Here is a 65500-nt window from a genome sequence, read left to right as displayed (position 1 = left end):
TGCACTTATTCAAGATATATTTGAATGACATGAAATAAAATAAAAATGTTTCAATGAAATGATAAGGTAAGAATTACTTTTCAATATTTTTTTTGCCTAACCTATTTCCTTACTAAGATAAAGACAAGTATCAAATACATAGCAAAGCCTGTTATTTCAAGTTGACATAGGTGCCCAACAAGAAAGTCCCCCTCAATAATGTTTGTAGTAGAGTTTTCCGGAAATGGGTTCTGCTTTCTAAGTGTCATTAAAGTTCCTAATCACAGTTACATGCTCTTAATGCTTCCTAACTCGTTGTTTTATATGTTATGGTACATATACATACATATATATATATATATATAGTACATGTCATAAGATCATAAATTTGTCTACTGCCATTGTATACAATATAAAAAAAACCAAATTAAGCATAACGTGTCAATATAATTTTGCTTTTTTTTTAAAAAAAAAATTTTTGGTTTTTGTTGCGTGGCCAAGGTCTGTCCAAATCTTAACAAGTTTGGACGTTGAAAAATAGGTATATGTATACTTAGCAATGTAGAGCTGCTATTTATATAGATCAATATTTATTGTTATTCAAAAGCCCCTTTTCATCCCAATCTGGTAAGGCATGCTACAGACTACCTTTGCACATGGTTCCCTTTCTGGACGATCACCATCGCTTAAAAGCGATAATTTAATCTATACCATCTTTGCCATCAAATAAGTGAGTCATTCGGACTCCCTTACGAAGCCTGAGTTTCTTGAAGCTCCTGAGTTATTCATTAATTTAATTGAGTGTCCGAACTTTGGTCGGTGTACTTTGTCGGCAAATCATCCGTGCGATATTTAAGTCACTAAGATTACTCACCTGCAAGATGCAAATTCGGGATGTTATCGAACGTGTCTCTGGGTAACGCCAGAAAACCGTCCCCGCCGCCGGCAAAAGAGAGAGCCGATCCTCTGGGTAGTCTTTTTGCCTCCAACTCTACTATTAACAATAATGGCTAACAATACCTGGTCAGAGCTCTATGCCGGAAGAACAGTTACGAGTTATGACAAAAAATTGTTAGACGAGCTCTGCTATACATGGGCGGTAAGAAGAAAATCGAGCCGGGTGGCATTTCTCCTACCGTGCTAAGAACGTGTGCCCCTGAATTGTCGAGAACGCCTGTCAGTAAGTATGAAAATAATATAGCGAAAGCCTTCTATTGTGACACAAGGCAGTTTTATAGTAACACCCATCATTTAAGTTTCACGAGGATTTATGCATGTGGACCACCGGCTTCTTCATTGTGCGCAGTATGCAGGTCAACTGTGGGCATGAATCTAAAATACTTAAGAGCTGGATTCCCCCAAGGCTTTGTGTTATTTGCTAAAATGTGTCTTCTTCATTATCAAAGATATGTTTTATGACTCATAAGGTCACTCTCGGAAATAACTTGACCAGTACCAGAGGAAACTTGTATCTTCTATCGAGTCCATGTATTGTGCCCACAGAACAGGTAAAACGAGATAAAGAGATCCCTAGTGTTCTGTGATTGTACCCAATAGTTACCTAATTTTATAACTATTTTGAATATAAATATTTGTTTTTGAATTTGTTATTATTGCCAACCTTTTTCAGTTTTTGCACCAGAAGATGCATTCGTACATTAACCTCTAAAAATCTTAATCAAGGCAATAGTTCTAGCTGGCGCACATTCTAGCACTCTATAAAATTAAAATCCGGCCACATAATTATATAATTTTATATTATAATATCAATAATATTTTTATTTCGCTAAAACAGAGATCCTCAACACTTAAATATATGCAAGTACTACGTGTTAAATATAAAGGGTGGGCCATCTGGTGATTAAAATTTGAAGTACCGATTACTTTGACTTTGAAAGGTGGAATGATTCATTCATTTTTTGACAGGGAATTAGTTTTATGTTTGTAATTTGCAAAATGGGCTGGTAAACAATTGGTAAATATTAAAAACTAAGTTAACTGTTTCGGATGGGTAGTTTTTGACTTTCAATAAGTGATATTATATCTTATATTAAATAAACACATACGTTGTGCGCACTGTTTTTGAAAATCGAATAATCAGACGAAATGCTGCTGTTGATTGGCCGCCTCGGTGCTGTATTGAGCCCTTTGGATTATTTTCTGTGGGGAACCATTAACGATAAATGTTACGCATACCATCCATAGACAATTTAAGCGTTGAAACGTGAAATCGAAGATGCAGTTGAAGAGGTTCAAGCCGAAACAATCGAAAATTGGGTTGATTGGATGAGGTACTGCCGAGCCAGTCGTGATGGTCATATGAATGATATTGTGTTCCAATCACAAAGTTCAACCTGTAAAGGTTAATAATAAAACAAAAGAAATTTAAAAAAAACGTTTAAGTTTTGGTTATAGCTGATTCAAATTTAAAACACTAGATGACCCACATAAAGTTCAGTCATGTCCAATCTGGTGCACCCTAGTATCAACTCCGAACCATTTGACCTCGTCGAACGCAGAGCTGCTGAAATTGACGGGATCCAGTACTCCGTAAACGGCTAGATCACTTTTTGTTACGTAGAGGTGTCACTTCATTTTGTGACTTCTAAAGCATTTATTTTCGGACGTATTGCGAAGAGTAATTTGACCTCATTTCTGCTGCATGAATTCCATATTTGCCCAACACACACTCCACACAACTTCAAAAACAAGCACATACAGTTTCCTAAGAGACCAGCAATGGTCCTGCTGTTGCAGGAGAATGTGGACAACAGTGATCACTTATGAGAGGTGATCCGTAAGCTCGTTTGTCCTCCTCTTCAATAGTTAAAGTTTGCTACATTTCCCGTTTGTGATACCCGCAAGCCATTTATGAGATTAGAATGTCATCATAACATCTAAAATCTAATTGAATAATAAGTACTTAACGGTATTCTTCCCTACTCTGTGGTAACTAATACTATTTTTAGGGGGTGAAAATTTGTATGTCTGGATGTATGTTTGAACTTCTTTAACGCAAAATCTACTGAATAGATTTTGGTGAAACTTTACAATAATATAGCTTACACACCAGAATAACATATAGGCTATAATTTATCAAAATATTGTGTGAATTATCTATATATTTAAATAAAATTGGAGTGTCTGTTTGTAATATTGAAATAACCGTTTTTTACTAAATGTATATTATGAATACATACACGGTACATACACCAAAATAACATTTTTTACAATTTTTGTCTGTTGGTCTGTCTGTCTGTTTGTTCCGGCTAATCCGGCGACTTTTACTGGCAGGTAGCTGATGTAATAAGGAGTAACTTAGGCTACGCTTATTTTATAAAAATAAAGCAATATCCAAGAAACGGTCTAACTCTAAAAATAATTTATATGTCAAAACAACGTTTGCCGGGTCAGCTAGTATAATTATATAATATTATAGATTGAATTTCTTAGATTAAGGGTGTAAAATATACTGATATAGGCGTACTTAAATACTAAGTGGGCGAATCTACAATGATATTATGTTATATTGATATTAATCATTAAAATATGAATCGGTACTCTCTCTCACTTACTATCTTCACTAACTTATATCTCCCTCTCAACTTCCGTTCGCCTCGCCCGATCATACTTTTGCTCCCGTCACGCATTCACCAGCTTACTCCCCAAGTCAAGCGTGCAAAAAGAAGTTTTACTTCAAATATATTGAAAACGGTGAAATGAAATTACAAATTTGATTTACAAATTGTTCAGTACGAACAAATTTCTATATAAGTAACAATTATAGTCAACACCTGGCATAAATCGTTATATATATATTTCTTTTGTTCTGTTGTAACTGAACTCCTAACGGCTGGACCGATTTTAATGAAATTTTCCGTGTGCCTTCAGGTGGATTCGAGAATGGTTTAGATTCACAATTGAATTACCTCCTAAACAGCTGGACCGTTTTTGATGATTTTTCTTTGTGTTCCAGTGAATTTGAGATTGGAAGAAGAGAATGGTTTAGATTCTCAATTCCGTCCATATTATATAATTCTCCTACTCATGTGTATGTTAGCGAACTCCTCTTAACGGCTGGACCGATATCTCAAATTTAAGACGTGTGTACAAGACAACGTCTATCGGGTCCACTAGTGATATATATTTCAATAACGCTGCATTAAATCTTAATCAGAATTGTTTCATACAATAATGTCGACGCTTTATCTTGCTTTAAAGACGAAGTAGGAGCCCCGTTCAGCGGGGCTCATTAGGTAATTAAATATCTCGAACTCCGCTCAATCTAGTATTAAATTCGGACACCTTTTAGTAAGTTTTATTCGCTACCTTAGATTAACTGGTTCCCTGTGTTGTTACCCTATTTAATATTCACTAATAATTTTAGTCGTTCATTATTACAGCCAATGAAATTATTTTTCGCGAACACAATTTAATGCCGATCGAATATGATGGTAAGATATAAATTACATTACCTATATACCTATTTATAATATATATTACAGTCATGTATATGTTATTTATTCCTTTGGAATTTAATTATCCCTTTTAAATCATAATCATATATTCATATTATTAATACAACTTTATTGAGGCATGTAAAAAAATTATGAAAAGACTCTCCATAGCGGAGGGTCACAAACGTCTAACCCCAGTAATACTGGTCCATTTGACATCTGCCGCATTTTGGCCTGCCTTTCCCTAACCTTATTAGAATGAGCGTAGCGCAACCTTGTGAATGTCACTTATATTATTATCTTATCTATGCCTGGACTAAGATAGGATGAAAATAAATGGCTACTTGTGCTCCGTAAAGGCTTTAGATAGGGTACTGGTTCATTCAAGTTTCGTTAGATGGCGCTAAGCAGAAACCATACTGTTGCGTGATCAGGTATTTCAGGATGGTAAATAAAATAATATTGATCAGTTATCTGATACAGTTTTCTCGATATTAATGAAAAACTATCTCAAGTGCCTGGTCAATTTTAATTATTGACTTTATGTCACTTTATTGTCTTTAATTCTATTAGGCTTCATAAGATATATAATAGCTTTAAGGGTAAATCTATACACTTTTATAATAAAGTCCCAGCCACTGTTCAGGCATTATCTATAAATAAATTTAAATGTTTTATTAAAAATGGCTCTGTCGCAAATTCTATTACTACACAGCTGAATATCTAAGTGATCGGACAGCCTGGGACTAGATTATGATTATTTTATATCAATAGCAATGACAGTACAATATTGTATATTTTTATTAAAAAGAGCGCTAAAGATAGCCTAGTAGTAGGTACCTATCTCGATCGATTTACAACCTCTGGGTGAAAGTATTGATTTATTCTCCAAAGATTTTTTGAGAGTTTTAATCTTTAATTAGCGAAAACTACCTCTTGTAATACAAAGAGGTGTAGACCAAGAAGATTCAGCAGCTTCTAAAGCCGTATAGTGCACATTCTGTGATAGCTATTTGCTATAGCGGCTAGTTTTTGGAAGCGTTGTAATGTTACTGGCGTTTTTAAGTTAAGTACTGCGCCGTAACATATACATAGGCTGTATCACACCTGTATAAAGCCATAGTACAATATTCAAGACCCCATCTTCGTGTTTTCTAGTATCCTACGGCATTCCCAGAAGAATATAGTGGATATCTTCGTCTTAGTATGGGCACCATAATTAAGCTTGTTATAAAGTATCGGCTCCGAAATACGTCACCTCGCTTGTCAGTTGGTGTACAGTATAAGGCATAGGCCGCACTACGGTTTTTTCCCGAGAGCGTTTAACCGCTCTTACCGCGAAACCATCCACGATTTTCACAGTTTGAAGGTGGATTTCAAAAGAGCAATGTATTGTTGCTTTGATACTTAGAATCGGAAAAAGAAGTGGTCAACGAAAATTTTGCATACAATGGCGCGAAAATACGACAATTTTTCACGACGCTCGGCCGAGTACAGGGCAATAAACCCTTATTAACACATAGTCCGTGGATACCCGGTACTAAGTTCTATGAATTACAAAATATGCGGCAGTTATTTTTTCGTGACAATTTTGTAACGTTTCACGGTTTTAAGATCAGTCAAGGGAGAAAAACCGCATGTTTTCGTTTTCTTATTTCATAAACACCCATGATTAAAAACCGCTGCGGCTTTACCGTAGTGCATCCTTGATCCAAATTTTGTTAGATGGCGCTAAGTAGGAAAACATATTTCGTGATCAATAAGCATTGTAATGGGGAGAGCGTAGCACATATCAATTATCATCATCTGGAGAAACGTCTAGGTTTTTTTTTATGAAAAAAAGGTACGAGACGAACCGGACGTCCAGCTGATGGTAATTGATAAGCTCTGTCCATTTCAATGCAGTGTCGCTCAGGATTCTTGAAAGACTCAAAAATTCTAAGTGGCAATACAACGGCGCTCGTCACCTTGAGACATAAGATGTTAAGTCTCATTTGCACAGTTATTTCACTAGCTACGGCTTCACGGCAGAAGTAAGTGCCGTTGTGGTACCCATAATTTAGCCGGCATCCTCTGCAAAGGAGCCTCCCACTGGTATGTACAGCTTGTCTCCTCATTAATCACAAAAGAAGTGTACCTACCAACTCAAGACCACATAATAGAAGTGAAAACTTCAAGAAGAGGTTGATTATATTAAATACGAGTATCTTCTTTCTTTAATATTATTATTAACAAAGTCATAACATTTAAGTACCTACAACGAATATAACTGTGTATAAATCACTCTGGCAAACTGATAATTTCTCTCCCTCAGTTGACTCGAGCTGACTTTGCCAGATCAAACGTTACAGCAATAAAGATCAACCTCATTCAATATCTACAAAATAAAGAGTTTAGCGCGCCTTGCTTGTGTTTCAAAATGCTGTAACTATTTGCAACGCTCTTTACAACCTTAAATCAGCCACACGTAGTGTCCACCGACAGACCATAACTTCTCCTGTGGCTATATTTTCTACCCAAAAATTGCATGTTGTCTTAAATCTCTTTTATATCTAAGCGAAACTTGTTTATTTGAATGCGGAATTGTCTTTATTAAAAATATATACATTTTCATTTACAGTACAGTTCTCGTTGATGATACCTTCCTTATTCTTGGAATTGGCAAACATTTAGAGCATATAATTTACGGAATTTGGCGTTCGAATAATTATCTAAAAGTATTAAATCCACTAAGATATGTTATGCTCCAAACAGAATGCCACCTATTCTGCTCGCCCGCGCGGCCTAGTGTTAGGGGTTTCACGCGTCCTCCACCAAAGAATCGACCCACGTTGAACCACTGACCGAAAGACCGGGTTAGTCCTGAGGATACCAGTAATACTGCAAGACCAGAACCACTCGCATTACATGCATGCAAACAGTGATTTGGGTATTATGCCAGCGATTTTTAAGCATATGTTAGCAAATTTTGCCATTACAGTTTAATGACAATAAGGGACGAGACGAGCAGGACTTTCAGCTCATGATAATTGATACCTCCTGCCCATTACAATACAGTGCCGCTCAGGATTCTTGAAAAACCCCAAAATTTTTTAGCGGCACTACAATTGCGCTCGTCTCTTTAAGACGACTTAAAATCGAATACTGCTTACACTTTACTGCTTCACGGTAGAAAAAGGCGTCGTTGTGGTACCCATGATATAGCTGGTATCCTGTGCAAAGAAGCCTCCGACTGCTAATAATGTTTTTGGGCAATATTATAAGACTTGTCTATAGATGAAGAAATTTGATTACTTTCTATATAAACCATACGAGAGAAATAAATCTAAACTGATTTAACTTAACTGTACGATTTTAACTGTAGTAAAAACGTGTATACCGTAAAAATAAGGTTATTGAAACATACATTGGGGGTAAATTATTTAATCAGAATTAAAAAAGAACACATAATACAGAAGGTTAGTAACACAATAAAAATTACCTTTCCAAATAATTTCTAAATTAATATAACAGGGAGTGCACTGAATTTAATAAACGCTTAATACTATACGATTATGACATTATTTAACTAACATTTACGTTATAAATATTTGTAAATAAGAAATTTACAATATTTCACGCACGTTCCATCCACTGTTGTTTTTGCAAGGTACCTTTGATCGCGAAATTTTGTAAATCTCATATTTACCTACAATATCTAGCGACACATAGGTCTGGACTAGAACAGCAGATACATTAGTTGATCAAATAGACACACACTACGATTAAATAGACACCGAATCAATCTTATGATAGGTTAGTATTTTAATATTAATATCTTCTCGAGATAATAAATAAAACACAATTATACGGTGGCAACGCAAGGAATTACTGTAATAAAGAACTGAAACCGGCAATAATATCATAAAAATAAAATTATCGATTCCTTGAGCTTCCACCATCTATAACTAAGATATCTAGTACGAGACTGGATTACAGATATACGTATGAGCTTACGCTGACAATAGACACAGAATGCCTGATTTCCGAAGGGAAAACTTGTTACGCTGGCAAGAGCAACAGTTTTCTGGAAAAAAGACATAACCTAACACTACTTACTATATCTATGAAGCTAACATTTAGATATTCAAAAAACTACACATCCAGATTGAAAAACCCTTATTTGAATAAACAGCCTGAAATTTGAAATGACAGAAGATAAGCGATAGAAGAGAGAAGCGAAGAACGGTACAGAAATGAAAGAAGAAAAGCGACAGACGAGAGACGCAAATAAAGATATAAAAAAGACTGGCACTCTTCATATTCTATCAAGCTACACCATTTCTGCATGTAACTTGAGGCTTGATGAAGAGGTGGTATTGCGCCAGGCGGGCACAAGCGAGCCCTACCACCGTGTCGGATTTAGTCGCCTCTTACGACACCCTTCTCTTCCGACATGGGATCAAGGATTGTATTCTTTCTCCGCCTTGATACGGATGACTTAATCTAACTTACTATGGAAAATCCACTACGTAAATCTTAATTAAATAAATGTTACAATCTTAACATAGAGACAACCAAACTCAAAACTTTGAGCAATGGCGTAAGTCAACCAATTAGATCTGACAATACAACGTTACAAGTAGTAGGTACTGCTATTGTAATTGAATGTAACAACAATATAAGTCGATGAACATAAAGTGGAAGGCAGGTACCTACTATTTAATAAATGTCGTAAATTGGAAATAGGCTGGGAACCTTAAACAGACCTTTTTATTATTTGATAGATGAACTGAAAATATAATTTGATTTCGATAATGAACAAGGCTATTAAGCGTTGATAACTGATTCGAATACTTCTAGAATACAGGTCTAAGAGTTAAAACACTTCCCAAGTGACTTTAAGACTGAACTTTTTTACCCTGTATACTCGGGTATGCTCTGGTAGACTTACCCATCAGCGCAAGAGACAAAATTGATTTTCAATACTTCAGTCCTGAAATTACTCATACAAGCGTTTGACACGCCCATATTTTGCCAGCACTAGTTTTGACATATTGTATCGAATTATTTGTTCATCAGATTAATTCGTATGTAAGTTTTACAAAGATAATTTATATTATATCAGCCTTCAATTGAGCGCGGCGTTATACCATATTCTATGAACATTCTTGTCGCATTTGCACATAATTATTATGTTAATTATTCACTTGGTTCCCATGTGTCTATGTATGAAATTATGTACGTAAATAGAGCATCCAAATACTATTAACATCATAACGATCCGTCACGCCTTTTGTGAAAAAACTAACTGTATAAACATATAAAACCTTAATTGATATTAAAATATAAAAGATTAGATGATATCAAAGATAAAGTTATTTGATTTGGTACCGATTCATTTTTATATACAGGGCGTCCCACGGCTAAGCCACATTAAGGTACTAATTAAATATTGTAGTTGTAACATATTACTGACTGAAGACTTTATTTTAATTTAAAAAAAAATAAACTGTATTCATATCTATACTAATATTATAAAGCTGCAGTGTTTGTTTGTTTGAACGCGCTAATCTCTGGTACTACTGGTCCGATTTGAATGATTATTTCAGTGTTGGGTAGTCCATTTATCGAGGAAGGCTATAGGCTATGTTTTTTTTTCAAAATTAGGGATCCGTAATAAAATTGCTATTTTGTAACACAAGGTGTAAAATCGAAAACCTATTTTTGCGTGCGCTGCAAAAACTATTGACAATAGAACAAAATGATGTGCAGGCTATAATATAGGCAATATTTTATTACTTATAAAACTATCGCGTGAATTATACTTTATATGGCAAAACAACGTTTGCCGGGTCAGCTAGTACATTTATATACCTACACGAGAAATTTTATACTCTGTTGTTTTATCATACCGATCGAAAGGCTTCATTATAAGGCTTATTTTTTGCTACATAACACAGCATCAGAAATTAAAGGGAAAGCCATGAATTTTTACACTTAATGTAAAATGTTATACACAGAAATGAAAAGATGGCATTGCCATAAAGATATACAAGTGGCATTATCATATTCGATTCCCGTTTTAATCGGGCAATTATTTAAAAATCTACGAATGCAGTTTAAATTGTTTTTTAATTAAAAATAAAGTATTATTTTAGTAAAATGTTACATCTACAATATTTAACGTACTTCCCCTCGGTGTGGCATAGGCGTGGGACGCCCTGTATTTTATTTTTCTCTTTATAATTATTATTATTATTTATTAAAATTAAATGTATAAACGATATCAGTTTTAATGAATACTGGTATTATACTATTAACAACAGTTTTAGTAATAACGTGCGCAATTCACGAAATGAAATCAAATAAATCTGAAACAATAATAGCTACACAATAATTGATAATAGTGATATAATAAATAATAAATATATAAAAATATAATAAAAGCTACATAAATACTTAGTGTGTTTGATAGGTCAGCTGAGCACATTTTATCCTGAATTTTTTCATTGCATTATAAAATCATAAGGACTTAAGTTATGATAATTAGAAAATACGACGTAACGCTTCGAGGAAGGGTGATTTAGTACCTACACTGCTTTTATGGCGTCATGGCAGAATAGCCACATGTCAAAAGACGAGGGAAAGACCACGTAGTGCAGATTGATCTAAACCTACCGGAACAGAAGAGGTAGAGGGCGCCCACCATCAACCTGGTGGTCTAACAAAAAAAAACCCCAAGAAAGCCCAATTGCCAGAACTGACAACACAAGATCGTTCAGCTTGGCGCAGAAAAGTGAGGAGACCCGACTCCAAATAATAGGATACAGGGAAGGCGGAAGATGGCAGAATAGCCAGATAAAAGTTTATGGAAAAAATAAAGTATCAATATTAGCGGTAGTTGCTAACAGACCTATTATTATTATTATTAATTAATTTCAAAACATTTTGAGCAAGAAAATATTAAACATTTGTTTCTACAAATTCTGTCTATCTCCAATAATGTTGTTCAGGTAGACAAATAATTGGCCTATATCTCTTATTCGATACAATTATAGTGAAATAAATATAAAGGGCCAATAAAACAAGACCTATTTGGCACTAAATTATTGGTCACAAGTTTAGGCAAACATGGACACAAACTATGTAATTACGATTATATTATTGCGGAGTTTGAAGAACCAATAGCAAAGTCGACATTCTAGAATTGATAAAAAGTATGGTACTTCACTTGCTAGAATTCCTTATTTATTACACAAATAAAACTAAATAACAAAATTTTATGAACGATGCGGGACTCGAACCCGCGACCTCTAGTTCGTTCTTAATTTTTGTTAAAGCATTATTTGTGTAATTAATCCTAGAAGTGAAACAAATTCCTAATTCTTCTTGAATTCACGATGAGTATGGTGTGTGGTAAAAAATATTTATTTGTTTAATAAAGTGTGTACTCGTATTAATAAAATATATATTCAAAGAACAAAAATATTTTAAGTAACCAAAAAAGAAAACAAAAATAATATGAACTTAAAAGTATTTATTATTTTCCAATAATAATTTAAGTAGGTGGACTAAATAAAATAATAATTACAGGTATAAAAATACAACTCAAAATAAGCCTCAATTTTTTGTGAATTAACAAAATCATGTAAAAAAAACACAAGAGAAATTAAAGTAAATATTCTAAAGAATAATACATATTATTATACAAAATAAAAAAATATTGCACACAAAGAAACCTCCAAGATTGTTTACCAAAACCTGAGATAATTTATACGTCTAGATAGAGTCCTTTGTTAGACAACCGATAAAACAGGCAAGGATCATTAGTTTAGTGTGCGGGACAAGCTGCGTCTTACACTCGCGACTTGTATTACACTTTGTGTTAGTGTGCGTGAATTGCTCAAAATAGAGGTTAGTTCTAAACTCAATCTCACGTTTTCACAGCTGTCATAGTCTATCTAAACATATAAATGAACTAAGACCAAAACATAAGCATCGTTTCAAATTTAAAGAAAACATTATCTTCTGCTTAATCATACACACAACACCAAAATGTGCAGTACGGTATGACAAGCCTTAGTGGCAGTCATTACACACTACAATAATACTTTAAAATTAATACTACAGTTAGACATAACTTGTAGATGTGAAGAGTTTGTAGAAACCCTTTACACATCATACTTATGTTATTATACTAACATTGTGCGTTTCGTTTCATAAATATAACTTACATATTACGTATTTTTACTTATCTATATCCACTTATTAGTAGCCAATAAAGTCTATTTACATTGGAATACTTATTTAATACTCAATGACTACAATTAATAGAGACAAAATCAATTTGTCGTCATTTAAATGCATTGTATAGTCATGTGAGGATAGTACGTTGTCCACGTATGGGCGAATCTCAGCGATTTCTATAAGAACAACGCTAAGGGCCTCTATACACCCTTTCAATGGAATCGCACTTTCTACTATGCTTATATGCTTTGTACTACACCTTCGAAAGTTTTTCTTTCAAATAAACTGCAAATTGCACATAACTAATTAAGCCTCAGCTTAGCTTTTAAAAAAAAATGTCTCGTATCAATTTGTGTGAATATCCCTAGAAATTGATTTTTGCACAAATTTTCCTGTACATTTGAATGATAAATACGAAGCCACGAATGTGTACTATAAAGCATGATTTGAATGATCCTGTCAGTAATAGTTTAAAACGGTAGGCGAATAGGATGGCACATATTTTCTCTACTATATTAAAATTATATACAATACACCGACATATATCTACCCACCATTAAATCCAGCATTGCTCTAAAAACGTAATTAGATATAGGCGCAGGTTTAGATCTTGAGCGGTGAATGAAATTGTGAGAGGTGATTTCACTCGATCATTTATAAACATTCAAAGACATCGAAATATTTATAACTGATACTAATGTACCTCACTATTTAAAAAAAATTTAAACAACAAAAAAATAAATAAAATATTTTATAATTTAGCTAGGTGAGTACTAAGATATTATGAATTTGCCATCAGCTGATGGTAGTTGTACCGCCCTGCCCATTACAACGCAGTGCAGCTCAAATTCTTATAAAAAACCAAAAATTCTAAGCGGCACTACAACGGCGCTCGTCACCTTGAGACATAAGATGTTAAGTCTCATTTGCCCAGTAATTTCACTAGCTACGGCGCCCTTTAGACCGAAATACATTACTACTTGCACATTACTACTTCACGACAGAAATAGGCGCCGTTGTGGTACCCATAATCTAGCCGGCATCCTGTGCAAAGGAGCCTCCCACTGGTAAAGGTAAAATTGGAGATGCTATGAGTAACTCAGAGAATTAGTAGTTTTATGCATTTTAGAAATAACTATCGTTTGCGCACGGTTCTGTACATTTCGCCTGACAGACGTTCAAAGTGACAGATACTTTTGCCCTAAATAGGTGAGTGTAATACATTGACGATACATTTGATAGCACCAAAAAGGGTCAATAATTAAAAAACGGTATACAAGAGGCAATATCCTGTCGCACAAACCGTAACGTCCCTCAGTTAATTATTATTTTAACTTCTGTGGAGTCATAGACACAGTACCGATCAAGATCCATATAAGCCCAATCCTTATATATCTATAAAATACAACGCTATTCCCCTAATTAGCGCCACCTATTAAGACTTATGTTAGGTAAGTTATTCACTGACCTTTACATATACCACTGGACTGGCGGCTGTCAAAGTGCTTTTGTGCCTGTTTGATATTCGCCATTTTGGCGCTGTTGGCCATGTAGCGAGAGTCTGCGGTACTAAAACTAGTGAATGCAACCTATTGGACAACATAAATGGTGGGAAACTATTTACAAAAATAAATGTGTGCCTTACTACGTTGATTCTTGAATATATAAATACCACGGAAAACGAACGAAATTAATTCAAAATGTAAAAATACTTCAATGTATTGTATGTTCCTTCGTATCCATTATACGTCAAAATTAGTTCTCTGGACGCTCGCGAGTGGCGCTTCAAATAGGCACAAAAAAATTTGCTTTCAAACATATGAAACAGCCTGTCCTGTTTATACATGTCAGTGCTGTTATTAAACCAGCATATATTAACAAAATTTTGAATCTTTCTATTGATTAATGACAGATTTACTATCTATATCATTTCTTGACATAGAACAGGTAACTACAAAGTCTACAGGTTGATAAGTAACAACTATTAATTATACTTAGATAAGTGACGACTAATATCAATTCTACAATCTTTTAACATTATAATTACAAATATAATTGATAATAAATGTGAGAAATAAGTACATATACATGAATTTAATAAGTTTATAGTTTGAATAAAAATTTTCACATCACTAAAAATATATATCGTCATAAGCCGGAAGACATCCACTACTGGACAAAGTCCGGCTGGCAAAAATATATTTAGTTGAATATAGGAATTATAGGTACATATGTTTTAGTCACCATAATGTAAGTATTACAGTATTATGAGTAATATACTAGAAATACAGGTATAGAATGGAAGACATGGTATAAAATAAAGAATAGATTTTCCTTGTAATACGATATTAATGATTAATTAACATGATTTGATTAATTCGTAATGTATATTAATATCTAGAAAATCCGTGTTAACGTAAATTTTGTAAATATGTATATGTTAGATACTTCATCACTTTCTTTCATTACCTATGTACTAGATACTAGTAACATTATAAAATCAACCTGTGGATAACAGTGTGGGTTTTAACTCGATATTAATTTAATACTGTACTTAGTTGCATATATGATGAGTTTAAACAGCTCTGCGATTTAAGGCAGGGAAACAAAGGTATTTAATTGGAAATAAGCAAAATATTTTTTATAGTAATTCATTGAGCATGCATTAGTAGAAATATCAGGTCGCACAGTTAAAATATGAAATCATTGTAGAGTTATTAAAATTTTTGATTTGATAATAAATTTGGTTATAAAGCTCAACCATATACCCTTAAAAAAACTCAATAATGATGTGTATTATTCCTTCCCCTCTCATTAAATTATTTAAATCCAAACTGGATTTATTTTTTCCTACACACATTTGAAATGATGAAGGCATTCCAATCTCACTATTCGTATGACTTAAACTTTACTTTCAACAATAGTTATTCTAGTCTCACTGTATTTTACCTGCAAACCGTTATAAAATTTATCTAAAATTTCCAAAAAGTAAAGAATATGTAAGAACAATGGATAGAATAGCAAATGCATAATAATGTAAATATGTGTGTATATATATATATATATATTGGATGATACCACTATAGATGGATCATTTATAATTTACATTTAACACTTATTTTATAACTAAATACTGTAACCTACTACTAAACATCAATAATTATTAAGTATCTTTAAAAAATTAACTAAACATAATTTAATTATAAGTCTCATAAATATTTCAGTTGAAAATTAGGTACAATTTACCAATGGGCTTTAATGCAAATATTTTTTTAAATCACAATAATAAGAATTTCACTCTGTGCTTTCTTTGAGCTAATTCATTAGGCTATCCTATAGAATCACTTTATTGAGTTACCGTTAAAGAATATCTTTAGCTAAACTAAACGTGAATTATTATCAGGATTCCAGAATCTGACTAACTGACCAACACAATTACAACACTTATTGTATCATATAAAGTGCTCAGATTATATTGTTAAAAATTCTTATTTGAAACTCTCTCGATAGCCCAATTAAATTTTTCAAATTAATTTATCAATATGATCAATGTTTTCATATCCAACTTTATATTACTCAACATCAAATATATAATATATACCTTATATGTTAACATTAAAACAACACTGAGAACTAACATTAAACACACAATTTCACCTTCCCTTGAACAGGTCGATCCTTTAAAGTACATAATCGTTTGAAACGTCCACACCACGAATTTATAATTCGTTATACGAGATGGTATATAACTTAACGTATATACAAGTCATTCTTGTTAATACATTTTTTATATACCGCCCCGTATACTGGCCTTAATCAGAGTTGCACATTGCGAGAAGCCTCTGCGTCCTGACGTGTGATATTGAAAGCCTCAGTTTTAACGAAGTCAACAGTTTTGTAGTCGGCGCGAGGCTCGGCAGAAAACGACTTGGAGTGATACACTCTTGGTTTACCATCCTGTAATTATAATTAATTATATATAATGATTGTTATAATTGGTATACAGAAAAGTTAGGGTTTATTGGACTTTTACTCTCCAACAAACTACGCACTTGTAGTGTAACCAGAACAAACCCTAGTAATAAGGCTGAGAGCTATTTTTTTTATGATAATAAGGGACGAGACGAGCAGGACGTTCAGCTGATGGTAATTGTTGCGCCCTGCCCATTATAATGCAGTGCCGCTCAGTTTTCTTAAAATACCCAAAAATTCTGAGCAGCACTGCAACTAAGCTCGTCACCTTGAGACATAAGATGTTAAGTTTCTCATTTGCCTAGTAATTTCACTAGCTACGGCGCCCTTCAGAACGAAACACAGCAATGCTTACACATTACTGATTCACGGCAGAAATAGGCGCCGTTGTGGTACCGATAATCTAGCTGGCAACCTGTTCGAATATGTTATAGGTAGGGTTTACTGGTTTAGTTTCAAAGGGCGGTAAAACGTAGTTTTTAATTTTAATATCACCTTGATTGAGAAAACGGTTTAACACGGACACAATATCGACGAAATGATCATTTAAATGCGCCATTTTTCTTTTATATAGGTGTTTATAGGAAACATTAAAATGCTGAAGCACTAATTTTTTTTTAAATAATATAATATATGTTTGCACCTACCGGGATTTGAACCCGGGACCTCTCGCTCAGAAGGCAAGTCACTAACCATTGGGCTATATGGGTCGTCACAAGAAAATATTTTTTTAAAAGATAACTAGCGACGTACGTACCTTGGTAGGCGATTTGGGACTTAAGTCCAGGTCCAAGTATTGCAGGGCATCAGACGTTCGCACAGTATCCTTTCGACTGGTCGAGGGCTGAGGCTGAGCACAAGCGTAGCCCTAAAATTTTATGGAATAAAGAAAAGGAAAAAAATACAAAAATTTTATGGAGATAGTCATATCATAATCTGTACGTATTACTAGCTAGATCTGATACAAAAAATACGTACTCGTTATCTAAGACACAATTCGAAAATATATATAAATAAAAGACTAGTTAATATAGTCTACCAGATAAGTCCACTTAGCTGTCTCAATTGTATACTATAAAGAATATTATGTAAGCTGAAAGAGATGACTAATGGTCAACAAAACACAAAAAATAAGCACCTAGCCAATAACCGAAAATATTTTTTATGACGATAAGGGCGAGACGAGCAGGACGTTCAGCTGATGATTAAGGATACGCCCTGCCTTTTACAATGCAGTGCCTCTCAGGGTTCTTGAAAATCTCTAAAATTCTGAACGGCACTCCAATTGCGCTCGTCACATTGAGACATAAGTTGTTAAGTCTCATTTCCCCAGTAATTTCACTAGCTACAGCGCCCTTCAGACCGAAACACAATAGTGCTTACTGCTCACACTGCTCTTGACGACAGAGAAAGGCGCCGTTGTGGTACAAATAATCTAGCCGGCATCATGAGCAAAGGAGCTTCCCACTCGTAGTCCAAAGTTCCAAAGTACATTATTGTATAAACAGGCTTAAAATGTTTAAAGCCTCTTAGACAGAAAGTAATTAAAATAATTTTAAAATTAAGAAAACATTCGTTTATAATTTATTGGCAGTCAATCAATCGGTAGATTAAACTCGGGTAATTCCGGACCTTAATTGACCGTAAGATTTAGTGTCATTAATTTATTACCATAGTCATGATTTTTATTTTACGCACAGTAAGTATTACGAGTGAGAGAATGATAAGCACCGCCGTTACTATTTTCTCTAATCTTCTAATTAATTAATTAATTGCGACGAGGCAACCACCGATAACAATTTGAAATTTCTTTGTGAATCTATGTATTACTCGAAGTTAAAAAAAAAAAAGCTTTTTATGCCTTTTTAAGTAAGTGATACGATCGGCGCCCTAGCCCTAATTATGTGAAGGGGGATGTACCACAGGTTCTATTCTTGATATTTTCTTGTTAACACAACTTTCGAATCGTCCTTTTTTAATGCTATGTAACAAAGCAATGGTAAATAAAGAAATGCTAGTGATAGAAAGAACTATAAGTGCAGTGTTGGTTTGGGCCAGATTTCCAAATTCCAACCACTCCAACGTCATATCTATAGAAAACTCTGCAATGGTATATTTCTACCCTCTAATGATACATTACAAAATCTATTCTAAGCTTAGGTCACATAAAATGTGTTAATTTGAAAGCTATTTCAAAATAACAGATTATATGTGATTCGGTATTAACAAATTAAAGGCGTTAGTTACCTCACATATTCCATACACATTATGATAGTCCTTAAACAATTTAAGATAATACAATTTAATAAAATATATAATCTATATATATAAAAATGATTTGCTGTTCGTTAGTCTCGCTAAAACTCGAGAACGGCTGGCCCGATTTGGCTAATTTCGGTCTTGAATTATTTGTGGAAGTCCAGGGAAGGTTTAAAGGTGAATAAATATGAAAGTGTTCGGAATTAAATAAAACCAACAATTTTGTTTTTCCTTTGATGTGTCCCCCGCCGTCCGATATTTGTTTTGTATGGACATATTTTCTATGAGAGACTAGACTTATATCTTAGATATTGATTTCAAGTATAGGATGCAGTAGGTACGATATCTGCCAAGAGTTTGCTTGAGCCGAAGTAACGCAAATCATGAAAATAAGTTTGTTCTTTTACATTTTTAAAATACTATACTTAACGCAGGAAACAATAGGAACACATATAAAAAAAATACTTTAAGTAGTGTGAGTGAACATACAGGTGTGGTTCATTTTAATTAAATCTACAGTGTCTATACAAAAGGCAGATGTGACTATGTGTATGAAACCGGAGTGGGTCGCTAGTAAGACTCGGAAACAAATTACTATTACTACCCGTTTACACTATCTCTGGTGTCTGGACCTGACGTCGATGACGTCACATCGTCGCTTTGCTACGGTGTGCAAAACAAGCATCACTTAATAATATCCTGATATTATTATTAATATCAAAAATTAATTTAATTATAAATAAACAACGATATTTTTTCTGTATTATAGATGTAAAGGTGTTGTGTTTTGATGCTCATTGTACGTTATATATAAGTAAAATGATGAAAAATCAATGAAAGCATCTAGGTTAAGTACAAAGAGTATATTTTATTGTTCTGACAGAAATATTAACATCAAAAGTCAAAACGTAAGAATGAAAACTTGAAAAAAGCAGTTATAGCACGAAAATATCACAACGTGTATGTACCTAGCGGTAATGCACTGCAAACCGTACTGACGCAACAATACGGGCGCGAGGGGATCGAATTTACGTTCCAGCGAGGTCCAGAAACAATGTTCCCGTGTAGTATATTACTCGACATACAGATGTTTACACCTACCAGAATTCAAACCAAAGACCTCTAAGCTCAGAAGTCAGCGACACTAACCGAAACTGTCTACAATTTGGTTAAGTCTTTCTGAAGCCTGTCGTGACCATGGGCCCATTCAATCCCTTATTTAGAAAAAATACTTACTTGGGCGACGTGTTCAATTTGGACGACGGTAGTGTTGGCGATTCTGGGTTTCAACGCACGATCAACAATTGGCGGCAGCGAGGATAAATTACAGTACTGCTGCAGTGACTGAAATATATAAATGCATTAAGAGACGCGCAAACGACAAAATATTCGAAATATTAGTATGGGTTAGTAGGTTGGTATTTACATGGTGTCTTACATGTGTCAAGCAACATTCTTCATTTTCATCAACTCTTGGCTTGAAAGTTCTCGCTTGTACAGCGGAAGCGGATGTAGACGCCGACATTCGGGAGGATGAACGAATCCACGGGAAAGGGGGCTAAAAGTGAAAAATAAAGTTGACATTGTTGGTAAAATTTTAAAGTACAAGAAGTAAGAATTACTGTGCTATTCAAAAAGATAGATTCGCAATTTGCAATTCGCTCCAACACGTGGTTTTAATGATCCCCTCTATAAATTAGCTTTATCGATTTAAATAGATAATAATAGTGATTTAAGAAACCTTAATGAAAATATACAAAGGTAAACGAAAAAGAAAAGTTAGGTCTACAGTCTTTACTAACAGAATTATCAATCTCAATCTCCGGCTCTTGTAGTTTTGGTCCTTCTCTCTCTCCTTTTGTCCTCTCCTCTAGTTGGAATGACTCTTTCGGGTCTAATATTGTAACTGTTTTTGGCGGCCTGGGTGGAACCGGTGGTCCTGAAATAATCAATTTGTCATTATTTATTAGATTCTTTCATGTTGATACTGTTATTTTTTTTAACCAGTAATAGGATTAAGTTACTTAAGACCAAGCCGTGCGCGATAACTTGAGATTAGATTATTTCTCAACCCCTTTACGATTTGCATCACAGCATAACTGTTCGTCCAACTATCTACTTGTAGCATGTCTGACGATATTAGATTAAATTAGCGACCAATAGCTCCAATCGCGGTAAATGACGCTCTTGCAATTAACTATAGTTTTAAATAAGAGTGTGAGGGTTATTTCATTAGGCGAGAAAGACGCATAAACGAAATATGAGAATACATAATATAATACCAGTATAGTATGGCAGAAGAACCATAAAAGCAGAAAAAATAATGTGTGGGGTGAGACTGATTGATTGAATTCCGAATGAATAATACGAGCGCGCTGTGGTCTGAAAGAAGAAAGGAATGTAAGAAATGGTTTGGACACGTGGAGCTAAAGAGTCAAGAAATATAACATATCTTAATTAATATATCTATATATAAATTCAGTGTCCTGACGTTTGTTTCCAGTGAACTCCTAAACTAATTCACGAATTTTAATGGGGAATAATAACTTAATGGAGTGCAGTTTAGTCAAACTTAGGGATAGGATAGTTTTTATTTCGATTTGGGAGCCATAATAATTTTTATTTCCAATAATATTTGTTTTGTATGGACATATTTTCTATGAGGGAAATTATTGACGCATGCTTTTAGTTTTGCTTTGAAACAATTATATAATAAAACAGGGAGCATATTATACGAAATTATTCTTGATGTTAAGAAATATTATTGACAAATTCATAAAAAAACAGTATTTTATTGATTATGTACAGAACGTCTGTTGAGTCAGCTAGTCAAATATATATAAGGCAAATATGTGTAGGCAAGTCAGTCACGGGAGACCTCGTAGCATAATCGTCAACCAAATTGGCGAAGTTTTGAAAAAGGAAAGGTCCGAAGCACCCAGAAGCGGCGAGTATGAAAATAGTAATGAATGTAGAGGAAGCGCGTCAGGTTAGTAATGATGGAATCAAGAGGCGTTCTGTTCTCTCTGCCTACTCCGACGGGAAAGAGGTATAAGTGTGTGCATGTGTGTCTGAGTGTGTATGTGTGTATATAATACAAGTCAACCTTATCTTTATTTAGTAGTAGTAGGCTCTGAATAAGGACATAATTTTTTTTTCAAACTAAACCAAATAATTGAATATTGAAGGTGAAGATATTGATAAGACTGGAGAGCAAGTAATAGGAGTAGAGTCATGTTCGAGTGTTGCACTGTTGGACGAGTGCAGGGTTATGACGCCAATTCACGTAGGTCTCAAGTTATCACGTTCGATTAATAAATTTAAGCCCGCCAAACCTTCAAAAACTTCAGTTCTTCTGGGACTGCGTCGCGATGAAGACTTCTCTCGGCTACCTGTAGATGATCTAACACGCAATTTGTTACGTTTAGTATTCGATCTACCCTCAGCTACATTCTCTGCATCCGGCACTCGTCTTACGTAGGATCTTGTAAGGGTCCAATTTTCTGTAAGATCAGTAATTCTAATCAATTTGTAGGCAATGCCATCAACCTGTATAATATACGTATCTTAAAATCATAAATAAAAATTAAAAATATCATAATAAAAACACGTTTTAACCTAACATGGTTCAACGTAATTTACTAATCCAATTTTTCTTACTAAGTCATATTTAATAAGTACAACACTTGGATATAAAAACAAGAGTAGTACTGTTGCATCATTCGTAGATACAATTAATAATTTCGATTTCGAAACACGCATAAAATCATGGGCTCAGGTCAAATGCGCATGCGCTGCAGGTAAGATAATGAACTTATAAAAAAGTACAATTGCGAAAACATTAATGCATAATAAATGAATCTTTAATGTCTGTTTTAAAATTTTCCTGAAACAATAACGATTATAGTTTGCAATTGCCGTGGTAAAGTTAAGGTCGCGCTACATTATCAAACCAAAGCCCATAGCAAGTTGCACGGAAATGTTCTTTTCTTAATCACAGTTAGTCTCTGTTCATCTTCCATTTTGTTAGCTTGCAGCCCCATTTCTGGAAATATATTTTGAAAATACATACCTACATTCATTTGACTAGCATTGAGCGATTTGCATTCCTCGTCGCTAAGGTTTGATTCAGTTTCCGAGAGATCAACATTATTTACGCGTATCTGCGGTTGACTTAGATAAAGATGACTCTTGTCTGATACAATATCGAAAGACATTGAGCCAACAACTATATTTTTGGGATCAAACGAAAATGCTCTTTGAGAGTCCTAAAAGCACAATAAAAACATAAAAGTAAATAAAAACATTTAAAGCTAATAATTATTCAAACTTAAATAGCAGAAAAGCACAACTAAGCAAACATTTCGGACATAAATTAAATCAAGCGCACTTCGGATGTACTGTTTTCGATCAACTATGACGTCAGAAGCTGTCACCCGAGAACATTATGGGAACGCAGCATTAGTAAGTGCAACGGATGTCCTAAATTTAAATAATTATTGTAATATTATTTGTCTCATTGAAAGTCAATGTGTCGTTGAGTAGGATCAGATCTTTTGTATTAAATAACAAATTCTATGTTAGACCTTCTATTAGCAACAAGATCCAGTAAACGTCCGTTAGAATCAAACAAAATATTTAAAAAATCAGTGTCCGGTAAAAGTCAGTCAGAGAAAAAAAAATTCAAAAATCAGTCAAGAATACTTAGGCGGGGTAACTAACCTTAGCAATTACAAATATGTAAAAGTACCGGTTAAGCAAAAAAAGATAGTTACACATAACTTTAACTGCTAACCGTTACCGTCCAATCGTCGCCGGTTAAAATTATTGTTAAATTAAAATAGGTAAATAGTTACCTGTTAAAAAATTTAAAAAATATTCGATATTAGCTTGATATTTCACTTTTTAACATTAACTATGGCAAGGAAGACGATGGTGCAGCGCATTCCGCGGCCTATGTTAAAGTCAACGTTATTGTTAACGTTAAATGTGACTTAAACCTTAACTATAACAGCTAACATAATGCAACCCAGCTTTTGAAGCTAAGTTAAAGTTAGCCGTTTATTCAAAGTCAGTTTTATAAGTTGCGTTGTCTTTGTCGGAATTAAGAAGACAAAATAGTTGAATATAGCTAGTACATTACTAAATATGTTTGTCACTTTAAATAAATAAATCCACCTCAAAGCTGAAGGGATAAATCCAATTACGTCACAGGCCGATTACAAAATCAGCCAAAGTGCGTCAATGTATAATAACGACTGACAAAGGAAAAACATGCGTCGATACGTCAACATACGTCAGTTGTCAATAGACTTGTCAGCCACAAACCCGTAACTCATTCACAATAAATAAACGGAACAGAAGGACAGTTTCGGTAAAAGAGCCAGAAGACGTATAAATCTTTTGATAAACACCTATATGAACTGTTTGTCTGAAATTAGTTACGACTTAAATAATTGAAAAGCAAGTAATAAAGACTAAAAAGTTTAGTCATATAAAGTTGAAGTTATTTAAAAAATTACAATGTCGTACAGATATTACAGAAGATTACTTAAGCTGTCTTTTTGAACATTTTCACAATCGAGAAAAATGTTAACATCAAGGAATTTGTCAACGAAAACGTATAAACAAAATAAGAATACAAATAGGCAACGACCAAAAAAAATATGCGGAACAACCGGTAAGCCGCACAACATAGCCACTTTTGGAATTTCATACAACTTCATAAGTACTTACTTCAACTTCGTAAATACTTATGTTGTTTAATATTAAACTGTTAATGTTATGATAAATTAGGATTTTCATTTACTATAAAGCTTCAATTATCTTTTCTGTTCCGTTTATTAATTGATATGCCCATATAGATAGATAGAGTTAGGAAATGTGATTCATATTATCACCAGAATTGTTTGCAACGTGCAACATTTGTTTTTTCTAGGGGTGTCGAATATAGACATACCTTCGAACGCACATATCATTCCGAATTCTGGAGAGAGAGAAATAGTGGCAATACTATTATTTCATCTCTTTCATATGCCTGGTGCCTATTTACCTAATTACATTACCTACAGCTAGAATAGGAATACCAGTCCAGTCTCTGTCTATCTATAAAATATCCAGTCTTGAACTTTTGACACTCAGTCAGGTCGGTTCGAAAGGCTGTCAGATCCATTTTAAGTAAACTAAATATGGATATTATCCTAATGTGAAATAATTGCAGCTATTAATAAATTAACAAATACGAGACGCGTTAAACGCGCGAATTGTCCGAAAATATTTTTTAACATTAATTTAACCAGAAAAATGTGTCGAAAAGATGAAAAGTCTTGTAATTAGTTAGTCTGGTTTGATTATAGCAGTCATTTTTTTTTTAATTATGTAAGAAAATGAATATATTATGCTAGTTACGATACGAACGGTCCCACAGGAGTTAATAATGGCGTGCGCGGTCAAACGGGATTTATGAACCCCGCACAAATATAATTCGTGTGAAAGTTAGCGGCACACTAACTCCCGTCTCCCGCACTCGGACCTGCGGATAGCCGTTTGTAGTGAATATTGTATACAGTCCCTTATGTCAAAGTTATATGTTTTTTTTTACTTTTAAAACGTTCGCTTTTTAGATAAATAAAACAGCTATTTTCTCTTGTTAGACCGATAAAAATATTACCAGTAGTTTAGAAGCAGTAGCAAATTTGAAGACGGCTACATTTCAATAAGTTACATGGTATTTCACGTATTGCAAAATTATGTCAGTCCCTAACATATATATTTTTTAATTCTCCCAGCTAACTCATTGCAGAGCATTAGGTCCTCAAAGCTGATCATTTCACGATACAATGCTTCTTGAGATCGATTTTGATAAAGTTGAAAATTTGTGTTGCAAAAATATGTTCATCCAAAGTACGCTTGATTTCAAACTCTACGAATAATAAGATAGAAATTAATTAGATTTAATTGAAAAAAAAAATGAAAATAAATACCGGCGCACGCACTCCAGTTATGCATTCAGATATCGGTATGTAGGGTCCAGTACCTTCTGGTAATTCGTATGGATCATTCATAACTGTTACTGAACTGTTTTGATATGTGCCTATAATAGGAAGTTTTTTTTATATAAGTACATACATTATAAAACCATTCAGCAAATCAGCACTTAATAAAGACATTTAAACATAGCATGCCGTGATTGTATCCTCATTCAATGTAAGGGAACAAATCATCAGTGTTAAATATTTCCAATTTTGTAACATCGCACAGCAAACTACTCAGACATGGATAAGAAATAGACAGACAAGATTACGCCCAATAAATTGAAGAATACGCGGAATTGTCATGCAACAAAGGATACAACCATTGCAAGGAGCAGCACATAAATACAGTAAATGGAGGACATGCGCTGAGCTGACCAACATGCTATGTGGTCCTTAGAACCATGCAGACGGGAGGTGCTCATGGCACTCTGTCGCACGCCATCGTCACGTTCAAAAGAAAATTCTCTGAACTGGACATTAATACCATTCCTAAACCACAATTTGAAAAAAAAAATGATTTATTAAAAACAACATCGACTTTTGTTCCAGTACCAAGTTAATTAATTAAGTAAATAATAAAATAATTAGTTACTTTTAAGAAAGCTTAGTTACATTAGTGTATTAGTGGATAATGTTGTAGGTTTTACAATTATTAATTTTGTTCAATTGTAATTTCGTAATTAAGACTTATTGTTACAACTGTTTATTATCTATATTAATATTATAAAGAAGAAAGATTTGATTGTTTGTTTGCATTGAATAAACTTCGAAACCACTGAACCGATTTTAAAAAATATTTCACTGTTCAGCTACGCTATCCCCGGGTGACATAAGCTATATTACATTTCCAAAAAAATTAGGGATCCTTACTAAAATTTTAATAATGTGACCCAAGGTGTAACAAAATGTACGCGGACGACGTCGCGGGCAATCAGCTATCCCTAATAAAGATATTAAAATAAAATGACGGGGATTGGTCAAAGGGCCGTCAAATAATAATTTAACACATAATTTACAGACATCTATCTACGGTTACTAGTTAACTTACCAATGTATTAAGCCGAGAATGTAGCACAAATACTTCTACACCGTAAGAGTTCTTTATGAGATAATAAAAAAATTAAGTCATTTTTCACTGCACCACTGCGATTAATAAGCACCCACAGGTCAAATGACATGGTCTCTGCCCGAATACTCCAGACAAATTAAAACACATGAGTACTAAAATATATGTAACGAGCGTTTGAGAGACAAACTGAATGAAAACTAACAATTGTCTTTGAGGGGTTTATAATAAAACGCGGTAACTTAGATTTGTCAATTTCGACTCAAGCTCACGACGCGAATGATTTATCTAGGGTCTGCCTGGCTCCTTATATGCCTGACGGGCTGTAGTGGGGAGAGCTAGCCGCAGGTCCCTGGAACGCCTATTGGTACCGCCCCATTTCAAATACTAAAGTTCCAGAATATTCCAGAGATTGCGCAGTGGGACCCGAGACAAAATCAATACTAAACTAGTTGGACGGCCATTTTGAACGCTATCAAACAAAGAAGATGTAACCTCGACGTTCTGTGGATTCGACAGGCACGATATGATGATCGTAAGAGGTAATTAAATTGAATGAAGCAATCCATAATTAAATATGTTACAATATTTTTATCTAGAAGACCAATCTCTTGTCAGACTCTTCTGAATCCTGCCATGGCAGTCAGTTAAAATATTATATTTTTATTCCACAGATAATCTCGTTGGATAGTAAAAAAAGGTAACCCCAGTTAATCTTGTTATAGAATATGACGTAATAACCACTAAAAAGGCCTGTAATGCTCTTGCGACTCCTCCGATGATGCGATTCCTCGGGTGTTTTATTTTCTAACGAACCACCATTTCCCTTGATTCATTGAGAGTCACGGTTTTATCAGTGGCAACTAATTTCAAGTACTGTCATACTGTCGGTGAGAATCTTGAAATAGTATCCGACGGGAGCTTACGTGATCGTTACACAAGCGCATTAAAAGATGAAGCTGCGCGTGCCTAAGGGTAGTGGTATGTGTTAATATGTATGTGTAGTTCCTGCGAGACGACACCTATGCCGGAAAATATATGTATTTGGCGCTGATGATGAATGAAGAGAATTGCTAAGTAAATACAATAATGTTTAGTTTCGTTACCAAATAAGTTGTTATGGAAGAGGAGAGCAAACGAGCATAAGGTTGGCCTGGCGGTATGTGATCACCGCACTATATACTCTATTGTAACATGGAATAAGTTTTTATGAAAGAGCAGGGCAAACGAAAATAAGGTTCACCTGGCGGTATGTGATCACCGCACTATATACTCTATTGTAACATGGAATAAGTTTTTATGAAAGAGCAGGGCAAACGAAAATAAGGTTGACCTGGCGGTATGTGATCACCGCACTATATACTCTATTGTAACATGGAATAAGTTTTTATGAAAGAGCAGGGCAAATGAGCATAAGGTTCACCTGGCGGTATGTGATCACCGCACCATATACTCTATTGTAACATGGAATAAGTTTTTATGAAAGAGCAGGGCAAACGAAAATAAGGTTGACCTGGCGGTATGTGATCACCGCACCATATACTCTATTGTAACATGGAATAAGTTTTTATGAAAGAGCAGGGCAAACGAAAATAAGGTTGACCTGGCGGTATGTGATCACCGCACCATATGCTCTATTGTAACATGGAATAAGTTTTTATGAAAGAGCAGGGCAAACGAAAATAAGGTTGACCTGGCGGTATGTGACCACCGCACCATATACTCTATTGTAACATGGAATAAGTTTTTATGAAAGAGCAGGGCAAACGAAAATAAGGTTGACCTGGCGGTATGTGATCACCGCACCATATACTCTATTGTAACATGGAATAAGTTTTTATGAAAGAGCAGGGCAAACGAAAATAAGGTTGACCTGGCGGTATGTGATCACCGCACCTCATACTCTCTTGTAACATGGAATAAGTTTTTATGAAGGAGCAGGGCAAACGGGGATAAGGTTCACCTGGCGGTATGTGATCACCGCACCTCATACTCTCTTGTAACATGGAATAAGTTTTTATGAAAGAGCAGGGCAAACGAAAATAAGGTTGACCTGGCGGTATGTGATCACCGCACCATATACTCTATTGTAACATGGAAGAAGTTTTTATGAAAGAGCAGAGCAAACGAAAATAAGGTTCACCTGGCGGTATGTGATCACCGCACCATATACTCTATTGTAACATGGAATAAGTTTTTATGAAAGAGCAGGGCAAACGAAAATAAGGTTGACCTGGCGGTATGTGATCACCGCACCATATACTCTATTGTAACATGGAATAAGTTTTTATGAAAGAGCAGGGCAAACGAAAATAAGGTTGACCTGGCGGTATGTGATCACCGCACCATATACTCTATTGTAACATGGAATAAGTTTTTATGAAAGAGCAGAGCAAACGAAAATAAGGTTCACCTGGCGGTATGTGATCACCGCACTATATACTCTCTTGTAACATGGAATAAGTTTTTATGAAGGAGCAGGGCAAACGGGGATAAGGTTCACCTGGCGGTATGTGATCACCGCACCTCATACTCTCTTGTAACATGGAATAAGTTTTTATGAAGGAGCAAGGCAAACGGGGATAAGGTTCACCTGGAGGTATGTGATCACCGCACCACATACTCTCTTGTAACATGGAATAAGTTTTTATGAAGGAGCAGGGCAAACGGGGATAAGGTTCACCTGGCGGTATGTGATCACCGCACCTCATACTCTCTTGTAACATGGAATAAGTTTATTGAAAGAAGAGTGCAAACGAGCACAAGGTTCACCTGGCGGTATGTGATCACCGCACCCCTTACTCTCTTGTAACGAAAACACCAGAGGAATCACAAGAGCGTTGCCAACCTTAAAGAGCGTTGAATAAATACATGGTATGTTAAGTACAAGTATAAATTCGTAAATTAAAAACACATTGGACCGTGGCGGGCGAGGATCGAACCGGGGCCGGGGGCTCCGTGGTGAGATTCAACGGTTCAAGCTATTGCGTCACCGACGGTTTTTTAAATACATCAATATTCATGACTGTCAGGTTCAAATAAAAGTAGGGACTTTTAAACATTATAGTGCCTCTATTAGGAGACTCCGCTCTTCCAAAGTATATATTTAACGGCACGCCCAAAAACACCACTCTGAATTTTCCACTCAAAACCGACGTGAAATAGCTTCTTTTCCGCTCTTCTATTTTTCGTTTGCTCTGTGGGCTACCCACACCCCTAATCCTCCTTCTCCTTATCCCAGAGACAAGTTACAGCACGGAATAAAAATAGGACACTATCAAACTAAGGTCCGGCCACATACGGAGTATTAGTGACATATCTGGTCTGGCACATTCCAGTATCATTAAAATTGGACCGGTGCAGAGCTGCTGGAATTGTCTGGGTCCAATGCCCTATGAACGGCTAAATACCTTGGCTTTGCCGGCTCTTTGATCTAATTGTTGCCGCCGAATTCCACGTTCGCACGACACGCCACAAATTACAATATATGTTCACCGTCTGGATTAGTGGCGGTCCTCCACAGTGCGGTTTTTAAGGAACTTTCTTCCACGTACAATCAAACTGTGGAATGAGCTTCCTTGTGCAGTTTTCCCATGACGATACCTTTCTAAAAGGCCGGCAAAGTTTATGTAATTTCTCTTGGCAGATGACCCGTACGCTCGTTTGTCATCCTTTTCTATAAAAAAGTAGTCTGGTATTTTTTTTTATAATATAAAAGAGTGCCGATAAGTTTCTTCCTATTGGTGTTTCGTGAAGGTGGAGTAATATGAAAGTTCTATATCTCTCGAAAGAATCAGCAGCATTTAAAAAAAAGACAATAATGATATAAAGATAATAAGCGAAAAAATACGAAATCAATAATAAACAAAATCGTGTAATATACAGAGTAACTGGGGCAAATTGAGCTTGACTATCGCATATACATTAACAGTAGAAATACGATAAGTTAAGAAGAATTGTTTATATTCTATGTAACACAACATTCTTTAGTGTCGCTGAGTAGCTTCGATCAAGTTTCGAAGGCAGGCTTGAGGTGAATAGATTGAAACAATAGCAGAATACGATTTAAGAGCCAGTTGTAAAAAATACGAGGGTTTTGAAAAATACGAGCATTAGAAGCACTGGTTGCACGTTTAGGTTTCGTTCTACAATACATGATCTGAGCGTTTGTACTTATAACAGTAATTCAGATAGATTTAATACAATGAACTGCGCTGGATCTTTTATTCGATTCATATATAAATAATAGTATTCAGAAGGTCGACGTGAATGGAAGGAGATCTCCTGGGACTCTCTCCACAGAGATCTATTCTTGGACCGTTCCTCTTCCTTATCTATATAAATGAACTTCCTAATCTTATAGAAAAAACATAAGGTATATATAGTATTGTTTGCGGACGTTCACTTCACTGATGTTCAAAGTGAAAAAAGTTAACGATATTCTATCTGCCATCGTGTACTGGTTTAGCGCTAATAACCTAATGTTAAATAGCAAATAAACGAAATTTATAAAATTTACTGTACGAAATGTCAAAAACTAGATGCAAGTTTTTTTAAACAGAGAGGTGATAAAACCGGTGGAATCTACTATATTACTTGGCATTACTCTGAATTCCAAATTACAATGGGGATTAAAGGATTGGGAAACAGACATATTTCTGCAGCATACGCGATAAAAAAAGATTAGACAATTAACTGATACAGATACGGTGCGACTAGTTTACTTAAGTTATTTTCTATGGTATATTACTATGGGACAACGCTGCCGGGCTATCGTGCTATGTATAACCTAGGTCCTAAAGAATTATTGAGCGCAAAATTTAAAGAAATTAACATCTTAACTGTTAGTTCTCAATATATTCTTGATAGTGTTATATGTGCACATAAGTGAATTTGCTAGAAACAGTATAATGTTAACACTAGGAACATACATAAACTTATGGACATAATGCGTACTACTCGGCTAAGTCGAGTTAATAAGTCTTCTGTGGGGCGATGTAATATAATATTTTACAACAAGATCCCAGAAAATGTTCAAAGCAAATGTATTACGAAATTCAAAAGAAAGGTTAAAAAACGTTTGTGTGTTAAAGGTTACAGATTGGTTACAGTTTAATTATTGTATGATATTACTTTATAACCATATTTTTTATGAAAAACAAAAAGCCCGCTAAGTTTGTTACGCCCGTTCTTCTCAGGTTTGAGGCATACTTTTTGAAATGGGTGGTAGTTTTTGTTTTTCAATAAGTGATATCACATCCTAATTTGAATGAAAATATTTGAATTCTAGTTAGTAGCTCGAAGTTTCTCATGAAATAGACGGCCATATAGCCCAGTGGTTAGTGCCCTACTAAGCTGGAGGTTCCGGTAGGTAAAAACATTTATATGATGAATATAGATGTTTGTTTCCGAGTCATAGATGTATATAGTTTATAAGTATTTATATATGTCTATGTGCCACTAGTAATAGCTATGCCAAGTTTGGGACAAGATAATGTGTGTAAAATTGTGTCAATATCTTAATATATATAAACTAGCTGACCAGCAACGTCGTATTGCCTTATAACATATTTAAAAAAATTCAATTATTATAATTTTGGGGGTATAAAAGCGGGATGCAACTGATTCTCAGACCTACCAAATATATCGTACTAAAATTATTGTATTCGATTACCATCTTGCAACCCTACATCGGTTTTATGGATGGAACAGAATAATATAAATTCGCGATACAAAAACACTTGTAGATCTTAGAAGGGCGAAAATTTGAATTTGTATGTATTTTTCAATGCTGAATCATAATAAAATAAAAATAAATGTCAAAAAATTAAAAAAAAATTGCAGTGGACTATCCTTAACATTTAGGGATGAAAAATAGATGTTATTCGATTTTCAGACCTACCAAATATGCACCCAAAGTTTCATGAGAATCAGTCAAGCCGTTTAGGAGGAGTTTAACTACAAACACCGCGACACGAGAATTTTATATATTAGACTAGTTGTCCCGACAGACGTTGTTCTGTATATAATAAATAAAATAATGTTTTTATATGATTTTGTCAATTATATTATCATAACATCAAAAATTACTTCGTAAAATATGCACCCTGCTGTCGTAATGAAATTGTTTCACAGCAGAACTGTCAAACCGTGCGTCAATAAATTTTCTCATAGAAATTATGTATGGACACATCTAAGGAAAAACAAATTTGTTGTTTTTATTTAATTAAGCAGCATTTTCCTATTTATTCACCTTTTAAACCTTCTTTGGACTTCCACAAATAATTTAGACCAAAATTGCCAAATCGGTCCAGTCGTTCTCGAGTTTTAGCGAGACTAACAAAAAGAAATTCATTTTTATATATATAGATTACAAGTCACCTTGTTTGTCCGCGATGGAATCCTAATGAACGGATTTAAATGTGGATTACTTCAAGGAGTGCCCTTAAGTCCAATTTGAGACATAGGATAGTTTAAATTTCGATTTGGGACCCATACTTATTTTTTAATTCCAATATTAGTTTTGTATGGACATATTTTCTGTGAGAGAATTTATTGACGCACGGTTTGACAGTAAGTACTGCTACATAAACATGTGTTTTTGTAGTGTTTTACATTGTGTGACGGACGTTATTTCCATCTGAGGGAAAGAGTGAGAACGAAAAGTCATTTAGGTCAGACTAACGGCCGTTTTCTATTACCTATCTATCCCTAGCTTAACTTTCTAGAGATAGACAAATCTATCCTTTTACGCTTGCTTACATTTCAATAACCTATGGACATAAAGCATTGGATTTACGGCCGTTTTCAATAACTTATCTATCCTTAATTTAACTTACTAGAGGTAGACAAATCTATCATTTTACGCTTACTTACATTTCAGTAGCCTATTGACAGATAGCATTGGACTATTACTATATTGGACAGAACTATGGATAGATAAGATCATGTCATTAAACGGGGGCAGCAATGTATCCGTAAGTTAAACAAAAGGTAGATAGGTTATTGAAAACGACCGTATAACTATATTGGACATAACTATGGATAGGTAAGATCATGTCATTAAACGGGGTCAGCAATGTATCCGTAAGTTAAACTAAAGATAGGTAGGTTATTGAAAACGGCCGTAATAAATAGGTACATCGATACATACTAAACTTAATCTTACAACCCTGTGAAAAACTCAGCCATACCTTCTGGCTTTCCAAAGAAGTATCTACTCATAAAATAATTATGAAAGTTTGTATGAATGTATGGATGTCAGGATGTATGGACCTGTGAAATTATCAGCCCTACTTTCTGGCTTTCCAAAGAAGTATCTTTTTTTTATGGAATAGGAGGACAAACGAGCGTACGGGTCACCTGGTGTTAAGTGATCACCGCCGCCCACACTCTCTTGCAACACCAGAGGAATCACAGGAGCGTTGCCGGCCTTTAAGGAAGGTGTACGCGCTTTACTTGAAGGTACCCATGTCGTATCGTCCCGGAAACACCGCACAAGGAAGATCATTCCACAGCTTCGTAGTGCGAGGAAGAAAGCTCCTTGAAAACCGCACTGTGGAGGACCGCCACACATCCAGATGGTGGGGATGTTATCCTAACTTGTGGCGTGTCGTATCTTATTATCTACTCATAATATAAATATGAAAGTTTGTATGAATGTATTGATGTCAGGATGTATGGACCTGTGAAATTATCAGCCTTACCTTCTGGCTTTCCAAAGAAGTATCTACTCATAATATAAGTACGAAAGTTTGTATGAATGTATGGATGTCTGGACCCCGGATGGAAGGGTTATTAATTTTAAGCGCCTGCAGTTCCTATTAATTTGCATTTTCAATGACTATCACTAAATCGCAGGGTCAATCCTTAAAAGAAGCAGGCATACAATTTAGGCATGCCATGTTTTTCCTTAGGCCTACGTGACTTGCTCACGCGTTTTTAAATCGCAAAATCTGCATGTTTATGCTGACTGAAATAAATAATTTAACATAATTTAGGACATAGGAATATATTGCAGTAACTACCTATAACTTTTCATTACTATCAACCATCATATACATACATCCCTACCTATCTATCCTTAGAAACTATAGCGTTTATAATACCTATTGGTGACATCATCATCAAAATTTTTCTTACAAATTATCATACATTACACAATATAGTTGTTCGAACACTTATATCTGGAGAACGGCTGTACTGATTTTCATTATTTTTAATTTGTTGGATTTGCCTCCGTCCCGAATCGCAGAATAATATAAAATTATTCAAAAATTGACGAAAAAATATATTTTTTTCTTTTATTTAAACTCATTATCACAATTTTCTAGAGGGTAATCTTTTTTATGGAAAAGGAGGACTAAAGAGCATTGCCGGCCTATATCTCTGGATCTACTAAACCGATTTTGAAAATTAAAAATTATAATACTTTTTCATAGTAGTTGTATTTGTAAAGTAAGTCGGAGTAAATTATTAACTTATATGGCAGAACAACGTTTCACATATTACAAATCTAGATAGATAGTCAGTTTAAGAGAACACGGTGTGTTTTAAACGATACACTAATGTTGAATCTTTGAAGAAATCTCTATCTATCTATAGAAACAGTGCCCAATATAAGTCCTGTATTAGCGCCTAAGGTGGCCATGTTGAATAAAGTTATTTTTCATTTATTTCTGCAGCTTCAATAAAATGTACATTCAAGATTTATTTAGAATATGTTACTTAAACAACATATACGCATTTAATTTGTTACAAAACATCTCAACCAGCAAAACTAAAGCAATTCAATTTCGATTATTATTTAGATTAGTTTTATAAATTAATTGATTTAATTCGCCTGAAATGTGCCATTTGAGCTACAGCTACAACAGAAGTACATAAAACTGAAAAGATAATCTATTACATAAATACATACAGGTTAAGTCTTAAATTACTTAATTAATGTTACTCATTCACTATCAACATTAATTTAAAAGATACACATGTTGTAAGTAGTAATGAACAACATGCGAAAAATAGCTTTACTAGTCAATACTAGTCAATAAAAGATTCATTTCTTAAAATTGGAAAAAAAAAAAAGATTTTAAAAGCAATTAAAGATCATAGTTATTATAATTAAAATATAAAATATGTAGGCTATAATTCCTGTCACAAAGTGTCTCCTTGCTCGTACGGCCAATAATTTAAATACGATTTAAGCACATATATTATACTTCAATGTCTACAATTTCAACATAGTAATGACCTCTTCAGTGGAACTTTTATATACCTACTCGAAGTTAGACGATGTTAATAAGCAGAGATATTGTAAAACACAAATATTATATCCTCTAATCTAATATATAAAATTCTCATGTCGCGGTGTTTGTAGTTAAACTCCTTCGAAACGGCTTGACCGATTCTCGTGAAATTTTGAGTGCATATTGGGTAGGTCTGAGAATCGGACATCTATTTTTCATCCCCCTAAATGTTAAGGTTGGTCCACGCCAATGTTTGTTTTTACTTTTTTCACATTTTTTTTTAAATTTGTTTGTTTATGAGTCAGCATTAAAAAATACATACAACTGCAAATTTTCACCCATCTCAAATCAACACTCACTTTTGTATCGCGATTTTAATATCGGCAATACAACGTTTGCTGGGTCATCTAGTATATTATAAAAGATAAGAAAAGAACTATATACAATAGTAAAGTATAGTTCCCAGAGAAACTAAATGCATCGTGTGACATATTAAAACGAAATGATACACTTCTTTAAATCAAACTGAAAAATATTATAATGAAAAACTGAATCCGTAAGTAAATCTATCTACGTAGATGTTTTTTTATCTCAACTGAATTCAGTGCATTCGAATTTAAATTATGTATATATATTGGAGACTTGTTGATTTATGTGCTGATCCTTTTGTTCAGATGCAAGATTTACATATATGACATCCGTCCATATGGTAAACTACAAGCTTCAATAAACACTAACATGCAAGAAAAACTTTCATAGAATACTAGCCGAACCGACAGCCGTTGTTCTGTATATAATAAATAAAATAATGGTTTTATATGAATTTGTCAATAATATATCATAACATCAAAAATTACTTCGTGAAATATGCACCCTGCTGTCGTAATGAAATTGTTTCACAGCAGAACTGTCAAACCGTGCGTCAGTAAATTGTCTCATAGAAATTATGTATGGACACATCAAAGGAAAAACAAATTTGTTGTTTTTATTTTATTTAGCAGCATATTCCTATTTATTCACCTTTTAAACCTTCTCTGGACTTCCACAAATAATTCAAGACCAAAATTAGCCAAATCGGTCCAGCCGTTCTCGAGTTTTAGCGCGACTAACGAACAGCAATTCATTTATATATATATAGATAGGCGTAAATAAAATTAAGAATTAGTCCTGTAAATAATTTGCAAACTATTCTATAACGGGCATATACTAATTTGTATACCTAGTGCATTTGCATTTTCATATTTTTTCAAATAAGTACGTATGCAGTAAAAACAACGAACCTATGTACGAACATAGGTTCATAGAACATAGGTACGAACCTATGTTAATAATTTCCTATACATGACATAGAAATAGAAAAAAATATCCCTTGAAGAACCTACTAAAGACAACTCTGGTATTTACGAACTTGGAGTGTATTCAGACGGGTCCAAAACCAGACTCAGACGAGGATGTGGCAGCCCTATCTGAGAATATTAAATTCATGCCATAGCATTTGTACCTAACAAACATTTCAGTCCAATGTCAATGTTGTTGCTGCTATTTGGAAATTCAATATTATCTGACAGTACTGCGGTAGTACAAGGGAAGCCTATCATCAAAGCCTCCGAACCTAGCTCAAATATATAGACCAAGAGGCACAGCAGAAATGATCCGCGTACGAACAGGCTAGGCAATGATCAAACACTGTACCTAATGGAAGTTGCTAGTGGTACGAATACCCATCTGACATCTGTCGTCAGTCAAGACGTACCCTTACACAATTCAAGCCAAAACTATTTATGAAACTACTTCATCTGAATAAGAATGATCTTCGCACTATCGTAGGCACAATAATAATAATAATATTGACACACTCTTACACAAATTATTTTGCCCCAAACTAGGCATAGCCTGTGCTATGGGTGCAAGACAACGATATATTTAATAAACATCCATGACTCAGAAACAAAAATTCATATTCATATAAATTAATTATTCATATAAATGATTGCACCTACCTGGATTCGAACCAGAGACCTCTTATAGGGTTTAAATATATATAAATATAAAAGATATTTTCAAGTTCACCATGTTCAGACTGACATACAGTCACCACATGTTACTGTAAAAAACGAGAACAATTAGTTCTTGTACTGCCAGTTGTTAAAGTGTCAAAACTCATAATATTTGTAGTACGTTGTAAATTTAAAATTGTACTGATGCTATTTAAAATAAAAATGTTTTATAGTATTTTGAGGTCCGATTTGCAGAAAGCTAATATAGACTCCAAATAAATGTTAGAATATTTATTCAATTATTTCTCCGACATTTCAAAGTATATCATTGTTCTTTGCAATCTGGAAACTTAACTGGATTGACTGACTGACTGTTGAGACTCAAAAACAACCTTATAAGAAATATAGAAGTAATATTACTTTAATAATAAAGTACAAAAAATAGGAAATGTGCAAACATCATCAACTTCTTTTTCTTCTTCTATGGATGGTCAATTGAAGCCTGCTCGCTAACAATGTACATACTCAGCAGCCAGTTTTTGGCCCCAAGTTACTCTGTGAATACTAATACTTAACATTTTAAATTGTTTATGACTGACTCAAGAAGACTGGAATAGGGTGTTGTTCCGCATTCTCGGAACCGGCTGCTAGTACTATAGAGACTAGGAGAACTGTTCAAAGTGGCAAGTGTTGAGAAAATACTACATTCATAGTTTGTTTGGGGCTGGACAGGAATCATCATCATAATGAGCCGGATGATGTCCACTGCTGGACAAAGATTCCATGACAATCAGTCCTATGTTTCCCTCATCCAACATATTCCAGCGATCATGAGCACATTTTATGATATTTGGTCCTTCTTGTGGAGCAAGCCAACTTCTTGTTCTAGTAGAAGACAGAGTGTTGAAAGAGAAGACTGAGACTGTTAACAAATTATAATAGACACAAATACATAATGACAATTCTAATTCCTCATGCAAATGCTGCATTGGCTGTTATAGACAAACACTCCAGTCTTATAGATGACAAACCTCTTGGTCCGATCAATTTGGGGTTACCAAATCTTTATGTGCTAGAAGTTTCGAATTTGTCATTTTAATTGGTCATCTCAAGTTTTGACCTCAATCCCAGAGATCATGTCTTAGACCTAAAGGGTAGCAACATAAAGGCATCTATTTTCTCAAAATTGATTCCTTTAGAATTCTTTTTGGTAGTCACCAGCCTGTTTTTCCTTCAGTAGTAAAAGAGAGTATGGCAGACAGTAATTACTTTTCATCAGGGGACTAGTTTGCTTGTTTTTTTTTATGAAAATAAGGGAGGGAGCAAGACATTCAGCTGATGGTAATTGATACACTCTGCCCATTACAATGCAGTGCCCCTCAGGATTCTTGAAAACCCCAAAAAATTCTGAGTGGCACTACAACTGTGCTCGTCACCTTGAGACATAAGATGTCAAGTCTCATTTGCCCAGTAATTTCACAAGCCACGGCGCCCTTCTCACCGAAACACAGTAATGCTTACACATTACTGCTTCACGGTAGAAATAGACGCTGTTGTCGTACCCATAATCTAACCGACATCCTGTGCAAAGGAACCTTTTGTGCTTCTATTTTATAGGAAAACCTTCTGGAATGATGAATGAGATCAATACAGGATTTCTACAGACTCGAAAGAGCTATAGAATGTTAATTCATTTCAGTAGGGCCAAATTTAAAAAAAAGATATGTTTCAGACGTCAGAAGACTCATCAGGACAGGCAATAAAAGTTTGTGGGCTTCTTTTTTATGACTAAGAAATGTAATTTGAAATAGATAAATGTGAGTTGTGAACTTGTATAATATACTTTAATTTATTAATTATTTTAAAATGTCTATACGTACAAACACATGTTACATTTTTTATTAAATAATCAATAATTTAAGGATAAAACTGATAATAACCTTTTTTTAATAACTAGTTAAAAGAAATTCAGAAATTAAAACAAACAAATAGAAACAATTTATGGAAGTAGGTGTTACTTTGAGGAAATCCATAATTATATAAATGATTTGAGTTTTCTTTAGTATTGATACTGAAAATTTACCAGATTTTGTTCATAATAATTGTGTAATCACTTATTTTGTAGGAAAAGTTTGTTGAATCTTTTAAAGTAATAAACTGACACGACCTGAAATTTTCATAAACATTATGTATAATGCAACCATGCAAAAATACTACCATGGAAAATAATTATGTGATATTCATACATATATTCATACATATATGAATTGTATATTATGCAATCAGTATTAAGTTCCATCAATCTTTAATAATACATATAATTTTTATTCGTCAATATTATTATTGCAATATTATATAATAAGAACTTGAAATATTTAATTTTAAAATTAAACAAAAAAGTCTAATTAATAATCTAGTTTACTGGTATAAGATTATTTTTGAATTCAGAATATTTATTTGTGAGAAATATATGTTTAAGTTACCTTTTCTCCTTGGTTCAGGTGAAGAACTTGTAGCCCTTAGCCCACAGCAACTGCATATTGCTTCAACCCACTTCACCATGTCTGCTTCACAATCAGCTTCTAAGTGGTATGTTCGCAATTGAGTTTGAATAGAGAACACCGAACCGCGGATTCTAGGATCTAGGGATCCACTACTATTGCGGGTCATGTGTAACCCAGCATCGACCTGGACAGTAATGATTGTACTTTAAAATATATATATTATCTAAGAATATTTTAATAATATTTCGCATTAATTTGAATATTCAGAAAATTCCAAGAATATATTATATAATATAATTCTTTTAAATCAGTAAATAAAAATATTTTTAAAAGGCACTGGCTATTGAAACAATTTTTTAAAACTTTGACTAAAGCAAATACCTCTGAATGTATGTGCACCCTGACTGAAGACAAAGTTATCACTGAGCCCGGTCTTAGTATACAAGCTGAGAGTAGATGATAATGACTTAAGCACTTGTGACAATGACATTACAACAAAATATTTTGATCCAATTTTAAGATTGACACTTAGTAAGTACTTTTTCTATCTAACTCTACAGGTTTATAAGGTGGCTGGAACCATAAGGTGGATGTTAAAATGGTTCAAATAGATCATGTCAACTTTTTATTACCTGTTCACATAGGTCAAGGTTTATAGTTCCTTTTAGACGTCTCCGATTTCGGTCTGAGTAATAATCCAAAAAATACTGGCCGGGAAGTTCGCCTGACTGTCGCAATGCAAACCACCTTCTTCTCCATTTCTAACAGGGATAATATGAAATAAGTCAACTAATGTTCAATTGAACACGGAAAACAGCCAATTTTATTGATAAAATTCGATGAGCGTACATAGTAATACATGTAATATAAGATTTTATACGGTTTAAATGCCAAATAATAAGCCTAGCTTTAACACAAGATAAGGTAATATAAATAACACTCACCGTTTTAAATATTCGTCTAGTGGGGGGCGACTTTGTCAACCACCCCTCATAAACTATATTTTTGGACATTTTAATTGATAATCACTAGTTTTAAGTGACTCACTAAAAACAATTTCAGATTTTTTAAATAATATCTTTAGTTTATAGTATATCCATATTAGTTAGGTAGTACTTTACATCAAAGTGCAAACAAGGGTGAACCATCAACCAACAACTTCTTTCTAAATACATCAAGCACCAACCAAAATTCAGCATTCACCAATAACTATCCAAGAACCAATCAAAATCAATGAATTGTAGTATAGGTGACAACTGACATTATACTTTTGATATAAGCTACAAATGACAACAAGCTTACATCACAATGATTAAACAATCCATGCCTCACCATAGACTTATATTATACTAGAGCAACACGACGGAATAGCCTGTTAATGCGTGACAAATTTTGTTTTCTCAATGTGTATGTTAGCTAGTCGTAATAATATTATGATATATAAAAACCCAATTTAACACGTTTTGACACGTATTGTGAATGAAATTTAGCTGACTTAAATTAGTGATGTGCCGCTGCACCCATTACATTAATTTAATTGTTATCGACTATCGAATTGGGTCATTATAGAGACATTTTCTTATATTTTTACAATTTTGATTCTATCTACTTATATATTATTAGAGCTTGAATATTCTTTTAAGCAAAGTACTATGAACATGATTTATTATTAAACCTGAACATAATACTATCGTTGAACGTCATTTACGCTAGTAAACGCTTGCAAGTAATCTATAGATTATAGTCATTTATTCGTTAATAACTTTACCGCTATATGAAATATTCTATTTATATTATTTTATAATATATAATAAATTTCATTGCTTGATTTTTTCCATAATTATTATTCTCATGAACTACACGGGCGTATTAACATGACACTTAGCTCGACGTCCAAGGTAAGACGTAATGTGCGCAATTTATGAAAATATTTTTAATTTTTATAAGAAAAATTTTAAAATTTAACTGAGGCATTATTTGTTAAGCAATACACATGATATTCTTAGTTCGATAGACATTATAATAATGAATATAAAATTGTGTTTTAATAAATAAGGTTGTGTAGGAAATCTTTTCGCGCGATTAAAGTAAAGCTTAAAAATTAACACTTACGTTTTATACAGGTCAGCATTTTCAGGTTCTTATTTTCCCTTTTATTCTTGTTTATTGATAAAAGAGTCAAATTTTCCTGGGAAATTATATGTTATTATAATGTCACAAATGTCAGAAAAAACTACATGGCGCCTAACCGAAAATTGTGACGACATTGCTATACAATTTCTTTCATAAGTTGATAAAGAAGTAGCCCAACATGTTGGTCCGTACAACGACGAAATCACATGACCTCATTTGATTTCTAGCCACAATTTATTTTTAAAAAGTGCTATTTCCATTTGAAATTATAATGTAATGAAGGCCAGCTTCTCAAAACAAAAGTTAGCAACAGTTGCGGAGCAAACTCTAGTCATTCTCTGCGTAATTAATAGAGCCCTTTTTGGGAGTAGGCCGCCAGTGCATTCGCGTACGCTTTACGTCCTCACAGGGTGATAAAGTGTCATCAGAGCTCTTTTGCTACCCTTGGGTGGGTGTGAGCCTTGCCTAGAAACGTTTGCCGGCGCGTTTCCCACGTGGGCATTTTTGGGGCCTTCTACTGGTGCGACTGGGGGCAGCCCTACGGAATTGCTTTTGTCGTCAGTAGCGCTGCCTCCCTGTACCTCTTTAGGTTTAGGGGGGTTAGTTTTGGTGGCTTTATCCTCGCTTTCCTAGCCTCGGCTCACGCGTGATTTTGTGCGGTCCGGCTAGGTGCCTAGTAAGTTGGCTTAGCATCTACCTTCCTGATAATTGCCAAAAAAATGGGTGGTAACCTCGAGAAGGATAGTCCACTGGCCTTGTTTAGGGGGTCACTGTAGTGGTATTCCTCTAAACCATTCGCCAAACCCAGAATCGGATAGATGCTGTTAGTAGGGTCTGCGTCAATCAATATCCGTAAGGGAAAATTTATTGACGATACCCCCGCCCTTATATATGGGTAGTATAATATTATATATATGTTGTTGGTATAACATCGTAGAAAAAGCCGTTATTCAAAATACCTAAGGGCTAACAGACGTAAATTTACTGCTGCTTTTTATTTTTATTTAGATATATGGTTTAATAATTAGTTTTGGAATATGTTGTAACTTATTGCTTTACTTGGAAATTATCGAAACTATTAGTTGCTACCTATAGCAAGCTGCGATAATGGAATTTCGAATACGGGAAGTATTCTATTCTATTTTGTAAGACTCTTAATTTTTTGAATACCTTCCACAAAAATCACATTTCCTTAATAGTCCAATACATAAGGGTTATTTTTTGTAAAAAAAAATGAAGAGTTATGATTTTGATATGTCATTTTTGGGGCGTCGATGAAAATCCAGGTTACGACCTTGAGGGGTTAGTGCGATCTGCCATCTTACATTAAAAGATCAAAAATATACTTATTTTAAAATGAACTAACAACAAACTAAACAAATAAATCGCGGAGGTCGATAAATATTTTAACAAATTGTATTAAAATAAATAAAAAAACGTTAACGTCTTGGGACGCCCGACAGAAGTGACAGCTTAAGCTAATCTAAGTTGTACTATTTAATATTGAAAAGTTTAGAAAAGCTTATGGTATTACTTAAATTTTATGTATAATATATAAGATAACTAGCTGACCCGACAGACGTTGTTCTGTAGATAATAAAAAAAAATACTGTTTTATAGGAATTTGCCAATAATATTTCAAAACATCAAGATTTATTTCGTAAAAATGATCCCTGTTATTATTAAATTAATATTTATAATGAAATTGTTTCATATGGAACTGTCAAACCGTGCGTCACCAAATTCTCTCATAGAAAATATACCCACCCATACGAAACACATATTGAAAATAAAAATAATTATGGGTCCCAAATCGAAATAAAAACTATGCTATCTCTCAAGTTGGGCCAAACTGCACTCCATGAAGTAATCCCCATTAAAATCCGTTAATTAGTTTAGGATTCCATCGCGGACAAACAACGTGTCACGTAATTTATATAAATTAAGATGTAAGGAAGCGTTATTTATTAATAAAATCTTTTATTGATTATAAAATTATTCTTAGTTACAATTCTTGAACAGGTACATTAGAATCTTCTGTATGTACATAATAAGTATCATTAAATAATCCTATAAACATAACAATTCGTTATAGTGAGGGAGGAGGAACCTGCCTCTGTTGTATGCGTGAGAGAAGGGATGCCAGACAGACTGACGTTGTTACTCGCTACTTTACGAAGTTGTTTACCCTCTCGTTAGAAGTTATCACTTCAAAAAATTTATTTCTTGAGTGTGTCATTGATTGCGTCTTTTTTATTAAATATATTTCTCAAAGAGAATTTAAACACTTCGTTCAAGAGAAGGTAGTGCCATAGAATTTTACTTAATCACCTAATGACGTCATAGCAGAGCTGCCAATATAGTAAACGGATGTAACGGTTGGAATCAATCCATAATTTTTATCGATATCTAGCTATATTAAACAAATATGTATATTCTTATATCGACAGTAACATTAATATATATGTGTTCTAATGTTAAGGTTTAGGGTTCCCCAAATTCGCTTGTAAATTTTAAGATGGATCTAAGCCAAGCTAAACTAGTTTAGAAAATAATAATTTACATAAGTAATATTTGTTTAATAGTTTTATTTTGCGTGGTAAAATACTTTCGGTTTTGACAGTCTTTGAGTTTCGTTTTTCGTTGCAAATATTATTTTTGAATCGTAGGCATAGGTCCTGAATCTGAAATTTAAAAAAAAACATATTAATAGATATAAGTCAACCCTTTTCTACAGGCTTAAAATATTTTTTTGTACAGTAACACTATTTTAAGTTCAATAAGCATATTAAACAAAATTTAAATACCATAATAAATAATGTAAATATATTATATTTTAATAAAACAATTCAATAAAAGTTCAAATAAAAAAATGTCCCCTAATTGCTTTATATGATTATGACTACTTACACCTAGAAAACTAAAGTTTTGTGTATGGGTATTTTGAGATCATCGTTTGCTTCAAACGAGACGTCGTTAGTTTCAAAATTTGTATGTGATAGGGCTCAGTGATTAACATTATCAAGATGTGGAGATAAACGATATTATATTATAAATGGCTCCGATGACCACTTACCATAAGGCAAGGCGATTGTTTATCTAACAAAAAAACGATATGCATTTATCTATTTTTAATTTAAGGTGTCAATCGTATAAAAATGCATTTAGTCTAAGAATAGTGTACCATATGCTTATCTTTGAATACACTAAATCTTAAATTGTTTAACCATTGTTAACATCTGGCAAACTTGCTAAAAGCCAATTAAACTAAACACTTAAAATAAAATATCGACAATCGATAAAAAAGTGTCAAGCACTACTGACACTTTATAATATTATTTTACTCTAGATGAATTAAATCAATAATCTATCACTTTTATACAATTTATAGCTTAGAATAATGAAACATTATTATATTATTACATTATAACATTACTTTATTTATTATTAGGTAATTGCGCCAGGCTGATATATCTTTTTAAAACCATGTGACTCAGCATGTCATTCAATCAAAACCAATATCTAAATTTAAATTCTCTTTGATTACACCCTTCATTGTTATGTATAGTGTTACTTGAATTAATTTACAATATGTATTACTACTGTTTGGCCTATAAATAATTATCATAGCACAAACCTGTTTATAAGGCTATGGAATCCTCAACGCGTCACCCTTTGGACCCACGGAGTAATGTTGCCAAATTGGGAGGCTATAACCCTCTCGAGTATGTATTGTGTTAATGAATATTGAATAGTAGACGATTATTATTTATTATAGACTATAACAAAAATTAATTCGGGTATTTTAGCTTTTACTTACACACAGGGCCATATCATCTCTGGACCTCGCTAGGACGTGTAGCCCCCTCCCGTTTCTCTTTCACCCGCTCTCGTATTGTTGCGTCAGTACGGCTTGCAGTTTCATTACCTACCGTTACGTCATGTGATATTTTCGTGCTATGACTGCATTGTTTTGAAGTTTTCATAGTTACGTTTTGATTTCCTTTGTTAATAGTTCTGTAATTTCTGTTGTAGCTATAATAGTACTGGCAGAAACATAAATACTTAATTCTTTTACTTAACCTAGAATCTTTCATTGATTTTTCATCATAATATTCACAATAATGATTAGTATCACAACATCAATCTATGATACTGAAGAAACATATTGTTTATTTATTAATAAATATGTCCTAGTAATGTGGCTTTGTTTTTACGGTGTTTAGCACACCGTGACGATGAGGTCCCAGGGATAATGTAACCGGGTAGTACGTATATAAAAGATATTTAAGCTAATTTTTAACAGCACAGCACGGTAGTGTTCATTGATTCCAGTTATTAACAACCTATTGAGAGCTGCAAGAACGGATGAATGAAATAAATAAAATTATATGTGCAGTCGGGGGTCACACATCAGGAACCATTTTGGTTCTAAGTCTCTTTGGTTTTCACGTCTTTTATTTAACTCCGAATGTAATTTGATATGGATATTCTTATTGTTTACATTTATATATTTTATTGTCGTACTTAACTATATTGCCTGCTCGAAATACTCACCATTTAAAAGTCCTGGTGGTCATCAGTGGTCTTCATCATCTGTTCCACTTCACCAAATGATAATTTCTGTATTAAAAAAAAACATTAGTCGTATCACCGTTCTTCGACAACACTTCCCTTAAAGCCTCGCCTAGTATCGGAATACTGGGTCTCGAAATCTCGAGCGATTGCCAATTTCGTGGTCATCTGGAGGGGCCAAATGGGCTTCAAAGAAACTGGCCGTCATTAAAAGAGCACGGTAATACTTTAAACCGACCCACATTCTAGCGCTCTACAAAGCGCAGGTCCGGCCACACATGGAGTATTGCTGTCATCTCTGGTCTGGCGCACCCCAGTATCAGCTCGATCCATTTGACCGCGTGCAACGGAGAGCTCGAATTGTGTGGGACCCAGTGCTCTGTGAATGGCTGGATCACTTGACATTGCGTAGAGGTGTCGCTTCATTGTGTGCCTTCAACCGCATTTTCACGGGGAGTGTTCCGAAGAGCTGTTTAACCTGATTCCTGCCGCCGAATTCCACCTTCGCACGACACGCCACAAGTAAGGATATCATCCTCATCATCTGGATGTGTGGTGGTCCTCCACCGTATGGCTTTCAAGGAGCTTTCTTCCACGTACTACAAAGCTGTGGAATGAACTTCCTTGTGCGGTGTTTCCGGGACGATACGACATGGGTACATTCAAAAAAATCGCGTACACCTTCCTTAAAGGCCGGCAACGCTCCTGTGATTCCTCTAGTGTTGCAAGAGATTGTGGGCGACGGTGATCACTTAACAACAGGTGACCCGTACGCTCGTTTGTCCTCCTATTCCATAAAAAAAATGCTAATATATGTTTATATTCCTGTGAAATTGAGGAATTCCCTCAATGCCCGACTCATACCTTCCATCATCAGATTTTTATATGTGAACCAATCTGCGTGTGTATACCCTTTCAAACGAAGAAAAAATTTAAATCAATACATAAACGGTGTAGAATTCGCTGGCGGAGCATAAAACATACAAAAAAAATTCAATCGAACTATACAACCCCCCTTTTTGAAGTCAATCTAAAAATATCATTATCATCATAATGATTTTGTTGTGTTTTAAAAAATAACTATGTCAGAAGGTTCAGCCTTCTATATTATAGCCTATGTGATACAACAAAAATGCTGTAACGTCAAATAGTCAATGCCATACACGAGTAAGGCAAAAAAGTAACTAAATGTAAATTAATACAAAACAAAAGTAATTGAGTACTATAGTTGTCTCATCCACAGACACCGTAAATAAATAAAGGTATTTTGCGAGCATTTTATAAGCAATTATACCATATATTTATATATATATATATAATCATTATCAATCAATCATCTACATATTATGCAATACTCACCAAATACCTCTACTTACCATTGTAATACCTCTACTTGACAATTGTGCTTAAATTTGTAATTTTTTTTTAACAGTTATTAAAAGCTCAAATCCTTTAGGGTAATCTAATCAAAATCACTTTATTTATGTAGGTAATCGACACTTATGAATGTTAAAAGTTTTCTTTTCTTTTAATATCCACCTCCACTTCGACAACTATGCATAATGAAAATGCTTAGATCTTAAGCATTTTCAATATCTTAATATGTCTAAACAGACTATGACAGCTGTAAAAACCCCGATAAAAATTGAGATTGAGAATTTACCTCTATTTTGAGCAATGCACGCACACTATCACAAAGTGACATACAAATCCCGAGTGAAAGACGTAGATTGTCACGCACACAAAAGTAATAAACCTGGCCTGTTTTCATCGGTTGTTCAGTAGCAAGAGGCTTTGTCTAGACGTATAAATTGTTTGTGAAAATGTTACTAAGGGCCAGTAATTATATTATTCAATCTATCAAGACCTTGGTTATACAATTATAATTGATTTGTTGAAAATATCTTTATTCCACCTATTTAATAAAATAATGTGTCGATGTTATCTATGAGGACATGTATAAATTTTATTTGTTTATAATATAGGTATGTACTCGATGATGTTTCTTTAACTGTTAAAACGGATGAGAGTTTGACTCCAAACAGACCTCCATGTTTAACTCAACAAACTGTAGGAAAATTTCTTCAGCCATTGACAAGGGAATTAAACGAAATTCCTCTAAGGTAGGTTTTAAATGTTTAAAATCACTATGTAAGAAAAACCCTGTTGTTCCTTTAAGTCATGTTTAAGTCGCAGGTATATTGTCAAAGCCGTGATATTATAATTATACGGTAGATTGTCAATCGCCTTCATTTCTCACATTTTAACGGCCTGGTTTTAGTGACATTGTAATGTCACGGGTACACTATAGAAGTCCCTTGGCACAAACAACATGGTTTTTGTTACGTAAATCAAGAATGTACCTAGTCATTTAGCTTAGCTTTAATTTGCTGAAATAATAAGAAGTGAAAAAGTTAAATTTGGATGTCTGTGTTACACAGACTATGTAGATTGCTCAAAGACGCACAACGTGAATGCTCTGGGCAATCGTGTACTGTGCAGCTTTTGGTCTACTAACCACACTGTAATGTCCTAAGGATAATACATTCATAGTTATCATATTAATATATAGATATTGGAGACACAATAGTATAATTTACGACTTAGATCGTATGGGCAATCATCAGATTGGAAAGAAATTAGCCTTAACTTGGGCAACGGGAAGTCTCGAGGACTCCAACACACTTGAGTCGTTTGCATAAATGTAAGGAATTGTAGATTTAATAATGTTCTAATTGAAATCTCATAAAATATTATGCTGAACAACATTCGTTGTTAAATAAAATAACATTACTTCAAGGCCAACTATTGACGAACTCCCAAATGCTGTCATAGATAAAATGGTGGAAATGGATAAGGCCTTCTGGGTTGATAAGCCTGGTGCAAATGCATATAATCTTCATGATGCCTACATGAAATCTGGAATGACATCTGAGAAGATATTACCTCGTTAGTATTTTATTCCAATTCAAATATTTTTATTCAAAATATTCCATATAATAAAAAAAAATTAACAAATATATAATAATAAAGATATAATGTGCACTAAAAAGTATTAAAATAATTGCGTATTTTTATACAAGCTAATTAATTAATCTAATTCTAGACCGACTCCAAAAATTACAATAATCGTAACTAGAATAAGATTAATTAATTAGATTGTATAAAAATACGCAATTATTTTATACTTTTTAGTGCAGATTATATCTATTGTTTTAGAATAGTGTTTTTGAAGGAGGTTGTTTTTTTGTTATTTTTTTTTATTTTATGATCTTTAGTGAATTTGAAGTACACTTACTAATAATTTGTCTAAATATGTGTAAATATACTAAATTTCTCAATGCAACAAATAACGTAAGTACTTAGCAATTTGATTACAGACAGTGTTCCATTACTTTGTCATGGATTCCGTAATCCGAACCTAACCAAACTCTCACCAAACTATATTTGACGTATCCTTCCAATAAAAAAAGAATCATCGAAATCGGTTGGCGCGATATTAAGTTATTCGTAAATTTATCATCCACTTTGCTATACGTATGTATAGCAAAATTGAAGAACTGACAGCGGAGCAGAAGCGGGAACGCGTGGAATGGACTTTATTAAGACTTTTATGGTTTTCTCATGGATTCCACTGTCTGGACCAAATTACAATGGTGGTCCCATTGTCGGGAAGCACCAGCTTTCAAATAAAAAGAATTATCAAAATCGCTTCACCCAGTCGAAAGTTTTGAGGTAACAATCATAAAAAATTACCGACGAATTGAGAACCTCCTCCTTTTTTGAAGTCGGTTAAAAATCACTTAATGAAAGTCAAAAACTACCACGTGAAGAACGGGCGCAAGAGACTCAGCGGGATTTTTTTCATAAGAATATAGTTACAATGTAATATCGCACAATAAAACTTATTATTTTATTAAATATCAATCAGGCTATTGCTTGAGGGCGGTCTCTTCATTCCCAATTTGTGGTAAGATTAATTAATTTATGTTATACTAACCTATACCACACAAACGCTTTTTGACAATTCTTTTGAATCTGAAATCAAATCTTTTGAAACATTTGATTTGAACAATTTCTGAGATCTTGGTGTAAAAGTATATTGTACATCGCCCTACAAAAGACTAATTTGACTCAGTCGAGTAATGTGTAACATATCTATTCAAAAAGTGAGTGATAAGAAACACCTTTACTTCCTTACAAAACAAGTGGTTGATTCTAATTCAAATCACAAGCAGGTAGGTACTTAATAAAACTGCGTTGTAACTTCAACATTAGAAGGTTAAGCCAAGGACGTGGAAATGCACTTCCATTATCCATCCCTTTTTGTTTATTAATGAGATGTCGGGAGAGATCGTGGCCATGGCCGTCACGCGCCAGGGGCACCCCATCCTCCAACAGGGTGGCAAAACGGGAGAATAGTCTTTCTAAAACCTTTTAGCACCGAGACTGGGGAGCCTTTTAATTACAAGGTCATTTTGCGGAGATGTGTCTGCCTAACGGGTGGAGCACAGACTACCTTCACTACCTCGAATGCATAAATAGGTATACTTACTCTGCTCTTTTTTCCTCGAACATTACCAGTTCAATTGTGAAGTCTATGTTAGAAGCTTAGATTAGAAGTTGAACAAACGCTACTTTCTTGAATCTAGAATGTGAGTATTTGATTTTTTCTTAATTTTTATTTATCCTTGATTATGGCCGTATTTGATAACCTATCTATCCCTAGTTTAACTTACAGCGGTAGCGGTTAGCGGTAGACAAACCTATCCTTTTACGCTTACTTACATTTCATTAACCTATTGACAGATAGCATTCGACTATAACTATATTGGACATTACTATGAGCAATGTGTCCGTAACTTAAACTAAGGATAGAAAGGTTATTGAAAACGGCCGTATAACTATATTGGACATAACTATGGATAGATAAGATCTTGTATTAAACGGTCACAGCAATGTATCCGTTACTAGAGATACGTTATTGAAAACGGCCGTTAATCATCTCCTTTTTGTAAAGATCACTCCTGCTTTTTTATCTAATCTATTTGTATTACATATCTAATATTACATCATAAATGTCATCCACGAACTGAAAAGCAAAACAATATTTAATTACATGGAAGTGAGGCCTGGCTACATGAAAACAAGTATGAAAGTTAAATAAATGCAACGGTACTAATTAAATTTGATATCGCCGTCAAAAATGTGTGATCTCCCTTTTTGCCCGAATACGTCTCTACATTACAGTGGCTAAAGTTGAGATTTTTGCGATTTTTGTCAAACAATTTGAACACGTATCGACCATTTTGTGCATGTCACGGCATTGTATTCAAAGTTCAAAATACATAATATATATTTTCTGCTACAGATCATCAAGATGTATTTCCAAGGTCTTATCAGTATGATCTGGATTGTGTTAAGTACAGGCGTGAACATGCATGTGATGCATTTAACAGAGACGGAGGTGAATCAAAGGTTAGAGAATGGTTTAGTGTTAAAGATTAGGTACTTAAAAATAGCCTATCCATTCAAGCACGGATGCAGTCTTTGTCACAAATGCAAATACAACGTGCCTTTTCATGTTGCTGATTCCATAATTCTAGAACGACACAACAGCTGCGTCATGGAATCGTTCAATTATGTAAATTTTCTGTATTCGTTTATTTCAATTGAGGGAAATATTGTCATAAGTTGTGAATACATTCGTGAATCGTAAGATGAATGACGTTGTTACAAACGCACGCAGTTCTGATACTCAAACTACACTTCACCATCATCATGATCATCATCAGCCGGGAGATGTCCACCGCTGGACAAAGGCCTCCCCCAAAGATTTCCACGACAATCGGTCCTGCGATACCCTCATCCAACGTATTCCGGCAATCTTGACGACGATCGGTCCATCTTGTCCACCTACCAACACTGCGTCTTCCGTTACGTGGTCGCCATTCGAGGACTTTACTGCCCCAGCGGCCATCTGTCCGTCAAACTATATGCCCTACCCACTGCCACTTCAGTTTCGCAATCATTTCAAACTACGTATACTATATGTACTATGGGTGCTACGCTTTAAGGTCCTAGGTTCTAATAATTTTAAATAACATTTGCTTTTTTACTTTCAGGACCAATCTGGAATGCCATGTCAAAGTTGTGAGAAATCATCCGATCCAAAACGACCCACCGTGGCGTCCAGCGAAAACTCAAACCAGAAACGTTGGCGATACTATCCTGATGTTTCAGCAACATTGACGCCAAATGAAATTCAAGATTTAATGAATAAGTATTGACCTTTTAATGGTCTATCATAACAGCTACTAAAGTTTTTTTTATGTTCTAACTTCCAAGTTCCATAGTTGATATATATATAAATAATTTGTCACTTATACTTAATTGTATTTGGGAGAGAAGGAACTTTTATGTCCTATTTCTTTTGTTTTAGTGACGTAACACAATTTTAAGGTAAGGGTAAGGTTCTACTGATCCTCACACTTCCGTCCAAAGAAACCTGATGAAGATCATTATAACTTAAGTAACTTATGAGAGAATTTAATATTCAAGTTTGATTATGCAGTCTATTCTCCTTCATACCCTCACCCTACATGCAAAACAGGAAGGGGTAACGTCACTTCATTGTTGTTTGAAAGTTTGATATTTCAAAAATAGAAGACAAATTATGAGAGACAATTTATGTGGAAGCTGGGCATTAATGGTATAAAAGTACCCAAATAACGTTGCTTATGTATATCTAATATATAAAATTCTCATATCGCGGTGTTTGTAGTTAAACTCCTTCGAAACGGCTTGACCGATTCTCATGAAATTTGGAGTGCATATTGGGTAGGTCTGAGAATCGGACAACATCTATTTTCCATCCCCCTAAATGTTAAGGGTGGTCCACGCCTATTTTTTTTTAAATTTTTTGACATTCTTTTTTATATTTGTTTGATTATAAGGCAAAATTAAAAAATACATACAACTTCTAATTTTCATCCAACTACGATCAACAGTTACTTTTGTATCGCGATTTTAATATCAGCAATACAACGTTTGCTGGGTCAGCTAGTTATTGTATAATTTATTAACTATATAAAATAATAAATAGATAATCCACAACAATTGGAAAATAATATCCCTCGAAGTTTAAACCTACTTTAAAACGTTTAAAACTGCTATACAAACTGGGATAGTTCTATTTTATTATGTTTCTTTTCTAGACTTGGACGACCATATCAGAATGAAGCTTGCAACTGGTACTATGAAAATTATCCTCCCGTGAAGTACAATTGTATTTTAAGAAAGTTTTCTAAATAGTGTCTGACTATTCAATATCTAACTCGTAATTTCCCAGCTGTGTTAACTATTTCACAAATTTTCATATATTAAAGTCCCACAAATTTATCGCGTGGTATTCCAAATATTTTGTAATTTGCTGCTGACGGTGACTCCTTTTAACCTTTTTTGATCTTCTTTTTTAAATTAATAAACATTAACAAATCCTTTTTAATATTGTTTCATTTCCTTTACTTTCTAATGCATAAAATAGAAATGAACCACGAATATCTTATGTGATCACCTAATGCTAATAACTTCCATCATTCAAGCGGCAAGAACTAGAGTGCGGGTCATCTGATGGTTATCGTTATATCATCATCGGTGGTATATCGTTAATGTGGTCATTCACATGCTGCTGTAACACCAGAGGAATAATAGCAGCTACACCGATCTTTGAGTAGGGCATAGGTACGAGCTTATTTTGAAATAAATAAATCCATTCAATATGTCAGCTGTATAGCTACAGCTATAAGCATTTCGGTGACGCGAACTCACTGGATTTCTCTCTCACCCCAAAAAGTGTCTAACTAAATATATTAACATTTATTTTTTTATTATTTATTTATCGCGTCCGCCAGTCATGAGCATGTCGGTGAAGCGAACCCATAAGTTATTTCCCTATTAAAAAGTGCCCATCGCGATTAAAGAAGAATGGGGAAATTTTCGTCGCCATTGTACGTGAGTACGTAAGTGATCGTAGGCAGACTCTCGTTCATAACAGCAAAAGGTTTTTTTAATGAATTACTAACGGAATTAACATTTAAACACAAGGATATATTATAGACTAACCGAAACTATACATGTAAAGAGTCACACATAATAAACTGTATCATAGTATTCACCCAACGTCCCCCATCTTCCCAACGAGACAGCCGGAGGCTGGGTAGGGGTGGACGAGCAATATGCAATTATCGATTTAGTCTGGCGTAGCTCCCCAATATCGTGTCGCCTACCCTGACAGCTGTCTCCCGCGACCTTTTCACTGAACAATATTGTGCTCTTAATATCTTATGGCATTTACGTATTACATTATTTAAATGCGCTTATTATAAAACTTGGCGCTTTGACGTATGCATATTGAAAAGTAACATTGAGTATAAGCATTAATTAGCAAAATTATAAGCATACAAATATTTATAAATAATTTACAAAAACTGTTGAATACTTACGTCTTTGTAGACATTTTGTAACTTTCGTTTTTTTTTAACATCTCTAGACATTTTAATAGGTTTTTTAGGTAGAAGTTCATCTTTTAATGTTCCATACCAAATGATTGCGAAACCGAAGTGACAGTGGCAGGGCACATAGTTCGACGGACAGATGACCATTGGGGCAGTAAAATCCTCGAATAGCTACCATGAAACGGAAGACGCAGTGTAAGTAGGCCCCTCATAAGATGGACCGACGATCTGGTCAAGATCGCCGGAATACGTTGGATGAGGGCAGCGCAGGACTGATCGTCATGGCGATATTTGGGGGAGGTCTTTGTCCACCAGTGGACGTCTTTCGCCTGATAATGAAGATGATCCTTGCATACTGGAAAGGACCATTATTTTTTTTTTGAATATGAATGATAATTAATGTAATAAATATTGATTTTAGTTGGTTCATTTGAAGTTAGGCCCAAGTTGAAAGTTATATTTTTCTAGGTGATAAACCTTAGTATAAGGAATCTATTAATAACAGACACAAGTTATATTTCGAGCTAGAAAAATTAAAAGAAAAATACTTATTTAACTAAAATATTTTTTGTACGTTCTATTTGAATTTTTGGTTATATGAAAGCAAATAGAATATTCGCCTAGACCTGCTTTATAAATGTGGAATACAAATAAAACTCAATTATATACAGTTTTTTTTGACGAAGTTTTTCAGTATTTTCTCTCCGATGGCCACAAGAACTTTAAGATTTAATAAATATAGTATTCAAAATTGACACATGGGAGTTTTTTGGTACATTTGTAATGAACTATTGAGTTAAAATATTTAATATAAAGCCGATGTCACTTTTTTGAGTCTCAAAACACACTGTGAACTGGTACAAGCCTTCGGTATACTCTAGGAACCGTATAGACTGGTTTAAACTTAAATTTGTGAAGCAATCGTTCGTTGATCCAAGCCTTCCCACACCAATGCCACAATTTGAGCGGCCTGTTCGGACATGTTAAGCTTACAAAACTTTGTTGGGAGACTAATAATTTAAATCACAAAAAAAGCAATAATTTGAAACTATACACATCAATTTGAGACTATGCCTAAATTTAATTTTTCCGGCAATAATTTTATCTTTTACTGCAGTTCTATTAAATTTTGTTTCATTTTTTATTTTTATGATTAATGTACAGTCTCAATCTCGATGGCAGAGAACGAACTTGACATTAATTTTAAAACCAAATCGACTGCCGCGTAATATTTTCAATGCACCAATATGCATATTATCGTTTCCAAGGTTCTCCTAGAAAGACATCCCTTCTATATGATATATATATATACATATATATATATATATATATATGCAAACATATTATGTGAGTGGTAAAATCCAAAATCCTTAGATTTCATTTTCATTCAATAGAAATTGGAATTTTACTGAGCTTTCTCACATCTGCCAGGCATCCAGTGGCTTTACAACTTCACATAATTATAAAAGGTTCTCGAGGGACCGCGATACGCATTCAACGGGGTTAGTTAAATAAACTCGCTGCCTAAAGTTAGTTATATCTTATATATTTAAACGAGCATTTCTTGTATATATATATGTATATATATATATAATCTGAAGCTCGTAAACGGCTCCAACGATTATAATGAAATTTAGTATACAGGTAGTTTCGGGAGTTAGAAATCGTTTTGGCTAGGTTTCAATTTAAGAAAATGAGATTTTATCCGTGTTTTACTGAGAAACTACTAGAATAACATTAGAATACAAAGGTAAATTTCGCCACTATCTACAAGAATTTAATAGCTCAGATGGGACATTGGGTGATCCGGAAAGCAGAAGACCTGGGTCCAATCCAGGTTTCCTATTAGCTTTATTTTTGTTAAAATTTTGTACATTCTTAAAAATCCGAGCAAGGATCGGTCGTCTGGGTATTATAAGTTATTAGCAAGGTTTAAATGCCCCTCAAACTGAAATGAAAGGATCGCTTGCTTGATAGGCGTACGAATAACCCCAAATGAAATAGTATTTGAATAAAATAAAAGTTAAAACCTGTGCACTCAATAGGTTAAGAAGTATAAAACGGGGCAAAAAATGTATAAATATAATATATAAATCCTTAAAGAAATTAAAGAAAACAAAAAAGAATATCAATGACATAATTCACAATGCTCTTTTGTTCATCTATCATTGTAAATTTTGAAACAATGTCAGTCTGATCTAACCATATAATAAAATAATAAAAATCTCCCAACCCCTTTAAATTTTTAGTTAAAATGTCGAAAAATGATGATGGCCTTTTTCTTTTGGAAGCGTTTATCGATAAAATAGTTTTCGTCAAAAGCCCTTGTTTTTCAGATCGAGATTTCAGAACTTGTGTAAACATTGAATGTTCCTCTATTGAGCCTCTTGAGATATGTGATGATGACACCACAGAATGTATCGCACGAAGTGGAGGGCCGTTTATAAAAACCTTCAATTGCGGAAAGTCCTGCCTTTTTTCACTAAAAGAAAGCGATATAAGTACTGCAATGAGCAAGTTTCCAATTAAAATAACTGTTTATAAATCACTTCCATGTGGCTGCCTTCCAACAAAAATTATTATGGGTCAATGCACAATAGATATGACGAAAGAATTTGTCGAAACTCGCAAGAAATTTTTAGAAGACCCTACAAGTGTTAGTTATGAAGCGCTAAAAGATTCATTTAGAATTGTCGATCCAGAAGGCGAAGAGACTGGAGACATAGTTATGTTTTTACGTATATCTTGTTTTGGGAAGTTAATAATAACGAAATTCCAAGGCTCAGGCGTTCCTACTTTGGGAGCGGGAGGCAAAAGTACTTCCGGTGTTATAGATCGATCATGTGCACCTCGCAAAGATTTTCAGACAATGGATGATCCATGTGTATGCGGAGCTGCAAGAGGACATGGACGCAGTGGAATTGGCGGAATAGAAGGCAACACATGCTCAGGAGCCAATGCAGTTTGCCCACCAGGTAAGTGACTTGTAGTTTCGATTACAGTAAATTTTACTATCTTCATTTTACTAAAAAAAGGAACTGATATAAAACCTTAAAAAATATAATCTCAAATTTCAGCTCCAGATCTCTACAACAGCATGCCATGCCAAGATCCTGATGATCCTTGTTATTGCACTGGCCCAAAACCACAACCAAAGCAACAAATGCTTTGTAGAAATACCGATCAATATTGTTTACACGTTCCCAAAGGTGAGCATTTATATTGAAAAGTATTTTTTTTTTATTATTTATTTCCTTTCTTATTATTTTTATAATAAATAAATAAATTAGGCCATGTGCGGGTGCGATACCGCGTCATTGATTAATATAGTATTTTTTGCATTAGTACAATAATTATAAATAAAGAAACCGTGAGATTTGACTTTTTTAATGGTCAGGTCGGAGTAAACAATTTGAAGAAATAGGCATGAATCTGGGAGGCAATGAACTAAAGATCAAGGTACCAGCGAGTGCATCTATTATAAAAAAAATTAGTCAAACTCATTGCGCAATGCAATGCCCATATACTAAAAATGCTGGTGCTGGTGCATGCGACCCACCATGTGGAAAAAATCAAATTAGCTTAGCATTGCCAAGTGAAGATATCTGCTGTCGTGGAGCACAACCGGCTGATACGCAATTCACATGTACTACTGAAGGCTGTCTTCAAGCCTCGAAACACGGCCAAGCTGCTATGGCCCGTGGTGATACCAGAGATTGTCCTGTTACTGATGTTTTTGTACTTAAAGTAGCTAAAACTGCAATAGAAGATGACAGGAAATGTAAACTGGAATTAGAATTAGTAACACCAAAAGGACCCGATAAAGTACCTCCTGTCACTAAACAGAATATTAGAATTCAATCCGATCTTGACTGCGAGTGTTTTGTGAGGCGTCTCAAGAAACAGAAACCTAAGAAAAAACTAGCTTAGTTGTTTAACGATCTCCTAAAAAAATTTTTAAAGGTACACAAATTATAACACAATTTAATAGCAGTTAAATCCCCACCGACAGATATTTTATATGTATTTGAAAATAAGCAAACATGTTTAATAAGTCATCCCAGTACTATCAGAGCTTTTCATAAAATATACAATATATATATTGTTATATAACTGCACAACGAATCTATAATTAGATGAGTGTATTAATTGCACTGATATTTTGAAACTATTACATTGTGTAGATTGCTGCCCTCCTGGAAACAAAGTCATCTTCCAAATGCCTTCGGATTCATGCGGAACAGGTCACAAACAAAGGGCGCATTTTAAATTTTCCTCTGATGGAGTTGGAGATTTAGCTAGAGATGAGCCCGGACAGCTTATGCCCACAACTGCTGAAAACTACCCCGGAGTAGTATACGATTTGCCGACACAAGTTATTAAATTAAGAATTGGCAAGACAGTAGAAATGCATGGAAGAAAGTCTAAATTAGAATATCAGTTTATTACACCAGTAATGACTCAAGAAAAAGTGATACCAACTACAGATACGCGCGTAGCTCAGTGTGTATCTACTTGTACGGGCTGCTGTCGTATGCCGTAATACCATTCATTTTATACTTATTGATTTTGTGTTTTTTCTTATTTACCTTTTAATGTTACACAGTGTTACAATTGTTCAATAAATCTTTTTGGGTTACTCTGTTTTATGATTTTTAAGTCACATTACTATTTAATGCTAACAAATCCATGAACTAAAATGAATCGTCAATTATCCTAGGTGTCCGGAGCTTGCCGTTTTATCAAGATCTGAGTCATGAAATACAAAAATCCGATCTTATAAGGTCCATCTTGGAGCTTCAGCATGTTGAGTTTCTTGCCAATAAGAAATATATGAATATAATTCTGATGTCACCGGACAACTATAGAAGGAACTATTTAGAGAGGTCTCATCTGAAACAAATAAACAACAATACATCAAATGATTCAATCATAAGTGAAAGTAACTGTAATTCAATAACTTTTAAAAATGGTCAGTATAATACGTTATTTAAAGCTGGCAATCCCGGGAAAAAGCCTTTGTTTGGACAAAGAGAGACAACAGTTTACATGGCTTTCTTCAATAAACTTTGCGATTACCAAACATCAGGAACACAGGCCACAGCCTCTATCAATAAATGTTTTCAAGTTAATGGCACATCATTACCACTGAATTATTCCAACGCATCATCATTTTCTACGTCTATGGGAACTACATCAACAACGCGAGATATTTCTCGTTACTATAATGATAAAGAAAGATATGTCAATGTTTACCTTTTTGGACGAAATAAAACTAATCAAAAGGGGTTGGGAGACCCAAACACAAAACCGAAACGTACCGTTGACAAATCAAGCAGTAGTGCTACCAAATGTTCAGATGCGAGGATTGGACCATGTGATTCTAAGCCTATAATAAAAAGTAAGAAATCTCACAACAAAATGAAAAGTCAAAATACCAGCTCTAGTCAGACGAAATCCGTACGAGGCACAACAACCGCTACTAATGCTCTTAAATCTGTTTCGATAAAAGATGATAAACTGAACAAGCCATGTCCAGCTATAGGTGTAACTGAAGGTGATATGATGGTTACTATTTCACATATCAAAATTGCCCCTAGAGAAACTTGCCCTGTTCATGGAAAAGAGCCTTGTCAAGGTCCCAAGTGTATAGTTGCAGCAGCGGGGGCAGATAAAGCTCCTGTTAAAGTATCAACAAGTGCTAATCCTAGAAGAGGAGTATTTGAATTAGTTATCAGAAGAATGACTGGAGCTCCTTTAGCCAAAAACGAACTGATGTTGGAGTGGACTCCTCCACCATCCCATCCTCCACCATGCTCAACGCCATGCCCCATGCCTTGTCCAGTCCCAATACCCTGTCGACCATCTAAATGTAGAATGATTGTTTGTAGACCTTCTCCATGCAAACCTAAATGCTTCAAAAAGAAACCTTGTGGTCAACCTTGCTTTAAATGTTGTAAGCCCCCATGTAAGCCTTGTCCAATACCTCGATACAGAATAAGTCCTCCATGTAATCCGTGCTCGGCATGCTGTGTATTTCCACCGCCATTTTGCAAAAAGCCTTGTGCACCGCCATGTTGTGGTTCACCTTGCGGTGCTGGTTCATGCAAAAGCTCTCCGTGTCTTCGACCATGCCCAGTTGGACGGAAACGTACACGTAGAACCAAAAGTCAACCGAAAATAAGAGGGCATCGTAAACGTACTTCTCCGTGCAATAATCGTAAGAAAACATGCCCTGTCGTAAAATGTCGAAGCATGCCTGGTTGTTGCGACTCACCCCCACTATGCCCACCAAGAAAGTGCTGCTCCGTATTGCATTGCAAACCGAAATGTTGTTAAAGCTAGCTTATCTTAATCGTAGCTTGAAACACGAAGTCGAATAATTCAGTTTATCTACATTACTAAACGAACAAAACCCTTAATAAACAACATTAAATCAATCTTAAAATAGTTTTTATGTTTCATTATTCCTATTTTAATGTATCACGTCTATACATGCGCAGGATTTGAAAGAGAAGTGAAAAATTTGTTAAGGCGAGTTAAAAAATAGGAAATATATCTATTTGTTGTTCGAATTCATAAAGTCATACATTCACAATATACAAAGGCATGCCTTTTAGGAATGGCTTTTATGCCTTTTAACTAAATTTTGTTTTGACCATAAATTTACAATACACTAGTGTACAGACAGACAAAGAGTTCGAGGCAGAAGAACATTTCTAATTTTTAACCGACAGACAAATAAAATTGACCACGCATTTTCGAGCTTTTAGGGAGTCCTAGTATTTTGTAAATCTATGAATATGTAATCGATCAGGTATCCTACGGGCTAGTGCTGCCAACTTTTTCTGAAAGATGCAGAGTATTTCAGATTTCAGATAGGGTGAATAAGGAGTACAGATTAATAAAAATATACTAAAATAATCATACCTTAGATGATTTATACGTCTAGATAGACTACAACAGCTGCCAACACATCAAAAAAAAGAAATATCTTAGAGAGAAAAATAGTGGTAATATCTGTTTTCATTCAGCTCGTGTAAAACGTAGCTGTCATGAACACTAAAGTAGTAGTAACTTGGCCTGTTGTCATGCGTTGCCTAACAGAAATAGGCTCTATCTAGGCGCATAAATTATCAAAGAATCATACAATAATTAATATGTATCCCCAATCAAGTTGTTGAACAAAACATTGATATTATATTTTGACTCTATATTAGCTGCTTGAGAAAAAGCTTCACGCCAATTTCTATTTCATTAAGGTTATGTAGTTAGTAGTATTCAGATACTAAACTCTATAATTCTCGTCCGACAGAAATATTAGTGATAAGTAACCACTAGTAAATTTCTCGACAAACATAAATAAAATTAGCAGCTAGTCTAATATTTATTAGTCATATTTTAGATAGGCGTTATACTTTCTCTAAATAATATTATCTATTCAATATTTATATTTTATTTATTCAAAACTAATAAGGTTACAATTTTGTTTATCAATTTGAATCAGGATGAAGTTTATGGAAAGTAGGTTGACACTGCCAAAGCTTAATAAATATCTGAGTTCATTAATAATATCTTTAGGAACAATAACAGCGCTAGTCACAGCGGTAAATTATCGGAAATCTAAGACTCTGTTAAGAGCTTGATCCAGTTTTTTTATGGAAGAGGAGGACAAATGAGCGAACGGGTCTCCCGATATTAAGTGATCACCGCCGCCCAAGGAATCACAGGTGTACATGCCTTTTTTGAAGGTATCCATGTCGTATCGTCCCGGAAACACCACACAAGGAAGCTTATTTCACAGCTTGGTTGTACGTGGAAGAAGGTTCCTGGAAAACCACGAAAAAATTATCGGCTACAGCTCTTCGAAACATACCCCGTGATAGATGCGGTAGAAGACACACAATGAAGTGACGTCACCACGTAGCGCCAAGTGATCTAGCCGTTCACAGAGCACTGGATCCCGATATTTCGGGCAAATCGAGCTGATACTGGGGTGGTAGACCAGAGATGTCGCTAGCACTCCATATGTGGCCAGACCTTAGTCTGATATTGTCCTATTTTTATTGTGTACTGTTATTTGTCTCTGGAGAGAGGGGAAGGAGGATAATGCCTCTGGGTAGCCCACTGAGCAAACGAAACATAGCGGCTTAAAAGCGGGAAAATTCAAAGTATTATGTCTCCGGGCGTACCGGCCAAATTTGATTGCGTCCCTTAGGAACATATAAGTTACTAGCGGACCCGACAAACGTTGTCCTGTACACACGTGTTAAATTTGAAAAATCGGTCCAGAACGCGTCCGATCGCTGCTAAATTCAAAGTTCTATTAAATCTGTAATATCATTAATATCTTCGAAATTATTCATTTAAATCATATGCTGTAAAGGGCCATATAGATCTATATTAAATCAACAATGTATTTAAGGTATTTAATTAGATAAGGATTAATAATGTATTGGTTAAAATCGCTTCGAAAATTAGCCCTTATTTGCTGTAAAAAGTAAATGACAAAAAAATGTTATTGTGGGATATCCATAAGAGATAGACATATACCATAGCGGAGTTTTCTGTAGACTTTTTCAATGTGTACAATACTTAGTAGATTATTTTGATAAATCTCGTACGTTTCAGCCTGCGTTTGCAATGTAAGCGGAAAAATGTAACACATCACACATTACGACATCACATTAGAAACCTCAAAAATAACAGTATTTCTCCACTATTTAATGGATGATATTATACATTTAAAGCTTCCTCTTCAATCCCTCTATCTATTAAAAAAACCGCATCAAAATCCGTTTCGTAGTTTTAAAGATTTAAGCATACATAGGGATATAGGGACAGAGAAAGTAAATTTGTTTTATACTATGTAGTGATAACCATTCACAAAAGGTCAATTTTCAAGTTAGTTCTAGTTGATACCGAGGTACGCCAGACCAGAGATGACAACAATACTCTATTTGTGCTGCACAGCTTCTTAGTTTATAATATAAGGTAAAAGAATAATGAATTATTTTTACACCTTATATCTAGTATCTGTGCTAGTACCTAATTCGTTGTAAGTTTGTTTTTACTATTTAGTTGTTAGTTTCTACTTCAATAACACCTTGTTGTGTAAAGACTTCGAAGTTCTCTCTGCAAGGAATTTTTTATAGCAGACTAGGCCTCACGAGTCAACCATACTTTCTTGCAACAGCATAGGAATCAAAGTTGTGGGCCTTACAGAAAGGTGAACGCGGATTTTTTGAAGTTTTTTATAAGTGCTATATCGCCCAGGTTCACACTGCGCAATTTCTGAGAAAACCACACTGTACGGTACCACACTCTACGGGCACATAAAGATGTTGAGAACTTTGCAAGTTTTGGCGTGCCTCGAAACAAAGATGATAGGAATCAGGTGACACAACTGTTTAGTTTAAGCCATTCCATGTAAAATACGGTAGGTACAAGACACACGATCAATCTACGTCTACTCAACTCTCATTGAGTTCATAGAGCACTGGATATTTGAACAGCTCAGTGTCAAGCGTATAC

General features: G+C 34.4%; 3 protein-coding genes across 6 annotated transcripts; 2 read left to right on the top strand and 1 right to left on the bottom strand.

The window, feature by feature from the left end:
- Positions 1-16096: 16096 nt before the first annotated feature.
- LOC126978553 (uncharacterized) lies at positions 16097-41852 on the bottom strand. Of its 4 annotated transcripts, none has more exons than XM_050827493.1 (12): positions 41687-41852; positions 41375-41503; positions 40722-40926; positions 25880-25989; positions 22969-23164; positions 22232-22399; positions 20699-20835; positions 20323-20454; positions 20133-20240; positions 18885-18914; positions 17395-17505; positions 16097-16622 (listed from the first exon to the last, which is right to left on the bottom strand). In XM_050827493.1, the coding sequence occupies exons 1-12, from the start codon at positions 41753-41755 to the stop codon at positions 16482-16484; spliced, it is 1536 nt and encodes a 511-aa protein (XP_050683450.1). In that variant the 5' UTR covers positions 41756-41852; the 3' UTR covers positions 16097-16481. The 4 variants fall into 4 exon arrangements, with proteins under 4 accessions (XP_050683450.1, XP_050683451.1, XP_050683453.1 ...); XM_050827494.1 differs by having other exon boundaries at positions 20335-20454; XM_050827496.1 differs by lacking the exon at positions 18885-18914.
- Positions 41853-46395: 4543 nt separating this feature from the next.
- LOC126978562 (uncharacterized) lies at positions 46396-54957 on the top strand. Its single transcript, XM_050827511.1, has 6 exons — positions 46396-46600; positions 49436-49573; positions 50251-50399; positions 52822-52928; positions 53576-53733; positions 54668-54957. The coding sequence occupies exons 1-6, from the start codon at positions 46527-46529 to the stop codon at positions 54762-54764; spliced, it is 723 nt and encodes a 240-aa protein (XP_050683468.1). The 5' UTR covers positions 46396-46526; the 3' UTR covers positions 54765-54957.
- Positions 54958-58147: 3190 nt separating this feature from the next.
- LOC126978548 (uncharacterized) lies at positions 58148-62406 on the top strand. Its single transcript, XM_050827481.1, has 3 exons — positions 58148-58941; positions 59044-59175; positions 60687-62406. Exons 1-3 carry the CDS (start codon positions 58221-58223, stop codon positions 62303-62305), a joined length of 2472 nt encoding a protein of 823 aa, XP_050683438.1. The 5' UTR covers positions 58148-58220; the 3' UTR covers positions 62306-62406.
- The last annotated feature ends 3094 nt before the right edge of the window (positions 62407-65500 follow it).

This window comes from Leptidea sinapis, chromosome Z (assembly GCF_905404315.1).
Source record: "Leptidea sinapis chromosome Z, ilLepSina1.1, whole genome shotgun sequence".
Lineage (NCBI taxonomy): Eukaryota > Metazoa > Arthropoda > Insecta > Lepidoptera > Pieridae > Leptidea > Leptidea sinapis.
This window is presented reverse-complemented; position numbering and strand designations above follow the sequence as displayed.

Excerpts from the sequence above, each read along its gene's own strand:
- LOC126978548 (XM_050827481.1), top strand. The coding sequence starts at position 58,221 with ATGTCGAAAAATGATGATGGCCTTTTTCTTTTGGAAGCGTTTATCGAT. Across the intron at positions 58,942-59,043 it reads CAATGCAGTTTGCCCACCAG|CTCCAGATCTCTACAACAGC; the intron begins GTAAGTGACTTG and ends CTCAAATTTCAG. Across the intron at positions 59,176-60,686 it reads TTGTTTACACGTTCCCAAAG|GTGTCCGGAGCTTGCCGTTT; the intron begins GTGAGCATTTAT and ends CAATTATCCTAG.
- LOC126978562 (XM_050827511.1), top strand. The coding sequence starts at position 46,527 with ATGGAATCCTCAACGCGTCACCCTTTGGACCCACGGAGTAATGTTGCC. Across the intron at positions 52,929-53,575 it reads GAGACGGAGGTGAATCAAAG|GACCAATCTGGAATGCCATG; the intron begins GTTAGAGAATGG and ends TTTTACTTTCAG. Across the intron at positions 53,734-54,667 it reads ATTCAAGATTTAATGAATAA|ACTTGGACGACCATATCAGA; the intron begins GTATTGACCTTT and ends TTTCTTTTCTAG.
- LOC126978553 (XM_050827493.1), bottom strand. The coding sequence starts at position 41,755 with ATGTCCAAAAATATAGTTTATGAGGGGTGGTTGACAAAGTCGCCCCCC. Across the intron at positions 22,400-22,968 it reads TGCTAGTCAAATGAATGTAG|AAAATTGGACCCTTACAAGA; the intron begins GTATGTATTTTC and ends CTGATCTTACAG. Across the intron at positions 20,836-22,231 it reads AAGAACTGAAGTTTTTGAAG|GACCACCGGTTCCACCCAGG; the intron begins GTTTGGCGGGCT and ends TGATTATTTCAG.